We start from the raw sequence: 68,538 nt of genomic DNA, 5'->3' as shown, positions 1-68,538 counted from the left end.
TCTATCCTGGTTTCACAGTTGCTCTGCCTTTGAATGAATGCTTGCATTCCCAATAGCTTTTGATGAGCTGGCAGACTTGGAGAGCTTGTACCTAGAAGCAGATGCTGCTGTTGAAGCTGCTGAGGCAGAGCACACTGAGCTGGGCAGCGACTCAGCGCCAGCACGTACCTGGTTCCCAGAGACATTCATCTGGACCCTGGTTCCCATCAAGTGAGTAATCCATGGGCTGTGGCTCCACAGGCCTGCAGACTTTCTACCAGACACAGTAGAGGGAATGGGCAGGAGCAGACAGGCCATTATTGCTTTCAGTGCAAAAAGTAAAAGAGGGATGTATGAAGAAATGGATAAGGACAGAGAAGTTTTGGTTTCCTGTCTCTGCCTGAGATTTTCCAAATGCTTCTAGGAATTTAACATCACACACTCTTGATGTAAGAGGATGTAAGAGGCCTCCACAGATCCATAGCTCAACATTCTACATAAGGCAGGTCCCGGTAGATCAAGCTGTAGCAAAGTACTCTATATCCCCAAGGATGGAGATTCCTCAAGCTCTGTTTCTGTGTTTGACCACCCTCATGGTATTTTCTTATGTGAGGTCAGAATCTCCCATGTTCCAGCTGTGTGTTTCCTTTTACCTTGTCAGTATGCACCTTAGAAGAGTCATGTTCCATTGTCTCCACACCTTCCCAATAGGAAGTGTCACACTATATTCCATGGCACAGACTGGGTGTTTACACAGACCCCTGTGAGCCCTCTGTGCCCACACAAAAGAAGAATTTCAGGTGCAGCACTGCTCAGAAGCAATTTTTGGGTTGCATTTTCCTCTCAAGTCATTCCTTGCCCACCTATTTGCTATCCTTCCCATAGCCCTGTCCTACTTGCCATGAATGCCCACGCCTTCACATGCACTTCCATTTCACAGTCTGAATTTCTGCATTCGTCTTCCCAAGAGAAACCTTTCCAGGGTGAGGACAACCTCTTCCACTCTGTTTTCTCCTCAGTGACTCAGGGGCTGCTGAGCTGGCTGTCACAGTACCCGACAGTATCACAGACTGGAGAGCCATGACCTTCTGCACCTCGGACAGCCAGGGGCTGGGAATCTCAGAGGCCACCAGCCTGCGGAGCTTCAAGCCCTTCTTTGTGGAACCCACTTTGCCCTATTCTGTTTTCCGGGGAGAGTCATTTCCCCTGAGAGTCAAAGTCTTCAGCTATCTAAAGCAGTGCATGGCGGTGAGTGGCTCCCTCCAGGCTGGTTTGGAGCAGAGGAATGTGTGGAAACTGCTTTGCTAATAGAGACCCAGACAAAGGGTCTGCTGTTTAGGCACTGGGTGAAGGACACCAGAGAAGTTGTTCAATTTAGTTCCACACAGAGCCATCACTGACCAGCTTATCCCTCCCCAGAAGCCAAACCTTACATGACTGCATGTCCATGGGACACTGCTGGTGTCCCACAGATACTGCAACAGGCCATCATCATACTCACCCCTGGCTTCTGGGATTGATTGTTATTTGAATCAAAGACCTAAATGGAAAAACACAGCAGCAGCAGCTCTGTAAGCCGAACTCCCTTTTGTTTCATCTCTAGCTCCAGCTCAGCCTAATGGACTCCAGGGATTTTGAATTTCTGCATGAAAATGTCAAGTTCACTCTTTGCCTGTGCCCTGATTCAGCAAAAACATTTTCCTGGGATGTGAAGGCTACAAAATTAGGTGAGGGGTCAAGGGAGCGTTAGGGGTGGGAGGCACTGATAAAGCTGCTTGAGGAAGCCAGAGCGGGGCTGGAAGGGAGACTGGCCTACTGTGCAAAGTATGAGTGAGCAGCCCAAGGCTGAGAGAACTAAAACATAGGCATAGAGGTGCCAACTGGCCTCTTGATGTTTTGTTTTTTAGGGAAGGTGAATTTCACTGTCACTGCTGAGGTGATGGAGCAGGGAGATGTTTGCATGGAGCATACAGCTGTTGTGCCAGAGTCTGGAGGAAAGGACACAGTGGTTAAACACCTGCTGGTGAAGGTCAGGCTGCACTGCAGGGTTCTGGCAAGGTTGGAGCTGGGTTGGGCTCAAAACAGTCTGGTGGGTGGCTCTAGGAAGGAAGAGTTAGCTGGGGAGGTGGGCACATTTCTCAGGGGGACTGGTCAAGAAGCAATTCTAAGAGTAGATGGGATTGGAGATCCTCCACTGGAGGGGACAGAAATGTCAGAACTGCTTACTGACAGGGCAATGGGGTCAAAGGCCATGCAGCAGCTTAGAAACCTGCTTCCCAGTACAACTTCACTGTTGGCATGGATATCTCTGCTGTCTGTGTTCAGCCCTTTGCCAAGGCCCACAAGGATGGAAAAGGTGCTTTGCACAAAGGTGGGGTGCTGCACAGCTGCTCTCTGATTTTACTGCTCTCCCTTCTGAGCTGACCAGCCTTTTCCCTACCAGGCAGAGGGGCAGCTGGAGGAAAAGACCCACACCTCAATCCTGTGCCCTGAAGGTAGGTACAGAGACCCCCAAATACTGTCTTATTGAGACTGTGCTTGTGCAAGGAGATCAGATGGAAGCAGTTTGATGCTTGAACAGCTGTAGGACTCTCTGGAGGTGTGTAGGGAGCAGAAAGTCAGGGATTTTGGAACTTTTATGGGTAGGCAAAGCCATTCAGCCCTACCCAGTACTAAAAGCTCCTGGCAACATCAATCCACAGTCTAACCACATCACAGACCCTCATCAATGGGTGGCTGCATCTCTGTGTCATCCTCTCTTTTGAATGCTGATTTCACCAAGTGATGACGTGATCTCACACCTGTTTACACCATCTTCTGGTGGACACCTGTGACTCTGCCATCTTCCTCATGCCTGTTGTTCTGATTTTTTTGCCATTTACAGGAACTTCAGCTTCAGAGACAATCTCTTTCACTGTGCCGGAGAACATTGTCCTTGGGTCAGAGAGAGCCCACATCTCTTTCTTAGGTGAGTTTTTCGAAAAGTCTTGGGAAATAATATTTTTCCCTGCAGGACACATCTCTTCTGGTGCCACTGTGTCTTCTTTAGCAAACAAAGTAATGAAAGGGAATATGTACAGCAAGGTGTGGTGCTGTCTTCCAGAGCAGTATCCTATCTCTCCTATACAAGTGGCACTGGATGGTTGTACAGTTTCACCAAGCCAGGGGAAAGACAGCCAACTACCATATCACTGTCCCTAGTCTACAGGCATCACATTAGCAGAGGTGAACTGAGATCAGTCTTAGGAAGTTATCTGGAGAATCTGTGAGACCAGAATTATTTTACACACAAGAATGTGTATGGTTCCCAAAGCTGTGGTTCTGTCCTACAGGTGACATTATGGGAACAGCACTGGACAATATAGGTGAGCTTCTCCAGATGTCCAGTGGCTGTGGTGAGCAGAACATGGTTCATTTTGCCCCAAATGTCTTTATCACACGATACCTGGAAGAAACAGGACAGCTGACTCCAGAAATCAAACAGAAGGCAATTGGCTATCTGGAAAGCGGTGAGTGGATTTCTGCCTGTTAAGCTGGTGATGTCCACTACAGTACTTGTGTGGAAGGAGCCTCAGCAGAGGCCTGGTGCTGAGCAGGATTTGTGCAGCATCGCTTGCCTGACATCCTGGCAATTGCAGCAGCGTAAATCAGGCTGGTGCATGTCAGCAGAACAAGCGGCACACGGCACCCCTCTGCTAAATTCCTCAGAGATAACACTCTCTGTAATGATCAGCAGGATTGGTGGGGCAGGTTGGCATCTGGAGAACAGGACAGGCACACAGCATCTTCACTAGCCCCAGCCTCTTCCTGCAGGATATCAGCAGCAGCTCCTGTACAAGCACACAGACGGCTCATACAGTGCCTTTGGGGAAGGAAGTGAGCCAGGAAACACTTGGTAAGCAACGATATCCAAACATAACTGAGGAACAACAGTTTGACCTGGTCAGGCTTGAGCTGGCTTGGATTTTTGTCTGGGAAAAGTGAGGCAGTCGGAAGGTGTGGAGTTTTGAACAGAAAGTGCTCCTGAGACCTTTTGGAAGGTGTCGTGGCTTAAGCCCAGATGGAAATTAAGCACCACACAGCTGTTTGCTCAACACCATTATCATGCCAAATCCAAAACATGGTACTGTAACAGCTAGTGAGAAGAAATCAACTCTGCTCTAGCTGAAACCAGAGCAACATCCATCTCTTACTTCATAACATTTATGTCATGCCAGGTTTCACGTTTCCCAATATGCCATCATTTTCCCTATTTATCTGTTTTGATAAATATACAATATATTCCTTTTAGTCTATGGAACACCTCTGTCAAAAGTGACAATGAACTAACTTGAAGTACCACGTTGGATTGTTTGTTCTTGGGCACCCTAAACAAGGCTGATTCTGAAAACTTGGCAACAAAGGCATCGTCTTTACAGGTTTTCAGAATGCTTGGTGCCCGAACAGGACTGGGAATGGGTCTGAGTAAGCTCACTAAATGTCAGTCCTCCAGGTCAACAAAGCACCCTGTTAGAATTAGCAGAGCTCTGAAGGTCTGAAGAATTAAATTCTTTCTCTCTGGCTGCAGATGGCTCTGAACTCAAGCTTCTTGAGCTCATGTGCACTGCTTCCAGTTCTCCATCTGCACAGGGGCTGTGGCCTGCTGGTATTTCTACAGGGAGAATGTAGTAGAGGACACAGAGGCTTCTGTCTCCTCTTGGAGTTGTGCATCAGTGACAGTTCAGTTCTATTACCTTCTTCCTCCTTTGGCTCTAGGCTTACTGCTCTTGTCCTGAAGACCTTCAGCCAAGCCCAGGACTTCATCCACATAGATGAACAAAATATAAAGGATGCTGCCAGTGCCCTGATTAAAAGCCAAACTCCATCTGGCTGCTTCAAGAGTGTGGGGAAGCTCTTCAACAATGGTCTGATGGTATGGCATGTCCTGGTGGTTCATTAAGTACCTCTGAGCTCCTTCACTTTCTGGTCCAGTTTGGGTGCCAAGAACAAAGGAACCTTGTTTAGGAGGAAGGCTCTGAAGTGCCCAAGGTCACCCTTGGGTGATACTCAGTGTTGCCTAGTCACAGTAACACTTTTTCAAGTTATAAATGGTGAAGGTTTGCATTTGATGATGTGCACTTGGGAACTCACACATGCCCTGCCCTACCTCCATCTCAAAAGCTAACACACGCCACCCTTGCAGCAGAGTTGTGGGAACATCACTTTCCACTGGCATTGAAGTCTGCTACTGAAAATCTTACGTTTGGGTGGGGAAAGGGGAATGTGCTGAGCAGAGGGAGGGAATCTGCTACCCAGGAGAGATTGGGGAACCCTGGCAGAGAAGTGCTCTGGTAAGCAGGACCTTTAAAAGGGGATACCAGTCTTGCCACTTCCTTAGGAGAAGGAATAGGACCAGCACTGTTGCCTGTGCTGGCGTTTGCTAGGGGATCAGAAGGCACTGGAAAACTTCCCCTCTCCTTTTTCATAGCATCCCTCTTCTGTGTTTTGTGGTGTCTGCAGGGTGCAGTGGAGGAGGGCCTGGGGCTGAGCTCTGTGATCGTGGTAGCTCTCATACGCTCGGGGATGCCTCACTCCGTGAGTACCGGCAGCAGGAGCGGGCTCTGTGAGCAGCCACTCACAGGCAGTGCCTGGGCTCTGCCTTTGGCTTACACCCTCTTCTGCACATGTGAAATCTGCATTCCCTCCCCAAACGCCCTGCCTGTAACGAGAGTGCTCTCAACTGTATCCTAGGACCCAGTTGTGGAGAAAGCTCTGAAGTGTATAAGGGGCCTGGTCAATGCTGACACTGGCAGTCCCAACCTGTACAGCCTGGCACTGGCTGCAAATGCCTTTGCAGTGGCAGGTGACAAGGCCCTCAGGCAGAAAATCCTCAAAAGATTGGATAAGGCTGCCATAATATCAGGTACCAAAGACTGTGGTGCAGGAGGGAGGGCCACTTGCAGAACTGTGTGAAAATCTCTGGGTTGAACAACCATGGGACTAGAGGGCAGGGGCAGGGGTTGGGGGGGTGTGGGGTGTGGATGAATACTGCCAGAGCTTTGTGTCCAAGGCTTGGCTATCCAAGCCTCAGTGTGCCAAGCTGTCCCAGGTTGTATCCACACTGTGAGACAGATTGTCTCTGTGGATGCTCTCACAGTCCTGCCCTCCCAGTCACCCAAACCAGGGGAGCTTCACAGATATTGTGGAGCTCCTCCCCAGCCCGCAGGCCTAACGTTTTGCTGGGAAAAGCAGGGTGTGGGGAGCAAATAGAGAGCTATGCACGTATATCTTGTCCAACTCTATTATGTCCAATGTATATGTTTGTTTAGTAGCTATATACAGGGGCTAAGTAGAATTCCAGGGTCACTAGATACAGCCACACACTCCATGAATGTTCCCACTCCACCTCTAGGTGACCAAATATTCTGGACTCAACAATCCAAACAGGAAGAAGATTCCCTATCTTGGTATCGAGCTCCATCTGTTGATGTGGAATTAACATCTAGTATCCTTATGGCTCACCTTACAAAGTCAAGTTTGTCATCAGATGAAATCAAAAAGGCATCCCAGATTGTGTCTTGGCTTACCAAGCAGCAAAACCCATATGGAGGCTTTGCTTCAACCCAGGTAATGCCTTTGAGCCATCATCATCAGATTTGATGCTGGTTTTTTGGGAGCAATGAGTTCTAACAGCCCATAGTAAAAAAAGAGGAATGAATAAATTAAAAAAGGACGTATGGATTTACAGGTCCTGGGAGTTATGGATAATTCCATGCTGAAAGCCAAAGGGAAGAGCTCAACCCCTATTGTGCTATAGCTGCAGTATGAGGGAGGAAAAGGCTAAGGACCAGGCATGCATAGGAAGCAGGAATCCTACTTTTCCTGATGTTTTTCTCTTTCTTCAGGACACGGTGGCTGCTCTGGAAGCCTTAGCCCTGTATGCAACCAACATCTTCAGCAAGGATAGCCCTGATCTTCAGGTTTCTCTCACTTCCAAGGGGTTCAGCCAAAACTTCCAAGTAGACAAAAGCAATCGCCTCCTGCTACAGACGGTGGAGCTGCCAGCCATTCCCCAGGATTATACCCTGCGTGTGCAGGGCCACGGGTGTCTTTTCCTGCAGGTAAGCCCAGCCAGGAAGAAAAAGTCTGTCTGGTGAAAAGCCTTGAAGCCAGAGAACATCTTACCTTGCTGCTTAGCCAACAGTGAAAACAAACTGCTGTAGTAACTTGCAACAATCTGGGCTTCAAGGCTGGTGGGGGTAACTGTGGTCCAACAGGAAGGTAACATCTACTCCCCAAGTGAAATCTGGATTATCTCCATCAAGCCAGAGCAGCTCCTCTCCTCCAAGAAATCCACCAGGAGCAGTGCACTACTAGCAGAACCTCTGCTTCTGCCATATGGTTTTCTCTTACACCAATACAAGACAACAAACAATAGCTGAGTCTAGACAAGAATACTCTCCAGCAAAAAAAAAAACAACCCTGCTATTCTCTGCCATCCAGCTTCTTTCTGTCCTGGCAGGCCATCCTGCGGTATCACATCCCTCCACTGAGGAGCGAGGCCACCTTTGCCGTATCTGTGCAGACGGAGTGCGCCGTGCCCGATGCCACCCGCTTCCCTGTCACCATTCGTGCTCGGTAGGAGACACTTCATTGCCCCTTCCCTCCCCTGTGCTGAGGGGCTTCTGGCACCACACCAGCCTCTTGCTGGCAGGGCTCCCCTTCCTCTTTGGGTCCAAGTGCTGAGGTGACGCCAGTGTGCTCTTCCCAACTGGGTGAGAGGTGCACAGCCCCAGAGGGGTGGCTCAGGCTCTAGTCCTGCCTTGTCCCATGCCCCTCACCACAAATTCTCCCAAGGTCTGTGGGTCTCACCCCCTTCCCAGATTAGGTCTCAAAATGCTAATGCTGTGAAGGTCCTGCGGGACTGACACATACTCCTAAGTGTTCCCTCCTCTGCTCCTGGCTGACTGTCACACCACTCTCCTCTGCTGTACTCCTGCCTGGCTGGGGACAGAACTGCCAAGAGAACAGGCATAGGATGTGATATTCCCTGACATGCCTAAAGGAGGTAACACCAGAAGGCTTCCAAGGAACTTATTCTCCTTGGCACAATAAAAGCGAGATCAAGGGAAGCACAAAGATTTATTACAGTACAGAAACAGGTATGCTTACAGGAGAAACTGGAAAGAAAGGCACATTCCTCCACCTGAGTACCAAAGCTGGGCTGGAGTATCTGGAGATCATGGCTCAGAAAGTAACATTAGTGCTGTCCCCTGGGTTCCTGCTGCAGCTACACAGGGAACCGTGTGTCCACCAACATGGTCCTGATCCAAGTGGAGCTGCTGTCTGGATACAGCCCCGTGGCAGGTTCACTGGAAGAGGTGAGACTGAGAATTAGTGTCCAGCTGGGATGGGAGCAGTGTTGGATGTTTGTCATGCAGGACTGTATGCTGAAATGTGATCATTCCTGTGGGCAGAGAAACAGGGTTATTTTCTTCCTAAGAAATCCTTGTACTCAAAGTCTCTTCCAAGCTGCATCTTGCCTTTCCCTACATCAACAGCTTCCCTGACCCCATTAATATTTTGCCCATACTCTCACAACGACAAATACCCCTGCATATTTCTGCTTTTTATTAAAGCCTTTCTGATATTTTCTCCCTATTTGCAGCTAAAGAAAATGCCTTTAGTGAAGAAAGTTGAAAGCAAAGCTGACCAAATCGTCCTCTACCTGGAGGAAGTGAGTGTAATTCGGGTTAACATCATGATTAAAGGGGCTATGGACTGACAGTTTTTATTCTTGCTTACTGGTTTCATTACTGTTTTAACTATCCAGAGCTGTTGTTCCTGCATACCAGTCACATTTGCTGATCTGGAGAAGTGTCAGTCAGCAGTTGTTCATCTGTAGAGCCACTTAGAGGGCTACTTAACTTGAGTGAAACAAGGCAAACTCTCATGTTAAGGCTACATCTGTTGGCACTGTTCAGAGACTATTGAAAGTCCATACATATGGTGCCTGATCAGGACTGGGGAGTAGCAGTAAGACCCATCTAGTAAATCCAAGCAAGCCTGAAATCTTAGAAAGCTGTTAAACAACCTGAATGCAGCAGAGAACATGCAAAATTGCTCATGGATTTTGCCAAGATCGTTTGAAGCTAAACCAGATGGTTGTGTGAACAGAAGTGTTCACTCCACAGCCTCATGAATCAACAATTAACAACCACTCCAGCCTTTTTCTAGCTCCATGAATACCTAAACAGCACCAGAAATGAGACCTGGCATGTATTTAAAACTCCAGCATTTCTAAGGAGCCTTTCTGTGATTCTTCATCCTCAGATTCTGTCAGTAGGCTGAGCTAACCTGAGCCCCCACATAGGAAGTGGGTTAGTGTCACATGGATGCATTAGGCTTCCAGATCTGCTGCTTTTGTTACATCTACACAGGGCAGAAAGGCAATACAGAGAAGTATTTCAGCTCAAGCTGCCAGGTAACACAAGGTGCACCCCAATCACCAGCAGGTCATGTAACTACTACCCTACAGCAGATGTTCATCCCCAGCTTGTATTTGTCTGCTTAATGATGAGGGTTATGTGAGGCTGGAGGATAAGAGCTCATGTCACTCTGAATAAGAAAGCAGCCACTGAGGCAAGGTGCATGAAGGAGCTCAGAGCAGAGCTGGATGGGAAGGTGGGATTGATGGGGAACACTAGCACTCCATTTATGCAGTGCACACTGTAGGTTTTTGATGTTCCTCATGAGCTGAGTTAAATTTGGTGACCAAAAATGGGAGATAGTCACAGAATGGGAAGTAAAAGATATTTCTGGGATGGATTAGAATGCAGAACAGATCTGTTGAAGTGATGAGGTCTCCACAGAGTCTGAGTGCAAGCAGGTGAAAGGAGTTGTCTTACAGGAGTTCTGTCCTTTTTCTGGTTTTAATCCTTGCGTTTCTTGGTCTTAGCTGACTAGACAGCCTCAAACCTACACTTTCCTGGTGGAGCAGCACATGCAAGTGAAGGATCATAAACCAGCTAATATCAAGATCTATGATTACTATATGCCAGGTGAGTTCAGATGCTGTGCTGCAAGAACCACCCAAATGTACTTCTGGAAGGAAAATTTCTGAATTTTTGTTGGGTCTAAGACAATACCATCTCTGACATGGTTATCTGACTGTCCCTTAGAAGCTCTATAGGCATGAACTTAACCTGTTGGTTTCAAAATGGTAGGTCCTCCTCTCTCTGGCTCCAGAACTTGCAGGCCTGAAGCTGGTGTGTAGAACCACTGAGGGTCTGGCTCTCCCAACAGGAGTGGAGCAAGGAGCTGTGGTTTTGAACACTTTGTGGGAGATGGCAAAGGCAGAGGGACCATACTGAGGGGATGACTCAGAAGAGTAAGGGCCCCCTTAGAAGAATAACACCAAAACCAACTTGTCCTCTCTGTTCTGTGGGGTTCCTAGTGGGAAGAAAAGCTGGAAATGTGCCAGGGATTGCTATTCCTTCAGAAACTGAGGAATTCATAACTGTGATGGAGCTCTTTGGGAATTGCAGCCTCATGCCTTGGGTGAATGCTGACCAGCTGCAGAGTCATGGGCACACACCAGTAGTTTCATGTGTCAAGTAGAGGGGAGTTGTAGCCTGTAAACTGAGGGAACACCTCTCCTAGGAACAGCGGCACAATGCTGGATTGCTTTCATGGGTTTTTGTCAATGTGTCTCACCAGCACTTTCTCTGTTGTCTTCCAGAAGAAACTGCAGTGATGAGCTACAGTGTCCCGTGCCAGTGAGGTGAGGGCCCAACACCTCTTTTGTTATCAGAGGCAGGGTTCTGAAGAATGTGGGAAGGGAGGGAGGTGCAGGCAAGGGCCCTTGGTCAAGAAACTTGCCAGACTGCAGGTCCAGGTTAGAAAGCAATTTGCAATGCCAAGTAAGGGTGAGCTCCTGTATCCCAGTGGTTAAACTGAGGGAAAAAGAACTGAAGCAGAAGATTTGACATGACAAGATCATGACAAAGCTGGAGGTATCTTCCAGGAAAAAAGGACTGTGTGTACCAAGTACCATCACCAGTCCTGGCCCTTTGCATCAAAGACACTTTATTCAAGTCGCCACAGTTGCCTTTCCTGGCACTTTCCCTGCACTTTCGCATCCCTCCAGCCCTGTGCACACAAGGTGCCATGCTCACCTTTACTGCTGGGCCTGGCTCCATTTCAGAGCCTTTCTCCATCTCAGCCTGGCTTGTGATCCACACCTGCCCGTCCTCTTTCCCGGCTGAGCAAAGACAAAGCTTAAGCTTGACCAGTGCCTGCCCCTGCTGTAAACTTTCCTTGCACCTGTGTGCTTTCCTGCCCACAGCCCACAAGACTGGGAAAACCACCTGCTCCAAGAATCGCCTGTCGGGAGGCACACTGCCCTGTCATGTCCTGCCTCTTACTGGAGGTTCTGACATAGGCTTTGTATAGATAAAGTGAGAGAGAATCTTAAAATATTCTTAGTTGGAAGGGACCCACAAGGATCGTGGACTCCAGCTCCTGGCCCTGCACAGGACAGCCCCAAGAGTCACACCCTGTGTCTGAGAGCATTTTCCAAATGCTTCTTGAACTCTGTCAGTTTTGGTGCTGTGACCATGTCCCAGGGAAACCTGTTCCAGTGCCCAGCAACCCTCTGGGTGATAAGAGCTCTGTCCTTCTTGGCCTGACAGTACCATTTGGTCACAAGGTGCAAAAAAGGCCCCTGAGTTCCCAATGGTTAATTTTAATACTTCAGAAACTTTTTTTTTTGTCATTTATTGTCTTCACAGGAACAGGCATAGATCCCTCCTCTCCAGTCTCTGTCCATCCGTCCTTTGTCACCCCTGCCAACTGTCACCACATGGATATATGAAGAAAAGAGAAAATGCTTGGAATTTCCTGCTGAGCAGTTAGTTTCTGGAATGCTCAGACTGTATGTGGCATCTTATTAAAAGTAGAAGACTAGAACTGTCTGACTGAATGATTATTCAGGTTTATGGCTTTTCTCCCAAGCCAGAAAAATTGCATTTAAGACCAGCTGGGAAAAATAAGTTCTCTACCTCTGCTCATGTACAAAACTCTGCCCGTCCAGGTGCAGATGTGCACAGGAGATAGAGCATTAAAAAAAAATAATAATAAAAAAAATCCATAGATCTAGAAAGAGATATTTCCTGTTTCTAGCTGGCTACATGTTCCTCACTCACCATTCCCTTTCCTGTCTTTACTTATATTCCATATTTCCCACCCAAGACCCACCATTTCCTGATGCCACTGTTGGTGTCACACAGGAACTTGCTGCCTACCTCAACTACAGACAGCACTGTATTCAGCCAAGGCTTGCTCCTCTGCAAAAGGAAACGAGGAAGGTGATTACACACAGATGCACACAGAGAAGACTGCATGTCTTTCCCCAGCCAGAGAATCAGGGACCCAGCTCCTCACCCCAGAAGAGCAGGAAATCTGCAACCTACCTGGCTGGTAGTAGTCATAGATTTTGATGCTGGCTGGTTTCAGGTTCTTCACCTGAATTACTTGTTCCAGTTGCAGAATGAAAGTCTGAGATTCATCATTGAGCTAGTGGAGATGGAAGGTAATTAGCAAGGAAGGGGAGAAAGAAGTCACAGCATCTTCATCTTCCCTAATTTTAATGTTTTTCTGCACTACATTTCTGTAATCTATTGGAGATTCTGGAGTTTAAAATGGAGTATTGTGTGAGGAACATCACTGTTCTAATCCAATGATCATGAAAGCAGGCAAACTTCCTCTGCCCCCAATTCTACCAATGCTCTTTTCTTACCTAGATCAGCCTCAGCTTCTCACACAGCTCCTTGTCCTCTTCTGCTCTCCCTTTGCCACACCAAATGCTTTTGTTCTCACTTACCTTCTCCAGATAAATGTAGACCACATTAGCTTTCACTTCTATTTTCTTAACAATGGTTCTGTTCTCCAGCTAGGATAGGAAACAATAATAGAATGCAATTTGTGAGCATTTTCCTTGGGGATTCCTGACCTGAGGGACCCAGTGTTTTAGTGAAGGGAAGGTATAGAGCTGGACTCTGTGGAACTGTGCCTTTCTCATGCCTAAGGGCTTTAGAAGTTATATATTTGCTGGTCCCTCTTGGACATCCCTTGTGAGCATCTCCTGTATGAACCACACTGACCCTGCCCAGGACAGAGGAATCCCCCCTCTGGAGACCAAAGGCTGTGTGGGGAGTACATCTGACTGATATGTTGGTCAGCAAATGGGTGCAGGCACCAGTAGAGATTCTTATTTCAGTGTTCCATTGCTCTTAAAGACTTGCATCGGGGCTGTGATTTAATGTACGATTTAACTAGAAAACAAAGGAATCTTTTTAGCTAGAACTAGAGTATCTCTGAGAAATCCTGTCTTAAAATTTCTGACAAACAAATCCTGGAGTCAGCACACCCAGCAGTATGCTTTGTTCCTAGTCCAAATACTGTCAGTGGGAGAAGCTGGACCACCTTTGATCTCCCTCGTGGGGGCTGTAGGAAAACAAGAAGTTTTGAGGCAATTACAACAGCAAAGGTCCCCTGCAAATTTAGCTGCTGCCTGGCCTGAAATGAACAATTCTCAACACGGTAAGCAGGCAGGATCCATTTTCCACAGATGAGTTTTCTTATTCCAAAGTTCTTACCAACATTCTGGATCTGGAAGTCATGATGAATCCAGATAGCAGGGAGACCTCTATGATCACCATGTTGGATGTGACTCTGCTCCCGATGTAGCTGGAGAATAAAAAGAGACAGAGGTCTGACTCCGTGAGGACAGTGCCCTCCCAGCCCCTCTTCCCTCCACCACCACACCCTGAGCCAGATATCCCCTCTGGGATGGGGGCACAGTGGCCACTGCTCCCTCTCACAGGAGTTAGCCACCACCTTTCCCCTCCCAGCCTTCCACCTGCACGATTCACCCTCTCTGTCCTCTTCACCCCCAGGGCCAGGTTTATCCATGGGAGCCCTGAGACCTTCCTGGCTGCCGTCCCCAAGCCCACTGCATCTTGCTGGAGGAGGACACAGCCCTTGGGGTCACCTGGTGAGGATGCGGACACTGAGGCTGCGCGGATTGGCCTGGCTGCAGTTGGTCAGCTCTGTGCTGACTCGCAGTGTGAAGGTCACAGGAGTCCGTGGGGAAGGCTCGTGGTACCTCAGCACCGTCTGCAGGATAAGGGCCAGGGGCAGAAAAGACGGGCCAGGCATGACCTCATGCAGGAGAAGAGAGGCAGAGCCCTGCTCTTCAGGCTGATCCCACCTCCTCACCTGAGCGAAGATGCAGCTGCTGCCGTGGGCCTGCAGCAGTAACTGTCCCGGGATCTCCAGCAGCGCTGCCCGCTGCACCAGCAGCCGCTGCTGGCGGCCGACCTGGAACGCCTTCCCCAAGGCCCTCTGGGCCCTCACCCTCACCATGGCCTGGCCCGCCGTGCTGAACGTCCTCGCTGCGTATTTCGCTAAGGCCTGCAAGGCGACGACCGTGTCCTGGAGAGGGAGACACGGTCACTCCTCTGAAAGCACCAGCCCAAATGGAACTGGCTTGGAGCAGGAAGACCAAGAGGACTTGTGCTGCCAAGCTGGGGTACAACAGGATCCAGGGGAGCTGCTGATTACCTGGGTGGAGGCAAAACCCCCGTAGGCATTTTGCTGCCGCGTCAGCCACGCCACAATGCCGGCGGCAGTTGTCATGTCACCCGCGTGCACCCGTGGCTTGGAGAGGAACGCCAGGAGCACGTAGGCTGTCAGCTCGATGTCCACTGACTGAGTACCAGGCCAGAAGTCTGTGAAAGCTGGAGAGCTTGGCTTGGGGCTCCAGTGGATTTGTCCTCCTGCAGAAGGAAAAGAATTATGAAGGCTATTTAGTGAAGACATAACTTGGGTTTCAGAGGAAACAAACCCCATGGTGCTTTCAGGGCTCCTTCAGTACATTCCCTGTACTCAGGCCAGGATTGCTTTCTTGAATTTATTCTCCAAGGCTTCATCTTGTTTTAGCTCACAGACTCCTACCTCCTCCCTCAAAGGGATCTTGAAATCCTCCAGTCTGAGAAAACTATTTCTAAAGCCACCCTCACAGCTTGTGAAATACCTTACTGTATTTTCACTCACACAGTGCAGTTACTGCACAAATACAAGGAATATCTATAAATACATGTATCCTTTTTGACTGCTGTAGCTGGGCATACACTTGTCCAGAATCCCAGTAGGCGGCACCTGATTTGATGGCCTGTTCCTCCAGTTTGTACAGCAGCTCCTGCGTTGTCTCATAGTCCCCAGCCAGGGCAAAGGCATAGGCCAGCAAGGCTTCTGTGTAGATGTTGGTGATGTTGTGAACCACCTTCTGCAGGCAGCGGAGAGTAGTCTGCATCAGCTTGCCCTGTGTTGGGAGGAGAAACGTGCCAAACTCTGACAGGGGTGAAATAGGGGGCTGGGAAACTCACTCCAGGGAGCCACACTATGTCTTCCTGAGAAACCCATTCAGTTACAGACTGTCCTCAGAAAACAGGCAGTGCAGTCCTGGTGTGCACTGGGAGCCACTGCCACCAAGCACTGCTGCATCAGGAGAATTTCACAACACCGGCTCTTTTGAGGAATGACTTCGTCATTTGACCAAACACTGACTCATTCCCAGAAGTTCCCTCCCAGTTCATGGCCTGGAGAACACCAGAGCTGGCGTATCCCCGTGGCAGTGCCCAGGAGAGCAGGAGGGAGCAGGAGTGAGCAGGAGCAAGCAGAGCATGCTGACCTGCAGTGGCAGACCCATCTCCAGCAGTGCCGCAGCGACATAGGCCCCCAGAGAGATTTCATCATCTGTGCTGCCCTGTGAAGGGAACACATCGTTCACTCTTACAGGGTGTTAGGAGGGCCCACTTCTCAGAAGGAAAAGCATTCCTCTCATGTTTTCCCTCTCTTTAGGGCTTGCACAGGTTGCAGAATGACTTTCTAGGATCCTTTGGGATCCCACAACCTTCTGCTGTCACAAATGTCTCCAGTCATTCCCCAGCAGTGCTACCTGCTCTGGCCCACCATTACCTTCAGGGAGGAGTGAAAAAAGTTCCCTTTGGTGGCAAAGCAGCCACTGGGGAGCTGGTTTTGCTCTAGCCAGCGCAGGGCATCCTGGATGTTCTTGTCATCTACATAGATGTATTTTCTGGCTTGGCCAAAATTCTTGAGTACAAAAGCTGTCAGCCTAGGGAGAGGATGAGTTGTGAGAAAAAGAGGCAAACAACAAAAAAAAAAAAGGAAAGAGAAAGTCAGAGGTCTCCTGGTGCTTGTCCTTGAACTGGTGACATAGTGGAGGTGCAAAAAAAAAAAAAGAGTAATTTTCATAAAGAAAGTCAACCTAAAAGTGGAAATGTTCCACAGGACCCACCCAGTGGCTCCTCTCCCTGCCCCTGTCTCTGCAGATATACTACTTATGTACTGCTTAGTGCTTTACCCAGTCATTTCACAGGTGAAAACCTTCCTACTCCTTCCACTTTTGCCTGTTCCAGTTCATCTTCCCCAAACTACTAGAGACAATCTGGAATTCCCCAAACCACTAGAGACAATCTAGAATTCCCCATTTTCTTCCTCCCTTCCTTTCTCCATTCATCTTAGCCAAGCACCAGGGGTGTAAGCTGTGCCAAGGCAGCTCCACTCACTGAGGAGAGGATTTTTTATTGCTCCCACCTGATTTTTTTTCCAGACATGTGTACCCCTCTTGGCTGCCAGGTCACCAGTAACATGACCTGGTGTTGTCTGTGGGCCAACAGACAGGGGCATAGAGACAAAAAAAAGACCTTTCATTCCCTGGGACATCATCTTTGCTCTACACTTTCCCAGAAACTCTGCTGCCCTGCCTGACTGCTTTTTCAAGAGGCTCAAGTGCCTCAGACTCTCCCCATTAGAGAGTTCCTTCAGTCTCCATCCCAAAGATCAACATCTTGTCAGCTTTCTCAGATACATTAGGTGCTCTGACTCAGACAGGAAAAATCAGAAGTGAGGGATGTTTACAGTGCTTACCAAGTGTTTCCTTCTCCATCCTTTTGCCCAAAGAAACTATAGGAGCCATCTCTGTGCCTGTAAAGAAGTTGTGTCTGATACCCTGGGGAGATGGGAACAGTGTTTAATATGGCACAGTAACACAGAAGGGACAGTGCTGACAGAGTGGCTGCAAGGGCAAGAGTTACCGGGACTGTTGGACACAGGGGAAGGCAGAGGGGCAAGGTGGGCCTGCTGTACTCACCATTGCGCAGGAATCCTGCTGCCCTGTCCTTGATCTCAGGGCTCAGCTGCCTCGTCTTCTCCAGGTACTGCAGCACATAGACCGTGGGGGCAAACAGCACCATGTTCTGCTCCCCACAGCCGTGGGGCAGCTGCACCAGGTGGTCCAGGTTCTGCAGTGCCACCCCCATGAGGTCACCTATGCAAGGGTGTAAGAAACAAAGAAAGCCTAAGTATGATTTGAGGTGCCTTTTCAGTCAGGCAGGGGATAATAGTGCTTTGTCTCAGCAGGAGGAAAGCACTGGAGAAAGGAGGAAAGAGGAGTAAACAACTGAGTGCAAGATGGAGAGCAGTGACTGTTTTGCCTCTTTCCGGCTTGGCATCATGACTACAATATGGAGCCTCTGGAGAACTTCCCCTTATCAGTTTTGCATTCTGAAGAGCTCCAGCTATAACAAATACTGCCTGTAAAAGGCTATGAGCAGAGCTGCACCTGCTCAATCTGTGTCATATAGACAGGCAAATATAGCAGCACTCAGGGAAAGGTTGAAATGCTTCTGGTCTTTAGCCAGGCCTGTTCTACCTGGCCATATGTCAAGCATCAAAATGTTAGGAAGCCAGCAGGGGTGCTAGTCAGATGGTGTGAAGGTGTCCATATACACTCCAGCCAGTCAGAGAAGCCTTGTGTTGTCTCCTCTGTTGGGGTTCTGTGGCACAATATTCATGGCTATTTATGCCAGGCCTGGCTTCATACCAGTTCTGGCATGCAACAGAAATAGATGTATTTAATGGTAGGTATGGCCAGTGCCAGTACTCTCTCCAAAGTGTTCTTTTGCAACTTGATAATGCTGAGAAAGGTTTCTTTTCTCCAGGAGTTTCTGCTGTAGCATGATTTTGAGCTTTACTGTTTGTATCTACACAGAAATAGCAACAGTCCTAGAGTCTCTGCTCCAAGGTCCTAGCTAGAAAAAGAAGGATTATTCTCCTGTGCAGATTACTTTTCCTGAAAACCAAAAATCTGAAAGCCTGGTGTTTGCAGGGAATAGAAACACAGCATCCTCTCTTTTGGCAGTTTCTTGTCAAGTGGATCCTCTGTCACCAAGCTTTGCTATTTGGTACCAGCAGTCTGTGAGGCCACAGCAGAAGTCACTTACCTGTGATAGAAATGGAGGCCCTGGCAGATCCCTTCACCACATTGTCAGGGAGGCGAAGGGACACGGGTTCTTCAGCTGTGTTTCCTGGTAACAGTAGGATAAAATGTAGCATGAAAAACCAAGCCAAAAGCCTCCAACTGGAGAGGCAGGTCTGGCCCAGGTGAGTGGGACACTGCCTACATCCTGTTCACACTGACTGTCCTGGTCATTGCACCAAGGTGCATTGCCTGCACACTTTTCAGATTGGGCCATACATGAGAGCTGCTGGTGGGGCTGAGGGCCCACCAAGCTTCACTTCAGCTCAATTCCCTACACTTCAGAAGGCTTACAAGAATCACAGCTGGGCATCACTCAACTGGAGGACATCCTGGCAAGACTTGCAATGCTGCAGGGACAGAGCGGGAGGGTTGGAGGATCCCTCACTGGTGACTATCAAGCCCCAGGAACACCCAAGGGTTGCACTGTGGGAAGGAGGCTACAGAGAAGGATTTTACCACTTATCCTCAGGAGCAAATTCATAGGACAGCACGTGTGGGAGTAATATTTCTTATTCATTCATGTCTGATAGCAAATGAAATCTCCTACGTGAAAAATCATTTCAAAACATGCTCTCATGAGACCTCCCACAGTTTAGTTCTGCTTTCAGGTGTGGCTATTTCAGGCTGCAGGACCCATTCAGGCTGTGCACATACCTCATCTCAGGCACATACCTCATCTCAGGCACATACCTCCTCTGGGGCACAGAAGGGAGCTGTAGGCCTTCTCCACTAACACACCCTCTGGCTGCCAGGGCAGAAACATGCACGTGGGAGAGGAGAAACAAAAATACACATAAAATTCTCAAATGCCAGCAATATTTCAAGTCTGAATTCAGAGGTCAGGGACTCCACCCTCCTCATTTTTGGCAGGTCTGCCTGCTTCACTGCTCAAAGGATCAAGAGTAAGCTCGAGGGACAGGGCTCTCTGGCCAGTGAGCACATACAAAAGCTCAGGTACAGCATGAAAAGCAGGGAAAGGTACAGGGAGAAACACAGACATGGGAGTGCAGCTCAAGAAGGAGTACTGCAAGAATAGGCTTGGCTAGGTCCTGGGAGAAATAAAGTGAACTAACCCACAGCTTTGGTATACTATTGCTGGACAAAATTTGAGGTGATAAAACTACTTAGCCCACTTCAGTCTGCCCTCCCCCTTGGGCAGGGATACCATAGACACAAGAGAGGCTGTTCTCATACTGACCTGGACCAGCAAGTGTTTGGTCAGTGTCTGCCTCCCCTGCACGGCAGCTGGCAAGGGCTTCCTGCCCCCACACCATGACGTGGTGTCCAGTACCTCTGTCCTCACTGAGATATTCAGAGTGCCTAGCAAATAAATTCAACGGAGTCCTTTTCTTGTACCTGTGGCCACATGGAATAAACTTTCTAGAAGCAAGAGTGGCCTGAGATGCTTTGAGTTGTTGGTCTTCATGGCCTCAGTGGCTGGGCCAGTAAAGGGGAGCCAGCCAGTGCTGACAGCCTGTTCAGACACCCTGAGCAAGAGGAAACTCGGTAACATCTCACCAGCAGTGACTTCACTGCACTGCAGTATGACTTGAACAAGAGGGTCCAGCAGCCCTTGGACCCCAGCACACACTTCCCATTGCATATGAAGCACAGGACCAGCAATACAAAATTCCCCCAACCACATCCATGCAGCCTCTTCCCCCCCTGCTGGTCCCATAGCCCTCTCTTCAGGAGTCCTGCTCTCTCTGGTGGGTCTGTTTAAGAAGAGATAAAGAAAGCAAACATAATGGATAGCATGTTTGCACCATTAAGGACAAACTTCAGGATTCAGAGAAGACCTGGCTCTGACAACTTCTCTGGACTTCCCACACTCTTTCATTTCAGTTTTAGGGTTCCCCATCACCAGTCCATTTTTGCTGCCATACCCAGTTGGACTGCTGTCACATTCCACATGAAGGTCTTGGACTCCTCTGCACACAGACATTCCATGTCCCTGCAAGTCTGACATGGCTCCACCTGGAAGTCTGAGGATTCAGCCAGGGCCACCTGCATCTGAGGGAATGACAGATGCGGGTAAGTGACTGGGCACCTCATGTGAGATGGCTTGGCACAGTGAGCTCCAAACCTGGAGGGCAGAGGAGGCCTGTCCCACCTGTGGCACAGGCACACACCTGTACGCACTGCTGCAGGTAGCTGAAGACCGTGGCTTTCATCAGGAAGGTCTCTCCATGGATGACGGAATCCGGCAGCGTCACGTCCACAAAGAAGGGCTGGACTGTTCTGAGGCTCGTGCTCGGGGCAAGGCCAAACCCCCTCCCGGCCAAGCAGAACATCTTGACTTTCCACTCTGCAGCAGCTGCAGGCGCTGTGACTGAGACATTCCTGCTGCCACTGGGGCTGAGGAGAAGAGAGAACTTGCATGAAGACATTCATCCACTAGTGGAGAGGGAAGGAGATGCAATGAGGAGTGCTCACGGCCCTGCTGAGGGGGGTGGCACAGCTCCTCATGCTTGGATCAGCCTCTGCTATACTGCTAATGACTTTTGCTCCAGTGGCTCACAGCAAGGCATTTCTCAGCAATTTTTTTTACCTAGAGCCATGAACCCTCATTAAATACCATCAATAATGGCATTTCGTCCTTCTCCTGAGCAAGACCCTGCCCAAGCATTCCAGCTCTGTTCACTCATGGTGGTTTGGTTGGGAAGTGAACTCCTGTTCCTTAAATCTATGTACACTTCAGTTCTGCACCTCAAAGTCTACTAGTTTGACACACTACAAATGCAGGGAAGAGCCGCATAATTTGCATGCAGAGGTCTCTTTACACCTCTTTTACACAAGCTCAAGTCAGTCAAGTCTCTGTAGCAAAGGGTCATCCTTCTGTCCATTTGTAAATTCAGGAATCATTTACCCAACGGAGTATGCATTCCAGATCCAAGTTTCAGGGGAATAGTGGTGAAATCTTCCATGACTTGTAAATTTGGGTTGTTCCTCAGTGGTTCTTTGGTCTTCTACAGAAGGCATCCCTGAAAGAAAGAGGAAGGAGTCCCACCAGAGTGGGAGAGGTGAACCTTGCCAACCATAGACAGCCAAGCCCTAGTGGGGCTGGAGGCAAAGCAAGCAGTAAGAGAGACATGAGGAGAGTGTGGCAGAGGAAAGCACAAGGGGCTGGACTGGATTTCATGGGAGAGATTAGAAATTAAGGGAAAAGAGAGTAATAGCAGGAGAAGCAGCTTGCAGTGAACTGATTGCAAGGTTTCCAAGACTTGGTTACACAAGCCCCTTTCCTGACCTGACCCAGAGTTGTTGCTTAAGAGACTAAGAACCTCCAGAGAGCTGTTCTAACCAACACTTCTATAATTCTGTGAGTAATAGTGCTGTTTGCTTGCTGCACAAAACTCACATTCCACAACATGCAAAGCTTTAAATACAGGCAGGCATGTGAGCTACAGTTATCAAGTGCAAACAGACACAGAGGAAGAACATGACTGTCACTGTGGCCACAAGTGGGGACAGAAGCTGGGTCTCAGTACAGCCTGGGGAATGGGAATACCAGGAAATCGATCCTGGGCCCCACTTGGGTTTGTCTGTGAGGAAAGGGAGTGCCATCCTTTAGTGTCAGGGAACATCCAGGGAGTGCCATTTTTCAGAGCCCTTTTTCATAGGCACTGGGTCACTCCTACTGAGTCTGGTGGACTGGGCAGCTAGACTGTGGCAGCAGCACCAGATACTCCTAAGTGACACAATATCCACCAGCAGCAAACCCCAAAGATCAGAGGGCTCTGCTACCTGATGTGATCTCATGTCCCAGGTAGGCTCAAAGTGCAGCTCACCTGTGATTGTCTTCTTATCCGCCCAACGAGGGCATTGAGAGGGCTTCTTAATTACAAGGTTTGAGAAGACTTTCAGCCCCATGTTCTATTAGGAAAAAAAGGAGGGCAGGGGAGGCAGAAAAGCATCTGTAAGTGGGGAAGATTGACTGCTGCTCTTCAAAATTACTCTGGAAACCATGGGGGTCAGGACAACTCAGTGCCCAGGCAGCCCAGAGCAGCACTGGCCCAAGCAGACACAGTGCTGAGGAAGGCATGGAGGAGATCTGCCCTAAAGACACCAAGAGGTCTGCCCGGGAAATGCCAGTGGCAAAGAGCAGGCTAACAGCTAAGCCATGACAACAATCCGTGGTCTAATGCTTGGGATCACTCCCTGTCTGTCTTTCCTCTAATACTGTAGATTAACAGTAGACAGCCCAGGACCTCATTCCCATTCAAGTCCAAAAAAGTGGAGTTTGATGGCTCCGGATTTCATCACCTTGCTTTGTGCATGTGTAGAGGGAAATAGAGGTGTTCCTACTCAATAGGGTTGGACATCTTTTGAGACAACACAGCTGTCAGGGCAGGCAGCAGGGTCTGTCTGGAGGAGGAAAGGCCTACTTAGACTGCCTGGGGAGAAAATACCTCGTAATTGCAACAGCTCTGGGAAACAGCTCTTAATCATGAGGTGATTACCCGAAAGAGGTTGAAGATGTCAGGCTGAAAGGAATTCTGTGGCCTTCCTCGTAGCAGAGATGACGAGGACTGGGGCTGCACACAGCGATCTGAATGCTCTTCTACTTGGGCAGGGTATCCACGTTGGTAGGCAGCAGGGAACAAACCATAGACCTAGGGAAACTCACAGGCAAGAAAGGATTGGGCAAGGAGCAGATACCTCCAGACGCTTCACTCCATCCTCCCCTAGCCTGCACATCAGTCCCTGTCCTTCTTCCTAGGCAGACCCTGCTTTCTTCTTCACACACAGACCTCCTCAGTCACTGGCCTCTGGCTCACCCATCAGTCCCAAGGTTTTGCCTGGTTGCACAGACACTCACCATTTGTCTGGTCAGCTCACGGTCTGGTCTGGTGAAGAACATATTTTCATCCACAGCCTGGACTGCACACAGGGAGCCCGGCACTGCCTGCAGCTGGAGCTGCACTGCTGACCCTGCGTGGGCTTCCTTATCTGGGAATCCTACCTTGACCTAGAGCAACACACCAGGAAAGGAATATGAAAGAGGTGTGAGGAGGATGACAGACAGATGGCACAGACAGAAAGAGAAAGACTAGCTGGAATCTCCCCTGCTCAGCCACTGCTATCAGAAGTCACTGCTGAAGCTTTCCTGGTCACTGGGAACTGTGCTGCAGATACCCCTTCCCTCTCTTCTGCCCAGTTCTCTCTTGGAAGGATCTGAGGGTCTCCTTCCCTCAGGCCTCCTGACTCCTGCTCACCATCTCTCCTCCAGCCACAGAGGTGAGTCTCACCTGGTTTGGGAAGCACAAGGCAACATCCAAATGGATGCTGTCAGCTGTGACCCCTCCGTTGGGGAAGATGGCGTACACCACTAGGGAAGGCGATGGGGACAAGTTGGCAGTGAAGGTCAAAGGGATGGAGAACGAGCCCTTCAGCACTGCGGAAGGAAAGGCAGAATATTTCCATCATAGGCCCACCGAGACCTCCTTCTACCCTTCTTTTTGTGCTATATTATCTCAAAATGTCAAACCAATTCCTGCTGCTGCACTGTCTGCCCTCTCTCTCCATTCTCTGACCCTATGAACTCCACCTTCCCCTACATCCTCCCAGTCTCTCTTCCCATCATTGTTTCATTCTGTCTTTTTGTCCTCTTTCAGCTGGCAGAGTTGCTTCCTCAGCTTCCCTTTGTCCTGTTTGCTGACTGCTCCAGACCTATAGACTGAGGGAATTTGGGAGAAACTCTGGCAACTCTCATGTCCAATCTAGAAACCAACTGGGTGCAACTGTTTCCACTTCTCTGCCATGACTTACTGTTCAGTTTCCCCATGTGGATATTCCTCTGGCCCCTGACAACAATTCCAGACTTGCCAGTGACCTGCAGGAGGAGGGACATGGGATGAGCAGACTGCTGTTTGCCACCAGAATGCATCCACACTTACCTATGTGAATCTTGCTCTCAAAAACAAAATAAACCCCCCCAAATTAACTATGGGCTCAACCCCAGACTTGAGGAAATTTGCAGACATCACAGTTGGGAAGAGAAGCTTTAACACGGGAGTCTCTGGTCTAGAATGTTCAGTGAGGACAATGGATGGGTACTGGGTTCACTGCAGATTGGTGAGTGATAACTAAAGTGTTTCTCCTTTAGTAGGCTGCCTTCCAGACCAGACCAAAAATCCACTGAGCAGCTGTTTGATAACCAGAGTGAAAAAGGGATACCCCATCCAGTTTTAAAGGGAGAAGACACTTCCAGCTGCAGCCTTGGCAAAGGCTAGGGGGGCGATGGGCTACAAAGACAGAAACCTCCTCCAATCCATGGAGGTGAGTGGAGCCCCAGCACCAGGATCATGGTGTGGCCAGGCTGAGCCCCACCACGTGTAGCTTTCAGCCAGTCCCCTGAGAACAAGGTTTAGCAGTCATCCCTCCAGGGATGACCTAAATTATATCCTCAACTTTTCATTGGGTTCTGGTCCTGTCAGTACAGCCTTTCCCCCCAGGTTATCTACTACCCTTACTCACATAATATGCGAAACTTATACGGCTGGTGTCTTCTCCTAGGTCATCCCTGCTGAGCGTGAAGGTCACCTGGACGTTCTGCTTCAGGCCACAAGGCAGTGTTTCCATGGGTGGGTGTATGTCCAGGAAGCTCTTGGTTGTGACATGGAAGGGCTGCAGGTGATGGTAAGCACTCGTGTAACTGAAGTCAGTCCTTCGAGGAGTGCGTAGGAGCTCCTCCAGAGTGAACTTCGCCTGCAAGGGCACCAGAGACACACAGAAATGAAGAGTTTCATGTTTCAGTGCTTGGTTAGGCTGTCATCAGCTTGGTTTGGGAAAGGCTGTTGGCTTGGTGTCTTCCAGCTGGCTCTGCAGAGCTGTGTGGTGAGCCTAGGCCTGAGCTGGCACAGGGGCTGCAGGAGACATGAGCACAGGTAGAGCTCAAGGATTCTCGCTCTCCCACATGTAGAGGTGATGTTTACCTCCAAAGAGACTGATGAGCTGTTCCAGGCAGTTGTGTCGAGGTTGAACGATGCTATTCCACTGTCATCTGTGATGTACGTTTTAATAAACCGACGCCTCATGAACCTTATCACAAGATAAACTTTCCTGTTTTTCATACCAGTTCCATAGTGATCCTGAACCTTAATCTGCGGACAACAAGGTGAGGCAGGAAAGCCAAAGTCAGATATTTCTTCCAGTGTCATACCCAAAACCTTCCCCTTTCTGACAAATATAGACCTTCCTGTGTAAGCCACCTACAAACTTCAGTCTGGCCCCAAGAAGACAGGAGAATTGTACAACTCCCTCATCTCTAATGTGAAGCTGAGCGTGGTTAAAATCTGCCTGCTCCAAATGGTGTCTGTGGTTAGGATATGAGGGGTTTCTCTCCTAGCCAACAGCTGAGACATCCTTGCATCCCAACATCCTTGCTGAGACACCACTCATTGCTCTCAGCAGATGCTGGAGGTGTAAACACAACAGGGAACCTGAAATGCAGCAGCTGTAGCCACACTGTCAAGCAGTGTGACACAGTGCAAGGTAACGTACTCTGCCTGAGGAGCAGGAAATGCTTTGGGTCAGCTAGGTTTACCAGATGCTGTATTCCTTCGCAAATGACAAGGAGCAAAAAAGCAAGGGAAGAAAATCACCTTCCCCCTGTATGGTACTCCAGGGATGTAATATTCATTGGGTGTCTCAAATACTGCCCTTGCAGCTGTCCTGGAGATGAGGATTTGGCTGGAGGTGTTGATCTGCACCCCTGTTGGAATGCAGAGCGCAAGGGAAGCAGGATCAGTACCAGAGGTGACTACTACACAGTACTTTATTCTCACTTCGTTATTCCCAAACCCTCTTAGCAGAGTGTCTGAAACTTCCTTCCCAACACTTCTTCAAGGTTTGGAGGCTGCTCTCCTTCTTTAGTTAAGCTGTCTGCAAGCCTCTCTGTAGCCTCATGGACCCACACCACTCATCCAGCTCCCAGCCACTCCTCACCCTACTGCTGCTGGCAGAGTAGCTCTCCATGTCCTGTGATGATCCCAGCAGCAGGGGGGAGAAGGGGAGGTGTGCCCTCTCTAACCCTCAAACCCCCAGAATTATTCCTCCTGCCCCTGCACCTTCCCTGCTGAGCCCCAGGGTACCTGTGCCCATCTCCAGGACAGAGGCTTCTGCATGAAGTTTGTTGTCTTCCTCGCTGGGAGTCAGATTGAAGACTGATGTGCTGACAGAAGGGGTGAAACACCCATTGCTTGCTGTCTGCAATAGGGAGTGATAGGTATTATCTGGGGCTGAGGAGAAGGGAAAGGGTCAGAAGTATAAGGGATTAGTCATTCTGTCATAGCTATGGACTACAACAAATAATGAGGCAGAACTCGTAAAACATTGGAACACGTTCCCCGGGGAGGTGGTAGATCCTTCATCCCCAGAAAAATTCAAGGTCAGACTGGACGGGGCTCTGAGCAGTTCATTCTGTTCACTCGGCCCTTGACACTTTGTCCTGTGTGGTGCTTCTTTACTGCCCATATTCCTTCTAGGGTTTTACTCACGGGGCCGCTGTACTCCCTGCAGATGTCCCTGCTGGCATTCTGGGGCCACCTCCTCGCTTTCTGGCACAGTCTCACGTGCACGGTCCCTCGCACTGCTTTCCCATAACTGTACCTGCAGGGACAGCACCAGAGGAGCTCCTGGGCAGAGGCACTGTGTGCTCTGTCCAGCACATTTCTCCACACAGGTGCCTTTTGTGACACAGGTCTTACTGCAGCTGGCAAGCAGGCAGGCACAAATTAAAATAACAGCACTTTGAGTACTCTGGGAGTGCAATAGCGTGGTCTGGCATCCAACAGATGCAGACACCAAGGAACAGATGCAGAAACGGACAGGAACAGACCCACACCCTCTGGAGCTCTCCCACTTCTGCTGATTTAGACATTTAGGTATTTCCTCTGCCTGCTTTGCTGCCTTTCCTTGCTTTGACTCCTCTCTGACTTGCCCTTTGGAGCAATGCTCCTGATACATCCAGTAAAAAGATGACATCTGTGACCCATCCTGGTGATGTAGAGTGGTGTGTGCTATTTACTACAACAGCCTCATATGACCTAATTGTAACTGTCCCAATTAATGAGAAATTGTGTCAGACCAATCAGTGGCAAAAGACACACCAAAAGTCTCTAGATAATGCAGCTCCAAATACAAATGAGCTCACTAGATTTTGAGTGCCTTTGAGCTCATTGTCCTCCTTTCTTTGTGTTTATACTGTCAGACGTCCTGCCCTCCTTCCCACCCTCATCTGCTCATTTTTTGCTGATAACCACATAACTAGAGAAATTCATCTACTGCTCCTAAGAAGGCAATAATTTCAGTAGCATGTGACTTGGAAGGAAAGGCATGAACTCCTAAAGAAATGCAAGCTCCTGCACTTTTACCTCAACATGTCTGTCCCATATCTGGTGTTTTCCCCACATAAGACCTTTCAATGCTGGACTGACAGATCTTCCAGAGGAGGGTATCTGTTGCCTTGGGCAAATCTCCCTATAACTGGATGTTCTCTCTCATGTATGGCTCAGGCAGCTCTTCCCCAGGGAAGAACCCATTAGCTTGACTCTTCAACTGTTTGGGATTATTCTAAAGGAATTTTTGACCTGTTTGACCCCACTTGAGCCACCTCTCTTTGATGAATTGAAAAGATAGGAGACACATGGAAGGAGAGACACCATTTTGATGGAATCTCTCCTTTCCCTGAACATTCTCCTTACCTGCCACACACTTGCAGGGGGAAACTTTTATCTGAGGCATAAATCTGAGCTGGGCCCTCGAAGAAAACATCAAACTTTTGCAGCACTGGAACAAAAACCTCAGAGTTACTCCATCAGGGGCAAAAGACTACCTGGGCACAGGACCACAAAAGGGAAGATGAGGTAAAAGTAAGCATTAATTAAAAACAGGGAAACCAAAGAAAGAATTCCCCCCCCCCCATTTTTTTTTCCCAACTATCTTGCAGAAGTCTTTAGTGTATTCTCAATCTGCCAGAAGATGCCTTTTCCAGGAATTTCCAGCACAATGTCCCTTGAGTTCATTTCTGATATTGCCCATAGATTTGTGTTCAGTCATAGCTCTCAGGCAGTAAATCCTATTTTACAATATTTGGCTCTACATTGTTATACAGACAGGCAAGCAACAAACAAGAAACTTTTTCCATCCCTTTCTTCATTCTCCTTACCACGTTCCTCCACATTAAAGGTGCTGGACTGGACTGAGCTGGACTTGAAGGACTGGGCACTGATGGTATAAGTGCCCAGGGAGAGTTCAGGAGCTAACTGGAAAGAGAGCTCTGCCATGCCCTGTTTGGGTCTCACATCCAGCCACTGGCCAATGCGGTTTTGGTTCGGGTCCTGCAGTGCAAGGGAAGGAAAGAAGAGGCAGTCATCCACAGTGCTTGCTGTTCTCTACCCAGAGCCCTCTGGATTCAAAGGCATGTCAGACATCTCAGAGGCTTGCACAGGTTCCTGCTGCTTTTAGCCCAGATGGTGATGCTGGAGCACCAACAGAGGTAAATCCAACCCACCCAGGTTTACCCTGCTCTCCACAGCCACAGAAAAAGGAGATATGGAAGGTCCTGACATTTGGACTCTCCAGTCTCCAGTAAAGATGAACAGTAAAAATTAGCTAAAGTGTGGCTGGCATTCCTGAATGTAGAAATGGATCAAGTCAAACCATTTGTATCATCAAGTCCTGTTAACAAGAAGCATTTGGACAGAGAATGTGCATGCACAGAACCTAAGAAAAGTAATTTGGACCAGTAAGACAGCATCCTAGGTAGTATCCATACTGAAATACCTTTCCTCATAACATCTGAGGAGTCTGGAACACCCACCTGGATTTCCACCACGGAGTACTGCAAAGCAAACAGACAGCAGTGTCAAAAACTGGCATAACATAGCAACCTGCATATAAACTTCTCTTACCCACCCAGCCTGTGTACTGTGACAAACATCATGATACAAGAATCCTACTGAAAGCAGGACAATTGCTTTGAAACTGTAAGGAATAGTAAAAATCTATGCTGTTCTTCAGATTTACTTTTTGATCCCTGAATATTTAAGATGCATTTTAATAGGTATTCTACAACCATGAAAGCTAGAATTTGCTGTGTTAAAAAGGGGAAGAGTAGGAAGACTCTCAAATATCATCATCCCAAGTTCACAAATATTAAATGGCCTCAGTTTTGTAACATATATCCCAATAACTACCAAAACTGCATCACGTACAGGAAGAATAATCCACACAGCTTCCTTTAAAATCCCTGGTGTAGGAGGTAAGACTGGGAGTTATGAATTAATGCTGACTGCAACTGACAGTAACAGGGAGGGACAAAAGAGGGCCCTTCCAAGCCCATTAATTCTGTGTTTGTTCTTATATTACTGCATTTATCATCCAGGAAGCAGTACTGGTGAGGAGCCCCTGATTTGGGAGCACAAAGCAGAAGGAGGCAGGAGCAGGCTTGGGAGAGTAACCAGGCTGTAAACATGCAACTGACATGTAATTCACATTATTCATCATTCTAAGCTTTCATACAAGTTGTCAGGGGCAACTCCGTTTTCATTGAAATAAAAAAAAAGTGCAGGTTAATCTGGTGGTGAACGGCATCCATATTAACTTCAACTCATCTAATTTACAAACCAGGTATTACAACTTTAATGCTGCCGTGGACTAAAGCCTTATAATGGCTTGGGCTAAACATGATCTCCGAATTTTCATCACAGTATAATTAACAGTTATAATGTCAATTTTTTTATACTCACAAATAGACATCAAGCATTTACAGTCAAATATGTACACAAATCAACTGTAGGCATGGAACTAAATGTATTATTTATACTTTATTATTTAATTAATATAAGATATATGCCTTCTCTTTGGGGAGAATAAAGGAGTATTTATTTAATGCTAGGAGCTCACAAATATCCCAAAAAAGAGGAAATTAAATCAGCAACAAATAACCTGGAAGGATCTCTCTCTTTATTTTAGTCTAGAAGGATTTGATCCAAGTCCCCCAGTGTGTGCCCTTCAGCATTTAATTGTCATGGCATGAATTCCTGTTGGCCCTCCTTAAACTGCTTGAGGACCGAGGAGTGAAATAGCTGTAGCTGCTGGCTGCAGATATAATTGCTTGCAGGAGAATGGCACTAGCCTTGCAGTTTCCTGGCCACCACATATGTAAGTCTCTGGCAAACTGTCACTCCCTTGACATGGGAACAATGAGCTGCTGCTAGCATCAAGACAGTATAATTTGGCTATACTGTTTTCTCTTTTTTTATGATCACTTCCTGTGTATCCGCCCCCATATTAATTAATTTTTCTTAAAATTTTGCAGCTCACTTCAGGCTCTCCCAGCACTGCACAAATCACTGAGCTTTCCAGAGGGGAGGGGATCTTTGAGTCTGACAAAGTCTGTAGACAATTTTGTCTGATAATTATGCCCACGGTCAGCAACCCATAGACTGGTCCCCAGAAGCCCTGCCTGCTTTTTTGGCAAGGGCAAGTGCACTCAGCTAACTCAGTTAGTTGGGAATGGTGGCACACTCCCCAAATACCATTCCAACCCTCCCATCAACCAGCACCTATCTTAGGACAGCAACAGCAGAACCATCAGCCAACAGGAATTGTTCAAATTTGGTTTACTGGAGGGTTGGCATTGTCCACCCTGGGTGCTGGGACTGTCCCAGCCTCCCTGGCTGGGGCTGGTAGAGGAAGCAGAGCCATGTGAAGCCCAGAGACTTCCTTGCCTCCACTTAGACAGGCTTTACCTTGCTGTTAACAGGAACAAAATCTTCAGTCAGGGTCACAATCCTGAATTTCACTGGAGGGAGAAAATGGAGTAAAGCACATTACAGACAGAGTGCATGTGGGAATGGACTTGACCCATACTTGTCTCACCCCAGAATCCTAGCTCCACGCCCAGCCCCATGCCTGCCCTGCAGCCCCTCTTACCCTTTGCTCAGCCCTGCTCACCTCTGCTTGCCCCAAACACGTGGCAGCAGCACCGTTGCTTCACAATTTATGGCTTTTCCCATAGGCTGCATCCAAGGGTATCCTTACATTTCCTTGTCTGCAGTGTAGGCAGACCAGTCCTACCTGGCCCTGGCCAAGAAGACCCTGTTCAGTCAGCTCCCTTTTCCAAGGCAGCTCTGCTCCTAGAGCATGTGAGGCCTCCCCTCCCAGGCCTCTCCTGCTGCCAAAACATGGGTCATGGATACCTCACTGCGGAAGGCAGAGGTCCCCCTCTGTCCCCATGGCACACAGCACGAAGCACTCAGCCCTCCTCTCACAGGAAATTGGGAACAAAGCCTGGGAGGGTCAAGGCAGGGCCACTGGCAGGGTGCTCTGTGCACTGCTCACCTGTCTGTCCTGGATTATAGATGGGCTTATCCGTCTGAATGAAGGAGCCTGCTCCAGCCCTGCGGATCAGGACCTTCTTCTCCTCACTGGCACTGAAGTAGTGGCCATTGGAGATGCGCAGGTGCACGGTGGCCACCTCCTGGCTGCCTGCAGGTCGGGGCACCTGGGACACAAGAGAGGAGAGCCACTAGGTTAGCAGGCACCAGAGCAGTGCTCTCCTGGCTTCAAGCACACTGCAAGGCCAGGCTCTTTGCCATCTTACTCTGGAGGCCAGCGTGGGGTGTCCCCTCTGTGGCTGAAGGCTATGTCTGTGGAAGCACAGGGAACAATGCTTGGCAGCTGGGATAGATCTTGGACAAGAGAAAAGGGAGTCTGTTCTGATGTTACTGATGTTCTGCTGTTACTCCTTCATGGGACCATTGTTAGAATCCGCATGGAGCAAGATGGTGAAGACTTAACTCAGGGGAAGAAAAGGTCTGTCATGATGAGAATTCTGCTGCCTACAGTGTGAGGGAGACTGAAATCCCCTCTTATTATCAGTGCAAACTAAGGAAATAAGGATCATGAGTTTGGCAAATAAGATCTGTGCTGAGCTTGTGTGTACACCCTCCCATGTCCTTCCTAGTCCTCCAGGACATTTTCAAGCCCAGAAAGAAAAGCGTGGAAGGAAGCAGACATGAGAGAAGCTGTCTGAGATGAGAGGTCTGACTCTTCCTGCATCACAGATCCACAAACAACATACTGTGGCAGTGCATCCTCCTCAGGGGAGAGAATGAGCTGCATGGCTGCCATTTGGGTGCTTCTAAGCTATCCATCCTCCTCAGACCTTTGTTGCCTGGCCTCAGTGTGCCACCAGGATATCCCACAGGAAGAGCACCATGCAGACAAAGACAAGGAGCAAAGACACCAGGCTGCCACTAAACACTCTCCCTGATTTTGCATTCACTCTGCTCCATGCCCTCTTGTCCTCTGTCTTCCTCATTCTCTCCTTGGTGACAGGCAAATGAGCATGCTGGGAGCTGCCAGCCAGGGCTCCCTGCCAAGAATGGCTCTGACCTGGAATCTGGTGCACTCGAAGATCCAGTCGTTCCGGACCACCTTGCGGTAGAGGCTGAGGTTGCCAGATGGGTGCACAAGAGTTAAGGCCACACGAACAGGCTTTTCAACCCCACGAAGGTCCAAGCAGGCCCTCTGGGTTGAGGGGTAGGGCAGGGCAGCTGGAATGATGATCAGGTACCTCCTGCAGTGGGGAAACAAGAGATCATCCCATCCTGAGAGCCCTCTCACCCGCCCTTGGCACTAAAAGGTTGGCCTGAGGAAACACGAGAGTTTGCCATCTCTCTGAGACTAGGAGGTTCTGCTCTACTGGAGAGACTGGGACAGATTGCCAGAGTGAGAACCTTGCACAGGGGGGAAGGAAGGTATAGAGTTCATTTCAGGTAAATACAAGACAAATACTTTCAGGTGACAGAACAGAATTTGCCCTTCTTGCTTTGACAAAGCTCTTCAACTACCCTGACAGCAATTTGGTTCCTGCTTATCCATCCCCTGCCTTGCAGCCCTTTTCATTTGCCTTTCACTTTATCCTACACCCTTCCCTTTATCCCACCTCATACTGCAGTCCCCTCACTCTTGTTCCCACCAGCAGTGCTCACCTGGTTCTTGTACTGCAGCCATATCCATGAGAGAGGTTCCCACCTTCAGGAGGGCCCTGCATTCACAACAAGGCTCTGCACCCCACCCCATGTCTGGCCCTTCCAGGAGGTGACACACAGGGTCCCACACGCTCTCCCTGCAATCTTGGCCCCTCCCTCAGCATTCACAACTATCAATCCTTAGGTTTTTAAATGGCACTTACGGCTGTGCCTCTATCCTCAGGGTGTAAAGCAGGCAGCTCAGGAGGAAGGGACTCCACATTTTCACAGAAGAACCCCAAAGGGGTGGATTCCTCTGGAGGGCAGGTCAGGAGAGATAGTAGGGTGCTGCTCCTCTCCTTCCAAAGTCTCCAGGACACCTGCTGTTGTTGCTGTTTCTCCCAGGAAGCAGACACAAAGCCCCAAGGTTTTCTTCCCTCCACCTCATTCCTGCATTTATAGTGCCACAGGCGCAGGGTTGTACCCTCCAGGGTGTTCCCCAGCCAATCCAAGTCCTTTTGGACTCCAGCCTCACTGCTCTCCTACTCCCCTGTGGATGGACCAGCATCATGCAGACAAATGTGCCTTTTATTTTGCTAAGCAGCAGCCTGTTTCTGTTCACTGCACTGTCCCTGCTCCCTGGGCCAGCTGCAGCCCAAGTCCCATTGTTTTGCCTCTGGCTGGATTGTGCCATGACCCCTTGGCATGTGCACCCAGCTGGAGCTCACTGTGAGCTCTTGTGGTCATACTGTCCCCAGGCTTCCTGAGCCTGTAGCACCCAAGGCAGGTCTCAGTCCTGAAATGGAGACTAGGCTTTGGACAAATTCAGTCTGTTTGTATCATTCTCTGCTCCTTCACAGGGCAGGAAAGCACAGGGAGCAAGCAGAGCTGGAATCCTCACCTTGCCTCCACCCTACAGGTATTTCAGTTTGAAGAGAAAATTAAACAGCTGCAACTCACCCCAGCTGTATCACATTTCTCTGTGCTCCACTTCAAGGCCAACCTGCTCACACCCTCACCAGTGGAGGAAATGAGGGCTAAACATTGGTCAGGCAGGTCAAAATCTGCATGGTTGAAGTCATACAGGGTCTTGTCAAGCTACCAAAAGGCTGTGCTTGAGCCCTGGGTGACAGGACCACACAATACCTTGTTTGGGGCCCTCTTTCCGCATGCTAATTTTATTTATGTTAGTCCACTCATTGTACTGAACTGTTTTCTGAGTATCTTACCATAATTGAAAAAAGAATCTGATTCTTGAAACTACTTATTCTCAAAATAAGAAGCTCTTCAGTTTTAGCATCAAGGTCATTTCATATTAAAATGTACCACTGACTTATTCTTCAGTACCAAACTGAGCTCTTAAACATGTAGGGCCTAGTAACACTTTCCTTTGCTTTAGTACAGACTGACTAGTATGAGGAAATTTAGTTTTGGGGCTTTCTGTTACCGACTCATGCACACACGTAATGGGCAGATACAACTCCTCTCTCTCCTTTCCCTCTCCGTGGGCTTTGTTCAGGTCAGAGCTGCTGGTGCCAGCAATTGGGAAAAATGTGTAAATGCACCTGGACAAACAAGCAAACAGGAACCGGAGCAAGAACGTGAATCATTCTCTGACACTAAGCCACCCTTCTTTCCATGGGTCTCAAAAAGCACAGGCAGTGCCTGTTGAACAATCCCAGCTGGCATTTGTTTGCTCTCAGTAGATCCACAGCATTTCCAGGGGACAGCCAGATCCCTCACAACAGTACAGGGGCTCCTAATGGCAAAGGTATTCAGCATCCTGACTCCTACTGACTCCAGCAGCTGTTTTGTGAGAGCAAAAAAACACCTCTGAAGTTCTGGACTTGGCACTGATTGGAAAGCTACACCCTGAGCACCCAATCCAGTCTAACTCCCAATGAAACAGAATTAAATAAATGTAGGAGCAACAAAAACAAAGTGGTGGGCTTGGTGTGTGTGATTCACCTGCCTCAGTCCCCTCCCCATCTCCTACTACCAGCACAGGGACCAGCTGCTGGTGGGCAGGAGGCACTGGGGAAGGGAGCACCTCTTAGCAGGGCTCTGCACGCCTAGGACTTGGTGTCAGGGCACGCAGTACCTGGCTGCTGTCCTGTGCTAAGATCTTTCCCTAGCACACAGACCCATTCATCACCTGGCCCAGAGACAGGCAAGAGGCACATCCAGAGTGGATTTGTGTCCCTGGAGGCCAGCAGCTCTCAGTGCCCAGGCAGTGAGCTGATCACAAACTAAATGGAAGGATGCACACCACCAAGCTCCAGCCTGAATCAACACAACCCCTTGATTTTGTGAAGAATAAAAAAAATCACTGGGTTGTTTGACATCTGCTGCTCTAAGCAGAGAAGGGGACTTTTAAGCCAGAGAGAAATCAGTGTGTTTTGTACAAAAATGGTTTTTTCCCTGTCTAAATTCTCTTGGAAGACAGCCACCTTCTTTCAAATGCTCTCTAGTAGGCAGACACCACAGGTATTGCTGTTTAAAATCTCATAAAGAACATTTTAAAGGACACAGAAGAGTTGTTAAGAAAGTGGAACAGAAATTACAATGGCAATTGAGTCAAAAGTGACACCATGTGTAATTTTTACACAGAGTGTGTGTAGACATACACATGGGAGTAGTGAGGGGTTGTGTGTGACCTCCTTCTGCAATAATGGGCTCCTGCATAAGCTGCCCCTCATGGTGTCAGCAAGGGCTGGGTTGGATTCCTGTGTGTGTATAACCACCACAGAAGTTGTTCTCCCAATAAACCTCTGTGCTGGGGATTATTCTCAGACCTGTGCTTTGCTAAGCTCTGCAAAACAGATTTATAAGAACATGGTGGCTTTGGCAGTGATAGGTGGAGTTCCTCCCTCTCTGCAAGACTCCAGGCTCTAGGCAGTGCACTCTCCAAGTACCAGTGCCAGCTGCAGGCCTGGCTGGCTCCAGTTCTGCTTTTTGATATCAGCAAAGACAGCCTTTGCCAGTGGTAAAGGCAAGGGAGAGAGAAGACATTTGCAAGGAAAGCAGAAATATTTGCAAAGTGTTTTTAAAAAGTTTCAACTAAAGTAATTCAAAATTCTGTTCTGCAGAGTTGAGACCTGCATTGCACATGGACTACTGCAGAAACTGGATAAAGAGAGGAGGATAAGCATCTGTTTAAACAAAGGTGCCAGAGGAGAAAGTAACACCTGCAACATCAGCTCAGCCACTTCTGGCACTGCACAAGGTATTGCTTCCATCCAGCTGCTGTGCTGAGCTCATGCTTTCATTCTAGCCCTGCTAAACTGCACAAGAAGCACAGAGCAGGCTGCCAGCAGCCTGCCTTGCTGGCACATCTCAGTGGGTTCTCTCTTAAACAAAAAAACCTGAAATGCTCATATCTGTCTCACAGACAGGACTTGCTGAGTCTTCAGGATTACTATGGAGCATCATAGTTAAAATTTAAACACGCTTTCCAAATCCCTCCCATTAAACAACCACAAATCCCAGCCTTGCTGCAGGGTATGGGGAGCTTTCAGGGCTGTAACCAAATCCTGACCCTCAACCCTAAGCCTGCCTTTGCACTTTGCCATCACACTCTTACAGCAAGCTCTAGGGAGGGTCTGTGGAGACCTGCTTGTTCATACAGAGACATGTCACTGTCAACCTAAAAGATCCGTGATCACCAGAACTTAAATCGTGAGGTTTGATTTTAAAAAGCAGTGATAGATGCTGACTTTTCACATACTCTTTGGCTGTTGAACTGCCAGCTCCTTGTAATGTGGCAAAGACCCTGCTCACTTTCCTTGCTCATTGTCAGGGGGTTCAAACAGGAGGTTCAAACCAGGGCACCACCCCTTCCTGACAACTCATGTTCGACTTCTCCTGCACAAGATCCAGCTCCACAGGAGGTGCAGAAACTAAAATCACTCCCTTCCAGCTTTCTATGCCAGAAGGACAGAGTCAGTCTGTGAGATACACAGCAGGGTAGATTCATATCCACATGAAGTGCACCAGCAGCCTAGACCTTGTGGCTCAACTACATCTGTGTGCAGTAGATGATGCTCAGTGGGATCAGTCTCCATGCAGGACTAGGAGTCCTCACTCCATCCTGATGGCTGCACAACACTGCTGGAGGAGAACCCAGCACTGGAGGAAAAGAATGCCAGTGACACAGCTCAGATGCAGAGCTTGCTTCTGCTCACTCTTCCCAGGTAAACGCTGTCACAGAGTCCAAACACACACCACAGTACCTGAATTTGTGATCTGTGTTTTATTTTCATTCTTTTTACAAGCAAGAAAATCTCTGGATTAAAACAATCAGAATTAATCAGACATCCCAAAAAATTCACCAGGTAGTGGCTGTCAGGATGAGCAGCATAGGTTAGGCTGGAGTTAGTCGTGAAATTCAACCAGAGATGTGTCACAACACCAAAGTCCCAAGCCTGAGATGTGACTTTCCAGGTGATACAGGTCTCATTACACCAGGAGCAATAATGCAGGAGCCCCACTGTCATCCCTGTGAGCTACAGCAATGGACAGTAAGGAAGCAGTCCAAGTCCCTGGAGAAATGAGAGCAGAAGAGAGAGTAACCCAGAGAGAAAATAAAAAGACCCAAATTATTAACTTTGGGATGCTAACAGCTAGGGAGCACAGGCTCTCACTAGGGACTCTAAAGAAAAGGGGTTTTTTTGTTTGATCCAGTATCTTTGGTTTTATTTCAGCCCCTCCCCAGAAAGAGAAACTCTCCAAAACCTAATATAATAAGCTGAAACCAGCGTCATGCATTCTGCTTAGAGAGTTTCAGATACAGTCCTAGATGAAGGGAACATGCTGGATCAGAGTTACACAGGGCTCCAGTGGGACACAGAGAAGTGGATGGGGTGCAGAGGAAGCATAACAAGGCTGCTAGGTCTGTACAGGGGGCTGAGGAGGGGATCTGCACCTACCTCAGATACAGAGGACATTATAGTCAGCCAAGGCCTGCTCCTCTGCAACAGAACAGCAGAGATCTCAGTTTTCCTTGCACAGAGCCAAGTGCAAACACCCAGGCAGCCCTGGCAGCCCATGGTTCCACACTGACCTGGGTTGTAGTAGTCATAGACCCGGACATGGCCTGGCTTCAGGTTGATCACCTCAATCTCCTGCTCCAGATGCAGGACATACGTGTCAGAGATATGGGTCAGCTGGGGGAGAAAATAAGTGACAGTTCACTTACGAGCTGTTCTTTTTATTCCTCACCTGAATTTGATCCTACTAACTGACAATAACAACTCTGTAGACTCAAACTCTGGACTTCAAGACGAATCTTGAGTATTCTGATGTGTTAGCCCCAGTCCTGGATTCTCCCAACAGCTCTGGCAGTGCCCTCCACTCCTGCAGCTTCTCTAGCAGCACAGACATTACCTTGTCCAAGTAGATGGCAACACCTTCCTGTGTTTTCTCAGTTCTTCTCACAGAGTGTCCGTGCTGCAGCTAGGACAGGAGAGAGGAGGAGGCAATTTGGTTTTGTCTTTTGACAGGAAAGTGTGAGGTATCCCAGCAAGGTTTACCTAAGTTTGACTGGGAAAATTCTCATTCACTTTCTTCCAAATGTATCTTGGATTCTTATCTCTTCAGGCTGATCTCCCTGCAGGACCACTCAGCTCCTGCAATCCCCAAGGACAAGAGCCTAGGCTACTTAGCTGACAGGGATATGCTAAACTGATTGGGCCAGAAGTATCACCATCCTCAAGACTCAAAGGAAGAGCCAGCAGTATGTGTTCAAGTTTGTTCTGTGGCAGAGGGGAAGGGATGGTGAGAATGCTCAAGGAAGACACGGGCAACACCTTCCTACACAACATTCCCATGCAGCCTTCCCCTCTCCTTGGGCATTGATGGTCCCACTGACACCACATCCCCACCCTGATTCCACACTTCTTACAGACACCCCAGATCCTGGAGCCAGGGCAAATCCAGTCAGTAAGGACACCTCCAGGATCACCATGTTGGAAGTGGATTTCTTCCCGTTGTACCTGGGGGAGAAGATTAAAAGGAGAGTCTCTGGGGGAGAACATTAAAAAGAGAGTTTCTCCCAGCCTTCCCTTCCCTTTACCAGCAGCCCCTGTGTGCAGTGCCCTGAGCCAGGCAGCCCAGCCAGGGCTGGGGCCGAGGCAGTCACTGCTCCCTCTCACAGGGCTCTGGGGATGGCTGCACTGCTCCGAGCATCCCCAGAATGAGCTGGCTACTGCACACCTCTCTCCAGCAAGAGCCAAGGCCTCCATCTGGCCCTGCTGCTGGAAGTGCCTGCTGCCTGCACTGCAGCCAAGAAGCACCCCTCAGCCCTCCAGCCGTGCCCAGCTTTCCTCCTCAAGTGGGAAGGGATCTTTAGAGTCACCTGACATCCACACGGACAGTAACAGAGCGTGGGTGGTCCTCGGTGCAATTCACCGGGTCAGTTTTCACTTGCAAGGCAAAGGATGTTGAGTCTTGTGGGGAGGGTGTGTTGTACCTCAGCACCATCTGCAGGGAGAAACAAAAAGACAGACTAAGACATTGATAATTAGCTTGATATCATCTCTGACCTTTTTTTTTTTCCACTTGCTACTCGACTCCTCAAGATTGGACCCCAGACAGTGAATGGATAAATGATATGCAATAAGCACACTCATCCCAGTACCCAAAATAAAGGTCACTCAGACTGGAAACTTTCCACAGGCTCCTTCTCAAACTTTCAACTGAGACTGTGCAAGTCAGGCACACAGGAGTGGGACCAGTCTGAGACATTTTCATCTTCCAGTACCCTTGAGAGCCGTAGAAGCATCATGAACCTTATACTTGGGCAAGTTCTGTCTGTTTCTCCCACACACAGGTTTATTGCATTGGCCCAGGCAGGGATTAAAGCACAGTCAATGCACATTTCCTTCCACAAAGTGCAAGAGAGTTTTGGTTTTCACAAGATGAGGAGATGAGGGAGGTCACAGCAGGGTCTGTGGGCACCTACCCGAGTAAAGACACAGCAGGTGCCATGGGCCTGCACCAAGAACTTGCCCGGGACCTCTGGCAGCGCCGCCTCCTGCACCAGCAGCCGGTTCTGGTAGGAGACCTGGAACTTCTTCCCAAAGCCTCCATGGGACCTCACCCTCACCTCTGCATCCCCCTGCGTGCTGTGTGTCAGTGCTGCGTACTTAGCCAATGCCTGCAAGGCCACTACTGTGTCCTGAAAAGGAAAACACAATTCCATTTGCATCTCTGGCATCCAGAGACACTTGAAATCAGCATCCCAAGAACCTCCATACCCAAGGGCTCCTTTGCCCAAAGCATTTACACTTGCATACATTGTGTGCATATCTTGCAGAGGTTCTTTCTCAAGAAACATCCCCTTCCCTGGCCATGAGTTACCTGTGTTGAGGCAAAGCCTCCATAGGCATTCTGCTGCCTGGTGAGCCAGGCCACGATGCCAGAGGCCGTGGTGAGGTCAGACTCTGTGACGTTTGGCTTGGAGAGCAGGGCCAGGAGGATGTAGGCTGTCATCTCCACATCCACAGACACTGGCTGTGACCAAGGGCTGGTACTGCTTCTGGGATTGGATGAGGTCTGACTCCAGTGGATCTGCCCATCTGGGAAAGGAAGGTAGTAGAGGGAATCTTAAGGGATGTCAGGGAAGAACTCCTGTGGCTTAGCCTCCTAGACACAGTGGCTTGTGCCTGCAGAGACCACTGGCTAAACACCTTTTGGCTGGATCATCACATCACCAGGGCAGCTGAAGACCAAGGTATTTTACAATACCTAACACTCCATATTCCACATCAAAGTGACACACCAAAATTAATATGCCAAAATTCTGCGTATGCATTATCTCCCAGTGGTCCAAATTCTGTACTGCCTTGTTTGCCAGGTCCACTAACTAGCTGATACTAGCCAGCTGTCCACTGGCCAGCCCTGGGGACCGGGGACTAACAAGGCATGGGGCAGCTTGCTTTCCTCTCTGGCGTTTTGCAGTCCTGCACAACAACTCCCAAGCCTCCCAAACCCCAACCTCCCCTTCAGGTACCAGAAAAGGGCGAGAGATCTGAAGGAAATCAGCACCCACACCACAGTGTTGGCAACACACGCCATGAGCTCATTCAGAGGATGTCCAAAAACTCTCCTTAGTGAAGGGCCCAGAGGTAAGGCTGTGTTCCTCCCAGGCTGCGTGTTACCAAGGGCTCAGAAGGGTCACCCGTCCCTCCCCTGATGCTGCTGTGGCACTGAGGCCCCGTACCTGCTCTGATCGCCTTTTGGTGGAGCACATCGAGGAGCTCCTGGGTGCGCTGGGAGTCCTTGGCCAGGGCGAAGGTGTAGGCCAGCAGGGCCTGGGTGTAAGTGCTGGCAGCCCTGGGGAGGGCAGGAGCGATGCAGCCCAGCGCCCTGCGCACCACGGTGCTCTGCGGGAGAGAGGGGCACGCCGCCGGTCACACACAAACCCCTGGAGCCAGGCAGGGCCTGGACACGAGCAGAGGCGTGCACTGGCACATGCCAGCACAGAAAGCACCCCTTTCGTTCACCCAGGTGAATGAATGTCACACAACGCCTCTGCCACACAACACTCTGTGCCCGGACCTGCACTCTCTGTGGCAGTGCAGCACCACTAGCAGTTTTCAGCCCTTGGTGGAAGGTGCTTGACAGACCTCCCCCCTGAGCTGGCTGTGGGCTTCAGCAGTGATCTCTCAGTGAAATGAACACCTTTCCTGTGGGAATAACACCACCGCGTCCTACTTTCCCAGTCCAAACACAACAACAGCAAAACCACATGGCTGCAAATGCGTATACATAGCCTGTTGAGCAGGGCAACAGTGTTTAATTCACCTTCCTAGTGAATAATTGTACTTATGGTGAAAAAATGGTGACTTGAAGGACATCTATTGACAGATAGAAGGTTAATTTCCATCTGTCTTCCTTTTTTTTTTTTTGCCTAAGCCCACTGCTTTCTGTTCACTGAAAAGCATTGCTGTTTCACTTACTTTTCTGATTTCGATAGAACTCCACATCTCAATGTCTACAATTGTGTTTCTCCATCAAGTTAATTGGTTTTTTATTTGCCTGTACCACAGTCTAGTAACTAGCTACAATCCTTATCACTTGTAAGAGCTCCCTCTCATTGTTATTACTTAAGCATGCAGCTCCAGCTGCCCTACAACACTCCTTTACCAGACTTCTGCCTTTTTTTTTTGTGAAGCTAAACCCTATTAGGAGTTACATTACCTCTGTTTACCTGACTGCAGGAGCAGCTCCACCCACCTCACCATCAGCCTTCAGCTGGTAGGACCAGCTATGGGAATGAACAGCTGATTCCTGGGAAATGGCCAGCACAGTATCTAGCCATGAAATCCACAGTCCCCAGTCATTTAACCTCACCTTCTGCCTGCCAGGAATGCTCTCCTCAAAGGAAAAGTTTTTCCTGAGAGGATGTAAAATCTTCCTCACCCACTCTATTACTTTGCCCACAAGTCCCTCCAAGTTCTCCAGGCTCTGTTGCCTACCCCAGTGTCACCACTAAGCCCTTCAAGATTCAGATCTTAAGGCAAGAGCACAGCAAAGAATCCCAGTATTTACCTCCGGTGTTGCTCCTGCCTCCAAGTATGCAGCAGTGATGTAGGCAGCCAAGGGGACTTCCCCATCTACACCTCCCTAAAAAAAAGCATATACATCCAAAAAAGCTGGGAAAATTAATGCGCAAATACTGAAGCTTTTCAGGAGAGGTCTTACCTATCCCTGGCTTGCTCCCTCTCAAGAAAGCACAACAACACAGGCAAGTGAATTTAAACAACTACCAGCACACTTGGCAAGAACTGCCTAGTGTTGTCCTTCAAGGTGCACTGGCTCCTACCTTCATGAATGTGTGGAAAAGTTGTCCCACATTTTTGAAGCAACCACTGGGAAGCTGGTGGAATTCCAGCCAGGTGAGAGCAGCTTGGATAATCCGGTTGTCCAGGTAAATGTATGGCTTGGCTTGGACAAAGCACTTAACCACAAATGCAGTCAGCCTGATTGAGGAGAACAGAAAAAAAGGCATGAAAGAAGGAAGAGAGAATCAGATGGAGGTGGAGTGCCTGAAAGAGCAGGAAGAATGAGTGGAAAGAAAGAATCTAAGCAGAAGTTGAGGGAAAAAAAGTGGGAGTTTAAAATTGGTGGATCTCTCTTTACCTATTGTACTATTTCTAATGTGCCGGGTCAAGGTCAGTTCATCCCCAGGATGGGGGATGCCACCCACGGGGTGCCCTAGTCCACAAAGCTTCCAGAACACTTTGAATCCAATAGGACAGCAAGGGTTTCATGCTGGAAGCAGAAAGCTGCCCACCCCCTGGCTGTCAGAGAGCAGGTAGACAGCAGGGAGAGAGCCCAGGGCTTACCAAGTATTACCATACTGATCCTTGGTACCAAATTCACTGTAGGAGCCGTCAGGGTGCTGATACTGCAGCTGTATCTGGTACCCTGGGAAGCAGGACAGGACATGAGTGCTCTCAGGGGTATTTGCAATGAAATGGCTGTGAAGGAACGGCGTGATTGAGTGCTCCAGGCAGAAGGGGAGTAGGAACCTGGGACTGCTGGACACAGGGGAAGGCAGAGGGGCAAGGTGGGCCTGCTGTACTCACCATTGCGCAGGAATCCTGCTGCCCTGTCCTTGATCTCAGGGCTCAGCTGCCTCGTCTTTTCCAGGTACTGCAGCACATAGACCGTGGGGGCAAACAGCACCATGTTCTGCTCCCCACAGCCGTGGGGCATGTGCACCAGGTGGTCCAGGTTCTGCAGTGCCACCCCCATGAGGTCACCTGAGAGAAAACATAAGCACCCTGACCACCTCCGGGGCAGTAGGATCCACCTCCTCCTACCTGTGGCCACTCCCAGCAGTGCACCAAGCAAGGCAGGCCCAGCAGTGTGGGGACACCTCTGTCCAGCCACCTCCTCCATCCTGCTGTGCCCCTCATATGAACTGTACACATTCCCATCCTGCAGGGAAGCTCACGAACACAACACTCTCTCCCTTGCTGAGTGTTTTAGGTTGTCAGTAATCAGCAAACACAGCCACACACATGGGAAGAACAGGGCAGTGGAGCTTTGGAAACCTCAAAAGGGGTGTGGGGGAGTTTGGGTTTGGGCTTTCCTAGGGATAAACTCAGAGATTTGGGATTTGCAAGGGTACTACCATAGCTTAATTCCTTACCAGTGACCGAGACGGTGGCTCTGACTGAACCTTCAACCACATTTAGAGGCAACACCAGGGACACAGACTCCTCTGCTGGATTCTCTGACACCAGTCAGGTAAGGTGTGGGGAGAAAAAAAATAAAGAGATTCTGATGAAAAAAGCTTTCAAAGTCCCCAGAAACTGTTCAAGGCTGTTCTGTGATAGTTTCCCATTTTCCTGTCACAAAGGTTGTAAATTACCTCAAAAATCCATGTCCCATTCCACCTCAACTTCCTCCATCCACCTCATGGTAACTGTGCTGTCCTAACGCCCTCTTTATAAAGAGGTTGAGAGGATTTTCTCCTGGAAACCCTCAGGGGTCAAAGCCACCTGTTTTTCTCTACAGAAGCTACTCCATCTCATTTAAGATTTCAATGCTCCTCATGCTCTTAAAATCAGCTGATGAAAAATCAGCCCCATCATAGACCAGAAAATTCAAGACAGGAACAGCAATCCTAAGCCGTGTTCTCCAGCCTCACCATGTTCAGTAGTGTGCTTTTGTTTCCACGGGTGAAAAAGGCCTCAAGCTGTCACATTAGTGCCAGGGACATTGATGGTAAAAGACCAGACCTCCCCACATCCCTGCCTGGGAGAAAGCCCTAGCAGGCACCACAGTTAGAGTACACCTCATCATGCAGACAGAGAAAATAGTTCAACACGTGGAAATACCCAGAAGGTAGTTAGGCAGGAAGAAGGGATGAACAGGGTGAAAGAAGAAAACAATCCATCTACCTTTTTCGGGACACAGGACGGAGCTGTGAGCCTTTTCTACCAACACTCCCTCTGGCTGTTGGAGCACATAAAAGTAGCATTTTAATGAGCACTCAGGAGAGAAACAGGATTACAAGTGGATTAGAAGAAGGTATATTCAGAATCCTGGTTCATGGTGGACAGTCAGCTGGAACATCATCATTATCATACAAAAATGCAAACTACTTTCAATCATTTTCACTTCAGATCAGAAACCAGCATGCATTTTCAGAATATTCTAAATTCTGAATATCTGTGAAAATGGTGCTGCAAGATTCAGCAGAGAACTCAGGGGACAAGGACATAAAAGAGTGTTTAAAGTTTCCCATGGCATGAAGTGGAGGATGTCCCTTTACCTTCTACATCCATCAACCCTCATGCCCTGAGAAGATAATTACACATTTTGAACAGCAAGGGGTAACTCCCAAAATTAACAGGCACAAAATCTGGGAATTGCACACAGCCTGTTTTGAGGCTTAGGTAACAGAACAGCTCGACTGACCCGGACTTGAATGAGTTTGGTGATCACGTCTTTCTGTCCTTGTTTTGGGACGAATGGTATCTCCTCACCACAGAGCTCTTTGGTGGCCACAGCCTCTGTGCTGAGGGTGATGTTCAGGAGCCCTGAAAATAATACACATTTAGGTGCCTAAGCCACCTTCTGAGGAAACACTTCCTGTTCATACAATAGACATCACCTGCTGACAACAAAAAAATTTATCAGAGCCCTGTATGTCTCTGTATCTCCTAGCACAGGCTGTTGAATAATCATGACCACAGGATAAGTCCAAATAAGTACTCTCTGGGTAACAGAGCAAACAGCTCCTCACTCTCTGTCAGCTCTTACAAAACATCCCCTCCTTGGTCCCATCCCTTGCCAATCCCACCACCCCACTTCCCTGTGCTCCTCACCCAGTTGCTCGGCTGTGACACTCCACTGAAAGCTCTTGGCTTCCCCGGCACACAGGCAGCTGCTGTAGACACAGCCTGTGCATGGCTTCAGCTGGAAGTGTGCAAACTCCTCCAGGGTCACTTGGATCTGAAGGGACAGCAGGGATGGCAGGTGGCAATAAATAAATAAACAATACTGTAATAAATAAATAAATAAATAAAGCAGGGGCACAGCCTGAGAGGAACACACACAGATATTGTTTGAATAGCCAGGGATCAGACTGGAAAAGCTTAAGTCCTGGCAACCTAGCCAGGGTTATCAAGGGCAACAAGTGTGTCTTGGGATTGTCCCAACCCAGGTGAGGGACCTCGCACTTGGCTTTGCTGAACTTCAGGAGTTTGCATAGGCCCAACTCTCAAGCCTGTCAAGGGTGCTTCCTCATTTCTCTTTTTAAAATTGGGGGTAATGTTTTCCCTTTTCCAGTCAGAGGGAATGTCACTGAATTGCCATGACTTCTCCAAGGGGATGTGGAACTGGATGCTCTTTGAAGTCCCTCCCTCTATGTTCCTGTGATCTCAGGCCACAGGTGTGAGCCATGTCCTGCTTTCCTTGCAGAGGCTGCCAGGGCTCACCTACCCTCATGCATTGCTGCAGGTTGTTGAAGACTGTGGCCTTCAAGTTGAAGGTCTCACCCTGGACCACAGAAGACGGCAGTGGCAGCTCCACAAAGAAGGGCTTGGAAACAGTCAGCCGGGAGGCTGGAGCAAACCCAAAGCCATTCCGTCCTGTGCAGAACATTCCCGCTTTCCATTCTGTGATGGCGTCAGGCACAGTGACAGTCATGCTTCTGTTCCCACTGGGGCTGGGGAGAAGCAGACAGCATTTAACAAATGATGCCTATGCCACGCCAGGTGACCTGCTCTGTGTCCTTCTCTGCTGAGCACCCCATGCCCTCGCCTCACTGAACCTGCAGCCCTTGCAGGGTTACAGGTGAGTCCTTGCAGAAGCGGGGACCCTATCTCAGGTGCTTATATGGGCAGAACACTTGGGTCAATAGGTTATATGGCTGCAAGATGCCATCAATCACAGACAGCACTTGCCCTTTGCACATCTAAAAATGGCTTACAGGTGTCAGCAGTCTTATTTCTCTTGGCCTAGAAATGGAGAACCAGAAACCAGCAGAGCAACAAGCCCAGCAGCAGCAGGGCTTAGCAGACGAGGTCGATCCAGCCGTTCTCTGTCCTTTGGGACAGCTTAAAGCCCAATATGAGGGCAGGGCAGAGACTTGTCCTGTGCACACATCACAACTTTTGAGAGGAGCAGACTGTTCTGCAGCTGCCACCCCAGCCGACACAAAAAGCAGACATAGCTAAAAATACTGGTATTATTTGGCTTATTTCCCCATGCGTGTACGGGAAGGCAACACACACAACATAGAAACCTTTTGGTGGCTCAGATGAGGTTGATGAACAAGTCACAGAGGAAATATCTGCTGCTAGGGGTGAAGAGGTGGATGTATCTGCAAGGACAGTGGAGGTGGGAGAGGGCAGATGTTGATGGGAAATATGCTCAGGATCTGGCCTGAGCATATTTCAGTCTTCAGAGAACATACAAGAAAATCTTGAAGTCTCAGATGAAAAATCTCCAAAAGCTCTCCCAGCAGACCCTGTGTACACACTGAGCCTTTCTCACAGGATGCAAAATTCAGTCCTGTGAAGGGCTTCTATGGATATCAGCTCCCTCTGGATACCAGGATACATCTGTGGACACATTTTGGGAAATGCAAGCCTACAGGACTACCAAAAGCAGAGCGTAAGCAGGAAACTAAGCTGTTCTGCTGCACCTCGTGCGTTTCTATCTTCCTATGCTAGGCACCTCTCATGGATGACCAGCACTTCTAGCAGAGGAGAATGGATTTAATGCATACATCAGCTCCAGCAATGAACAGCCCACAGGTATGAGCCCCATTAAGTGTCTTGCACAGCTGCCTATGATCTAGACTCAGCTGCATCTGCTGCCACTCCCAGCCACACAAAACGACCCAGACTAAACCCCCACCGCTCAGTTTACTCACCCCACAGAATACAAATCCCACAGCCAGGTTTGGTGAAAGTGCCTGTGTACTTTCTCTTCAGCTGAAGAAAAAGGTGGAAACATTGTGGGCTGATAGGTTGGTGTCAGATGCTCTGTTGGAAACAACAAAGACCTGCGGTCACCAGGGGGTCCTTAGGTCATGGTTAAGAGCAGAGGAGCTCCAGCTCAACTCAAGTTGCAGACAATTCAGTCAGCTCTTGGGAAGCATGGCAACAGAACAAAATGTGCTGTCCCAAATTTTAAAATCCCTTGCCTCACTTAAAATGTCAGAGGTGCTTTGGGCTTTACTTGCATGTGAAGGCACCATGGGAGAGGCAACATTTCCCTCACTCCAGAGATAAAACCTGGGATCCAGACATCCCACTTACAGCCCTCACATGAGCACAACAGGTTTAGGGACTGGAAACCCTCTTTCTCCTCCATTTGCACTTACAGCAACTGCTGCCTCTTGGCTCAAACCTAGGACTGCTTTCACAGGAAAGTCTAAGCCTCCCATGTAAGAAGAAACAGCTGGAAAATGCTTACTGTTATACAATTTGTGGGGCTGGGCAAACGTCAACCTGGGCCTGGAAATAAACATTCCTGTTCCCCGCAGCGTAGAGGTCAATGGAGTGGTTGGACATACTCTGGGTTTCTTGATATTGGTGTTGGACATAATTTTCAACCCCATTTCCTGCAGGAAAAAAATTAATCACCAGAAGATTGTCCTCTCCCCTCTGCCCTTGTGCCTTTCTGTCTCCTCATGCAGTGGGGACTTGGCTGTCCTCTGTATTCTCTTGTTTTATTTTAACAAGGAATAATTCAGATCCCCAGCAATGGGCAAACAAGGTCTTCTAAGGTGATTCATCTGGTCTGAGTCAGCCAAATTTATTCCTTTTCAAACACATGGTCATTTGGGTACCATGCCTTCTCTGCCTGCAGGGTGCAATTGCTCATGCCATGAAGATTAAACAAATTGTGTGAAATCCAATTAAAGTAATGATTAATCGTTGGCATCCTGAGCCACACAACCCAAGTGTGGCAACCACACAAGGATTTTTCCTTATACATTTCAAGTCACCTATTCAAGTAACAGGTGAGTTACAAGGGTCTAAACTGCACCTGTTCACTGTCCTGTCTGCAGTGGCATCGCTTGGATAGTGATAAAGTCAGAGGCCACATTTTCCTCAGTTCATGAATTACCCCAACCCACCAAATCAACCATTTTTACCCTGAATGCCGTAAACACATCAGGCTCATCAGAGCTTGGGAACCTGCATGAACGATCATCTTCAGACACTTGGTGAGGATACCTGGAGTTATAAAGAGATGGGAACAGCCCATAGATCTGAGAAAGCAAGAAAAAAAAATCAGTGCCAAATAAACCTGGCATTCCCTTCCTCTCATGCATCCAAGGCCTGTTTGAGTTGCTTCTGGCTACTGTGTGAGAACTCGTGCCAGAAAGCGCAGGATGGCTGTCACTTCCTGGGCTCTCCTCTGATAGTGCCAGCACAGAACCTGTTTTACCATTAAGTGATGCTCAACCTCTTCCTTGTCCCTAATCCCCACCCACGCACACTGGGAGCACTGCTGACCCCTCCAGAGCGTGCTTTCAGTGTCCTGGAGTTAGCTCTGCACGGGTGCAGGGGCCTCCCTCCCGCCTCGTGTCAGCAGGGAAGGGAAGAAGTCAGGGCGGGCCCGCTCACCGAGTGGCTGCTCAGTTCTTTTCCTGGCTTTGTCCAAAAGGCGTGTGGGTCCACAGCCCAGACAGCACAGGTGGAGCCAGGAGCTGCCTGCAGGCGGAGGCCAACCTGTGAGCCAGGAAGAGTCTCTGGCGCTGAGAAGCTCAGCTCCACCTGGACGGGAAGAATGCAGGCAATGCCTGAGTGACATTTCTAAGGGTGGCCACCCTACCACTTCCCAGGCAGGGAAGGGACCTACAGGAAGAGAGTTTCCAAAGACCTGCCTTGGAGAGAAACCCAAGGAACCTCCCAAGGACCCCCCGAAGGTATTAAAAAGATGCCACATTGAGGTTCTATCAGGAAAGATGGGAAAGGGGGAACCATCAGTGTGCACATGGAGACATTCCCATGTCAGAGCACAGTTCTCTCTTCTTTACCCAGCAAACCAGGCAGTCACAGTCACACATCTCACAGCTGTCTTATGAAGCCCCTTCTTCCAGGGCCCCAGATCAAAAATAAGCCTAGTCCTTATCTTCAGGCTCTTTGTGGGATTGGCCTCAGTTTCCTGAAACTCTTCCTGTTCTTGCTTGAATCTGACTATCTGTGGCAGACAAACATCTGTGGAGCTGTGGAGCAGGGGTAATGCCCTCTCAGAAATTCACCTTTGGAGTGCAAGACACAGCTAAGAAAGCAAATTCCTAAGGATGTCACAATGACCAGATGCACTCAGGCCTTTCTGGATGGCCAGTAAAATCCACTTCTTCCATCATCCACTTTCAGATGCCATCCCAATACCATGTACTAGCAATTCTAATTGTCTGCTGCAGCAGCAGAGCAGCCCTGAGCTCTCCTGAGAGCCACACAAATGACCTGTTCTGGGCTGGATTATCTATGATCCTACCAGGCTGCAGTTGCCTATGGAGACAGACAGCAGCTGTCTGCCTTTCCCAAAGGTTGCAGCAGCCCCCACAATGCTGAGCACAGGCTTGCTCCAAACATCACAGCACACCTCAGCAATCACAAACTGCAGTTCACATGACAGCACCACACACAGCATCAGCCACACACAGCAACACAGCCCTCCTTTCATTGCAGCAGGCACATCCACGCTCACACATTCAGTCATAGCCTCAGACACAAACCCTACCTTGTTTCTGAAACACGTGGAGACACTGAAGATGGCAGAATCGGCAATGATTTTTCCATTAGGGAAGATGACGTAAACAACAAGTCTTGGAGCTGGGGCATAGGTCAAGCTGAACGTAAGAGGGATGGAGAAGGAGCCTTCCAGCACTAGATGGAGAAGAGAGGGAATAAGAGGAAGTAGATTTGGTAATGAAAATAGAGTCTGATCAGCTTTGGCGTTCTGCATGTGCCTGTTTAAATCTTTTCCTCCTTTACTGAAGTCTTTCAAGACCAAAGAGATTTCTGGAGACTACTGAAACAATCAGCACATCTCTGGATCTGGTATTCAAGACTGGCAAAAGACTTTTCTGTTTATTGCCTTGGGGACACAAAACAGTACTTTGGAGTTCAAGCTTGGCTCCACAAAGAGTGAGAGTCTCAGATACCTTTCAAAGCCTTCTCTCACCCCACATCTCCCATCCCATTACCAGTGAAGAGGTGACCTTGCCCCAAATACTTATAATTCAAGTTTTAAAAAACAAGAGCTGGAGAAATAGGCAACAGTGGGTCAACAGACATCAAAATTATAAGCTGTGGCATCCTAGTTACCCAGATTATTTGTAGACAGAGTTGCTACAGAGGGTAAGGCTACAGTTTCATGCTGTTTGCAGGAGCAGCAGCAAAAGGAGACTTGAAGACAACAGAGGATGAGCCTATGGGCTGGGAAATGCTGAGTGTTCATGGTACAAACCAGGAGGGCAAAAGGACCATGAAATCAGGGAAGGCACAGTGCTCTGATGCAGCACACGAGTGGGGAGCCACCCCTACACTGCAGGGAGGTTTATGCCACTTATCCAGCTAAGAGGGGATGCCACAGACCACTGAGTGCTTGCTAGACACGACACTGGGGAGTGCACTTACTTCTTGGCAGCCCAACCCAGACAGTCTGCTGACCTGCATGGACTATCCCTGTTTTCCCTGTGACCTAGAGAAGAGCACAGAAAGGGATGGTCACACAGTCACATAGCCTTTGGGATCACTGAGAAGATCAAAGTAACCCTGAAATTAAATTGGGAGATTAAAGGGGGGTTGGGGGAGGAAGATTAGCTTTATTTGCTCTCAGCTAGTAAGGAGAGCTCAGGGATGAAGTGACATGGGGGAGGACAGGTAAGGCCAATACCTGCCCTGCCCCTGTGCAGAGCCTAAAGGAAAGGTTCTGCCTTTGTTGCTATTCCTGCAGCACCAGAATCAAAACCAGGATCCGGTTCCATGATGACGGGAGGAACTCCCTGTCCTGGCCTGAGCCAAAACTATCAAATATCAGGCTTGAACCTCCAAGAGATGCTGATCTTGGGCCTTCAGCTGTCACCCACTAGCACTTTCCCAGAAACTCACAAAGTAGGAGAAAATGACGCGCTTGGGCCCGTGTTCCAGGTCTTCCTCATAAATTCTGAAGTCCACCTGGACAGAGTGTGTTTTACCACAGGGCATTGTCTCTGGCACACGGACGATAGAGAGGAAGCTCCTGCTGGTGCTGTAGAACGGATGTATGAAATAAGAGGCTCGCTGGTAACTCGAGTCAACTGTCCCAGGTTCTCTGTCTGAATCTTGATGCAGGACACTTGCCTGGTGAGACAGAAAAAAACAAACCAGTTAGTTTCTCTAGTTAAGCAAGTCAGCTGGAAATCACCTTGGTGAGATGATCTGAGCAACGCCAAAGGACAGGCCTCTCTGTGGAGGGCTCATGAGGAAAGCAACCAGCACCTGGAGAATAAGCTCTCAGAGGGAGAGGCAAGATCTCAGCCAAGATCTAGAACATGCAGAGGTGTTTCAGGTTTGAGTTACTCTCCCTCAAGAAGGAACAAGGATGATGTCCGTGGGGCAGTAAATAGCTCTGACATGCACACATACCCCTGCTATAAGACACACCCTTCCTCACTTACCTCCAGGGAGACCAAGGTGCTGTTCCAGGCAGAGGTATCCAGGCTAAATGAAGTTGTTCCAGAGTCCCCAGTGATGTACTTCTGCCTAAATTGCTGCTCAGCACAGTTTGCTACCAGTAGGACTTCTCTGTTCTTCAGTGCCTTGCCTTGGTAATCAATTACTTTAATCTGGGAACACCACAGGGAGCAAGAGAAGTGCAGAAGAATCTCATTAGCAGACAGAATCTCTGGCTTCCCCAAGTCAGGAGCAGTGTTTCCAAAGACTGCAAGATCACTCTTTCAGTCACTAATAATTTTGTCACCAATGCCACTGCTCCTGTGATATTACCACTTGCACTACCATGTTCATTCACAGAATCACAGAATGGGTAAGGTTGGAAGGGATCACAGTGGGTCATCTGGTCCAGCCTCCAATGCTCTCCACTCCTTCACAGCAGAACATTTCCTGGCTGCTGAAATTCTAAAAGTTTGGGTTTGCACCCCACATATTAAAGCCCATAGCTGCTCCCCCTCATGGGTTATTTGGTAGATATATATTTGGGTGTTATTCTGACACTGGATAATTCAAGAGTTTTGTCTCTGGGAGTCATGTGTGTCCTCCCAAGCCCCTGGCTAGAGATGGGACAGAAAAGATAGTAAGGAAAGGCTACTGTGAAATATTGCTCACACTCTCCCCTTCAAAGAACTGAAACTGAAATTACCTTTCCTCTGTACATCTGTCCAGGGTGGTAGTAAGAATTCACGTCATCAAACAAAGCCATCCCGCCAATCCTGGAGATAAGTAATTTGCGGGAAGCATTGACCCGTGTCTCTGAATGAAAGCAGCAAGACAGAAACATGAGAGAGGGAGCAAGAAAGCCAAGCACTCCTCAGCAACTGCTCTGCAGAGTGACCCACTGGTAATACAGATGGACACATTCAGCTGCACACATATTTCACGCCCCAATGGTGACCTGCCCAAGATTCTGGGTATGTGGTTTTCCTCCCACTTAACTTATAGCTTTTAGAGAGCCTCACCACCTGACAGCACACTCAGAGTGAACGTGTCACGCCATCAAGAGCTGCTGTCTCTGTCTCTATCTGTGAGGTTGGATAGTAGCCCCCAGTGGGTTCAGAAGGCTCAGATCCCTTGCTAGCCTGAAAGACTGCAGTGCTTTTGGTCCAATTAGCACATCTCCACCTGCCTCTTCCCAGGCACCAGAAATTCCAGAGTTACCTGTGGCATCCTCCACCAGTGAGGCCTCTGCATCTATGCTGTCCTGGTAGTACCGAAAGTCTCGGCTGAAGGAGGCCAGGCTCACATTTGTGAAGAAGCAACCTGTCTCATCTGTCTGAAAGCACAGAGAGAAGACACAGTCTGAGCAAGGCACTTGGATTAGAAGTTACAGAATTGGCAGAGAACAGCGGCACAAACCCCTGCTCCCGGGGTGCTCTGCCTTTTGACATTGCAGTCCAGGATGTGGAGCAGGCACATGATGAGGCACAGCTGCTGAGAAGCAGCACTAGTAGCAGTGGCCAAGCAGCCAAAACAATGGTTAACACTGCTATTACTTCAGGACCCAGCAGCCTTGTCTCACAGCTCAGCTCTTCCTAAGCATCTCACCTTGTTGCTGAATTTGTGACAGAGATCAGGTTTGGAAGCACTGGGCAGGAACGGGGCTATCTTCTGGCAAAGGCTCACATGAACCATCCCCTGGACGCTTTTCCCACGAGCATGTCTGGGGGAACAAGGAAAGGAGGAGACAGTCAGACACAGTGGAGAACACGTGGCTTGCTTTGCATAGCCCCCGAGACCACTCACTGCTGGATACTCACAATATAGCACCAGAGTGGCAGCCACACAGCAGGCCCAGGAGTCCTGACCCAGCAAATGGGGTCAGGCCAGGCCTGGGCAGTGATGGGAGATCAAGGGCTTTATGATATAATTAGCACCAAACTAAATTATTTGGGGTAACTAGAGTGTTGTAGGTGCTGACTGCACTACATATCAGCATCACCTGCAATAACCCCAGGCTGTGCTGGAGGCATTCATCATCTTATGAGCAGAAACATGGGTGATTAAGAAAGTGCCTTCTATTAAAAATCACCTTTACATGGGGCTAACTGTAGCTTTGTCCTTGGGTCATACCTAGGGCAATTCTTTTTTGCCTCCTTCTAGTTTCCACTTGACCATAATCTGGAAAAGCTTCCCATCATTTCCCATGAGTTTGCTCTTCAGGGAGATGAACACCACATGTCTGCTATGACCTGTCCCACAGACATTGCTTGTCAAAGGGTAGGCTGTTCCTCCAGGTTTTGTGTGTGGAAATTAGTGGAATGTTTTTTAAAAAGGGGCATTAGAGTATCAGAATGATAGTTACAGGAATGTTTTGTGTTGCCTTAGGGTGCAAACAGCAGCCATGGAAGATTCTGGCTTCCTGTGACTGAGGTGTAGTAAACGTGCCCTTAGCTCTTCACAGTTACACATCCATCTTGTGCACATCAGGCCAGAAATGAACACAGGGTCAACCCCCCGTGAGAATCCTCACCTGCCACACACTCTGAGCAGGAAGGTTGTGTCTAGTGCATAAATCTGCTTTGGCACCTCAAAGATCACTTCAAATTTTGGCAGCACTGGAAGGGAAAAACAGAGAACTGTAGGAAACACAGGCCAGGGCCAGCCTTCGCAAAGAATTAACATAAAGGCAGACTATGGTGGAATAAGGGACAGGAAATTGAGAAGGAGGGTGGTGAGAAGGGGAAAGGAAAGATTTTCTATGTATCTTTAAGAGATTTGTAGGCCCAGGATTATTACTCCTTCCCAAACTAAAACCAAACATGCCCATGTCCCTCCACTTCTGACAGCAGTTTTCACTGAGAGAAGGCTGGCCTCCCAATACAGTTGAACAGGGAATGAATGTGAAGTGAGAGTGCTTTTCAGAGACTTTATATTCTCTGGAAAAGTCCATCCTAAATTGCCTTGTTTTATCTGACTCCTAGATCCATAGGAATCACCTGTGTCAAAGGTGCCTTGCACAACTCTCCTTCCACACGCTAAACCAAGGTCCCAAAGTGGTCTCCTCTCCTGAGCCGCAGCTCAGACTCTTTTCTATGCTACTACTTCTCCCATTTGCCCCTGGGATGGTTGCCAAGGAATAAACACCCTTCATCCTGGGCCAGGAGTGCAAGGTCATCTCAGCACTCAGACAGCCCCCCGCGTGCTCCTACCATGCTCCTTAACGGAGAAGCTGCCGTAGGCGCTGGCGCTGGTGACGTTGATGAGGTACGTCCCCAGCAGGGGCTCCTCACTCAGCTGGAAAGACAGGTCTGCTATGCCATCCTGAGGGACCACGTCCTGCCACTGCTCGATCTGGTTGTTCTTAGGGTCCTACACCCACAAGAAAGAAAGAGTTGCTCTGGCATCTTGTTGATCCACATCCCACAGAAACTGAGCTTCAGGATTTCAGTGTTGTAGACTATGAGGTTCCATAGCTAAGGAAATTTGGTTTAGTATAGACTGATCAGGAAATTTTGAAGACATGATAATGTTCAGATTCTGCTCCCAGCATCTGAGCCTCCTTCTACACTTATTTAAATTCTGATATTAAGCAAAGATTCTTCATGGTTCTAACTTTCTTTCATAAGCATCTAAGTTTTCTAGTTATTCTCTTGCAAGTCTAGAACAACAGATTTCTACTAAGTGCCTGGGAGCACAACCTCAAAGAAGTGCATAAAAAAGAAAGTGAAAGGAGTATGTTAGTTTAAGAATTTAACATCATAAAAGAAGGCCTACTATTCCACTCAGAGGTCTGTAAAATCTACCAGAAACTGAATATGAACAGCACAGTGAAATGACTGCCATCACCATTTCTCTAACATGGGATTTCAGCATCACTCACCAGGAGAAACAGGGAAATCTGGGGAGAAAAAAATGCAAAAACATTAGAAAAGAGAAACACATGCCAGCACCACATACAAGGTACTTCAGACTCAGAGCCCTCTCTGAAGGATGAGCAACTGGTGATGTGGAAACTTAAGAGCACTGACAACAATACAAAGTAAAACAAATGCCACCAAAAAGGAGAAATATCAGGTAGGTTCATTACAGTAAGGTCTGGAGAAAGGGAAAGAAAAAACCAAACTGGATATCACACAGCACTTGTTAATGACTTCCTGACAGAAAAACTCAGAAGTCACTACACAGTCAAACCTAGCTCTGGTTCAGGTGCAGTCTTTAGAGGGTTGCAGAGGTATAGGATCACATAATTTGGAAAGAACTTCTGGAGGCCATCTAATCCAACATCCTGCTGAAACGTCTTCCTGAGCAGATTGCTCATAGCCCTCTCCAGCTGGGTTCTGAATATCTCCAACTAGGAAAATGCCTTTTCTGGACACATTTCCACATTGTTGCAATCAAAATGTTTGTCCTAATGTCTAAGCAGCTTTTCCCTCATTCCAGCTTGTAGGGTGCAGATTAAAAGCACCCTTCCCCAAGAGAAGGAAAACCTGATTTACAATCTATTTACTCCCCCCGTGGCACCATCACATCAGGAATCAATATGTCCCATACTTGCAGCTGCATGACTGTTCTACCAAGATGAGCAAGAGACACACACGCCTCTGCCATCTTCCTGGCAGTCACCATTCCCCTCTGCATACTCATAAAACCTGCCAGGGATGAATGTGGAAAAGCTGGAGCTTTGGCAGATGAGCAGGGTGGAAAGGAGGTAGGATCCATGCATGGTGCAAGGCAGCCTCTTCCACAGCCCCCAGGACTTGCTTACCGAATTGTTGAGGGCAAGGAATTCCTCATCCAGAGTCACAATGCGGAATTTCACTGAAGGCAAGGAGATCAGGGAATATATTATCAGATCTCAGTCTTTTCCTGCAGACCCCTCCTCCATGTGGTTCCCCAGCTCCTGCCTCCATTCTAGACACACTTGTGGTAACATCTGGCACTAACATTCCCACGGACATGGCTATCATTATCCACTGCCTCCTGCAACACCACAGTCATCACAAGCCAGACATGACAAGCACTGGAAACACCACTCAGCAAGAGACATGGTCTCAAAGCCTTCTGCTAGGGCTGTTCATGCATTTCAGAGTGTCACAATCTTTCCATATGGTGCAACTAGCAAAAAGCCTGGGACCCTCAGCTGATCCCATTTGCATCTCACCTGTCTCCCCTGGTTCATAGATGGGCTTGTCTGTTTGGATGATGGTGCCATTCCTGGCCTTGTGGATCAGGACTTTTTTCTGCTCCTCAACGTTGACCCCGTCTCCTGTGATGGTCAGTTTAACAGTGGCAACCTCCTCTGTGCCATCAGCTGGAGGGGCAACCTGTACAGACAGAGAGAGAAGAGCACACAGGCCCCAGGTAATCATCTGAGAGTAAAGTGGAACACCTAACTGGTTCCCTGCCACTGTGCCAGGAGGGAACAATCACCAACAGCCTCTGAAACCAGATCTCACACAGTGCTACATGAACAGCAGGAGGCCCTGCATGTCATGGAATCTGTCCTTTTTCCCACTAGTGACAAGCAAGCACCTGACACTTTTGAGCCTTCAGACTTGTTCAGGAAGATGGGCAGATGACAGAAAGGTGGGAGACGGCAGCAGAGAATCAAAAGAGAGTGACTGAGCAGTTGCACAGCCTCAGATGTTAGGCTTTCAGAACTCCCCAGCACTTACAAGCAAGAAATCCAAATCAGAAAACACAACCAGAAAGACTCTGGAAGACAAAGACCCCAGCAGCCTCAGCACAGAATATACAGTATAACAGAAGGGATGTTACTTAGACATGTCTGCCTTATCCCAGATCTTCGCTAAGTTCTCACCAACAATAAATAACCTCTAAGATGCTGTTTAGAAGCAACAAGCATATCCATTTTCATCCAACTAATCTTAAGTAGCTCACAAGAGCTGAATTGCTGCCTGACTTCAGGTACTACAGAAACTGCAGTATGTCCTGCAAGACCCCATTTCCCCAAGCTTTAGCTGTGAATCTGCACATGTCCTTCAGAAAGAGCTGAAGCTGCTTCATCTGGTCTGTAAAGGAGGAGAAGGTGGTATCCAGAACTCTGGCAGATTTTAACAAATGTAAATTCCATTTAAAAATTATATTCAGAGAGGAAATTCAGTGCTAACCAACAGCCAGTGTTGGGCTGTGCATCCCTAGACACCACCCATTCCCCTTCCTGAAAGGCTCACACCAAGGCAAAGTAGACCCTACCTCCATCACCCCTGGTTAGGGAGTAACACAAGCATTTTCCCGAAAGGAAAATCCTGAAAGGAAAATCAGTGATGGCATTTGCCTAGGGTGGCTCACCCAGAATTTAGTGCACAGGAAAGTCTTCTTCTTCTGGATGGTTTCTTGCATTAAGAGCTCCTGTCCTGCAGAGCGCTCCAAGGCCAGATTCACCTGAATTTTTGCATCGTGACAGGTGATATGGAGGCAGGCAACCTGGGTGGATGGGTACCGGAGAGCTGCAGGGATCACCACCAGGTAATGTCTGCGGGAGGGGGTGGGGGGAAGACAGCCGAGGTGGTATCAGTCTGAGGTCTCCCGAGGTGTAAGAAATCTTCCCCACTGTGGCCCACTACTGCAGAATCCCTATAATCTTTTTCAAACCCCTTATTCCAGTAAATCTCCTGAGCTCTCCAAAAACATCCCATGCAGTCTTCAGAAGAAGTGGTTTCATAACCTTGCAGTCTAGACATCAATGATTTGATCTGGCATTGCAACTGCAGAGCAAATCATCTCTGGGCCTAAGGTCTGACCTGGAAGACCCCTAAAAATCTGGCTTGTATTGACCTGCAGGAGTCAAATTAAGGCATGGGAGGCAAGGTATATGACTCAGCTACTCCCTGGGATGATCTTATAGAGCAGGAAGCATGAGAGTTGACAGCATGGGATGTGGTCCATCTAGCTAGACTGATGCCTTTATGAAAGAGATGGAAACAGGAGTTCAGCATCACTCACAGTTGGTGAGAAGCAGCTGCAGCATGGAACAGAAGGCTCAGGAGGATGGTTATCCTCATCCTGGGGGTTCTTGCTGCCCAGTCTCAAAGGGCTCTCTTCCTCTGAAATCTCTGGGGCTGTTTATAGAGGGGACAATTTCTTTCTAGCACAGCCTAAATGAAGATGTGGGATGTGGGGAGGAGCCAGCCTCTCCCCACCTCTCCCTCTCTCCTGAGATTCCACACAGGCAGCTGTAAGGACAAGTGGACTGTGCCAAGTGTCCCTTAGCCAATAGCAGCCACTCTGGCTGCCATCCACCAGTTCAGAACATCCCCTCCTGCCAGGCTGCCATGGAGACACCTGACCAAATGGACTTCTTACGGCAAGAAACAGTGAGAACTTTGCTGATCAGTGACCCAGGCCAGGTCCTGATCACTTGTCACTTGCATCCCTTTGTTTCAGCTGGAGATGGATTGCCACTGTGCAGCCTGCAGCAAGAGCTGCCCCCTGCTCACAGCAGTGTCCTCCTTCAGGACAGAGCTCAGGAGCTCTGGATCAGAGTAGGGGGACGTGGATCTCCTTAAGCTGTCTGGTTTGAGAATGGAGCAAATCCTTCCATGTGTGTCAGGAAGCGCTGCAGCAACACTGCCACCAGCCAGCAACCACTAATGAGCTTTGCCTTTTCCTTCCCTGCATACCATGAGCAAAATGGAAACAAACACTGGCCCACAGAGGTCTCCAGCAGAACCCTGCAACACCCATTAGTCATGGCAACATCTGCAAGGAGGAGGCCTCGGGAACAGCTTCCAGTTCTTCATTATTCCTGCCTGGATCTAAAAGGTCTGGCATCCAGGGATACAGCCTTTTGGTTCTGCTTTTGGACCTGAGGGTCGGGTTAAAACTTGCAAATTAAATACGTGGGATATTTTGTAAGCCTGTAGAGTGGGTAGACAATTGTCGTGGTTAACCAGTTTGGCCTCCAGAAAGCAGTCACCACATAAACTGCCTGCTGTGAGCAGTCCACAAACTGCATCTGAGTCTTGTGTGAGACAGCATTAGTTAGCCTGGGCTGAAACGGGCAAGGGACTGTCCTTATAATACAGACAGCTACAGTTCTGTGCCTGGAAATACTTCCCAGAGCTATTTAATAGTGACAATGCAGTCTAAGCTTTCCATACCTGGGTCCCAACATGGTGTTACTCAACAGGCAGTTGGGATCTCTTCACCTGGCAAAAACAGCAGGAGGCACAGAAATGTTCAGCTATCTCAGGAGCCCTGTTCCCAAGACTCTCCACAGTCTGTTCCCAGATGGAGTTGGGAAGACTGACATGCATCATGAGGGCTGCACATTATGTACAGGATGTTACTGCTAGCTAGCATTGCCTTGTCTCAAGTGAACATCTCACTGCTCAGTTGATTGAGACAACTGGCCAGAGGCTGATAGAAGTCAACTCTGAGTTGGTCTAAATCACTGTTAGGCTCCTTGGCAAGGGAGACGAGACACTTTTTATTTTGATTAACACATTCTCCCCATCCTTGTCTCTTTGTGTCCTTCTCAAAGAAAGAGGTCAAGTTACTGAGAATGACAGGCACAGAATGACAGAATGGGTGAGATTGGAAGGGACCACAATGGGACATCTGGTCCAACCTCCCTGCTGAAGCTGATTCCTCCCACAGCACATTGCACCAGATTTCATCCAGTCAGTTTAGAAATATCTCCAGTGAGGGAGAATCCACAACACCTCTGAGCAATCTGTTCCAGCGCTCAGTCGCTCAGTCACCCCCACAGTAAGAAGTTCTTCCTCGTATTCATGTGGAATTTCCTGTGCATCAATTTTTGCCTCTTTTCCTATTGCTTAGCACTACTGAAAAGAGTCTGCCAGGCAAACTTACTTTTTTTTTTTTTCTTTTTTTTTTTTCTTTTTTCTTTTTCTTTTTCTTTTTTTTCTTTTTCTTTTTTTCTTTTTTTTTTTTTTTCCTTTTTCTTTTTTTCTTTTTATTTTTCTTTTTTTTTCTTTTTCTTTTTTCTTTTTCTTTTTTTTTTTCCTTTTTCTTTTTTCTTTTTCTTTTTTTTTCTTTTTCTTTTTTTTTTCTTTTTTTTTCTTGTCTAAAACCAGATTTTCCTACAAAAAGCATGAACCAGGTCTATCACAAATCATAGCAGAGAGGTCCAGATGCTGGCAGATTTATGGCAGGAGCTGCACCCCCTGGGGCCAGCACTGGGGAGATTTCTCTGACCCTGCCCCACCATGCCCTCCTACCGTGTTTGCCCAGGTGTGCTCTCAAGTCCTTGTTTAGCTTTGGCAAACCTGGCTTTTGGTCACATGAGCATACATTTGAAGGATCTGCTTGGAAGGCAGTGAGTGACAGCTGCACAGGTGTCACAAACTCAGACAAAGTCTCTGCAACAGAGAAGGCCAAGCAAGGTTGTGCAGCATTTCTCGTTCTTCATTTTCTTGCTCTAAATGAACTCCAAGAAGGCCTTTGTGATAGAAGTGTTGAGCCAAGATTCCCATGGGGAGTAAGGGGATCTACTTATTCCCATTGGGAGTAAGGGGATCTACTCCTGAAAACACACTTCAGCTGGAGCAAAGGACACAGTCCATACTGGCAATGCAAAACCATTATAGGCACCTCTCTTCCACAAGGCTAAAATCTGAATAAAAAACTGAAAAGGAAAAAGAGAACTCTTAGTAAAGGTCATAAATATGATAAAAGGATAACATGGTCCATGGCTCAGAATGAGGAAAAGGACCTTGGAAATCACTCCTGTGTTTTAATGTCTTTGAAGAAAATAAAAAGGCAGCCGTCTCAATGAACTCATGAGAAGAGTACCAGAGAAGTACCGATGTCTGCAGAGCACTTTGATAGGAGACTGTGCAGAGAAGAGGAAGTACTCACTTTCTTTGAAGGATCACATCTGTTGGAGAGCCTGTAGTGCAGAGTAATTCATCAAAGCAACTGAATCACTCTTCATCCTCCTCCAGACACTTATCACCAATATCCTACAGGCCTTGGGCCTCCTCTGTTGTTGCCTTCTTCCCTTTCTAATCACAAACTTCATGCTCCTTATCACTGACGTTTCCAACTCACCTCTTACACACATACACACATACACAAACACACACTCACTCCATAACTGCTGTGTAGCATTTGCAAAGACAATTTTATCCTTGTGTTCTGATAGTGAAGTAAACTTTTGTATTAAGGATATTTCACAGTTCATGTAAGGTTCATAAAAATCTATCAGGCCTCAGTGTTTCTGCAACCTGACTAGCATCCATAACATAATGGAATCCCTTTAAAGGATCTCTCCACAATGGCAGAGTAGACTGCTGCACCCTCTTTCTACTGCCTTGACAGCAGATTTGTCCATTGCACCAAAACCAAGCAAGGAATTGAGAACACACCTGGACAAACACAGCAGAAGGAGCAGGAACTGACTGGGTCAAAAAGCTTGAAGGTAACATAGTGTAAACTGTTCTATGCCTCTCTGAATGCTTGGCCCCTACACCAAGACCATTCAAAGAGCTGCAAGTCTTAATTTTTTTTTCGCCCTGCTTTTAGACTGTAGGCTTTGATTTCTTTAGCTAGAATTCAGTTTGGGCAAATTTCAAAATGATGCCCAAGGATTTTGGAAACTGTCATAAGAAGGTGCTCAAACCACGGGCAAGGCATTGGATCTCTCTTCAAAGGACACATGTGAACCCTGAGACCTTCTCACAAAAGGCATCAGTAACTAGTGCACCAGGTAACACTCAGAAAATCCACACATGCCATTGAAAGAGTGTATTCCCTTTGGAAAGCTCTTGGCCCAATACCAAAACCCTGGCTCTTGCTTCATCTCTCTTACCCCACCAAACAGAGGAAATCTCAGCAGTGCTCCAGGCAGAGTGACTTCTCTCAACCACAACATCCTGACTTGTTAATTCAAATCTGGTCATCAAGTAGATAGGCACTCATAGGAGTTGAACACTGTTTACAAATTAATAAACTGGCTCAGCCAAGCCCACAACAATTTCCAGATCTTAACACAGTGGCTTAGGAATCATCTCTAAACAAAGACTCAAAACCCAAACCAGAACCTAGTGGTAAAGTTTGGGGTCCTACATAAAGCAAGTTCCACCTTGAAAAACTGTGGTGAAGACTTAACTTCCTGTCATATATTTGTGGGAACATTTGTCAGGTCTTAGCCTAGATTCTTAATTTTGGCCAAGCCACATACTTGCTCAGTTAACTGGCAATTTTGATTACAGCCAAGGAACTCCTCAGTGGAAAAACCTAACAAAACTCATCTTCTATGGGAATAGTTCTAGCAAACTGACCTGAGACACTGCAGAGAAGAAACCAGATCCCAGGATAAAGGTCTGCAGGACTAAAGGAAAAAAAAAAAAACAAAAAAGCAGTTTTACAGGCTCAGATTCAGACCTCAGACAGTTACCCATGTTCACTTGCATTATTCACTACCCCACCTGGAGTGCTCCATGCAGTTCTAGGGACACTGGTACAAGAGTGACATTCACCTCCTGGTGCAAGTCAAGAGGAGGCCACAGAGATGCTCAGGGGGCTGGAGCTCCTCTCCTATGGAGACAGGCTGAGAGAGCTGGGGTTGTTCAGCCTGGAGAAGAGAAGGCTCCAGTAAGACCTTAGAGCAGCCTCCCAGTACCTAACTGGAGTTTATAAGAAAGGTGGAGACAGACTTTTTAGCAGGGCCCGGAGTGACAGCACAAGGGGCAAAATTTTAAACTGAAAGAGGGTAGATTTAGTTTGGATATAAGGAATAAATTATTTACCATGAGGGTGGTGAGACACTGTTTTGTTTTAGAATACACTCAAGTAATTACAATAAAAAAAGTTAATAAAGCCCTACACATTTACTACAATGTCTTAAAGGCAGACTATTGAGTAGTAAAAGTCAGTGAATGTCCAGAAAACATTTTACAAAAGTGTTCAGCCAGTTTTTAACAAGAGAGGTCTGTTCATGCCTCCACAGAGTATTTCCTTTTTTTTCCTGTTTTTTCACCTGATTCAAAGTACTGACTAGCTTATTCAAACTGAAAAAGCCTTTGGGAACTACAAAAGTGTGGAAATTGCTTTTGCCCTCCATATCTGTAAATAGGAACTAGCTGTGAGGAGCTAAGCTCTATAATTTCTGAAACGCTGAGGAACACATTGACCAGAAAAAGAGGGAGGAAAAAATCAATCAGTTAATTATTTTTTGAGTGATAAATCTTGCCTTGTTTAAATTGAATCCATGTAAATGTCAAATATGTTTAGACAAGCTTACTTTCAGCGAATCCAAAACATCTAAGGTAGCTTTACTTAATTATAAATTTTAGGTGCTGAGGGATTTGTGCAGTAATTGAAGTCTAGATTCCATTAAGCTGTACAGGAATGAATTGTGAACTGGAAAAAGATTATATTTATCTCATTATATTCTTGTCATGAAAAACTACAAAAAGTGAATACTCTAATGCATTATCCTAGCAGGGTTGATCAAACATGCACAGCCAAATCACACACTTTTGAATAGCAAAAATAGGTTGAAAAGGCAGCATTGACAATATTTGTTCAGTGTGTACTAGTTACCAGCTCAAAAGAAGATGAAATTGATTAAATAAAGGCTTCTCATTTGTTCATGGAAATCTATTTAATCAAATAATTTATAGCACTCCAATTGGCATCAGTTGACCTCAGAAACATTGCATTTGTCGCTGCAGCTCTTTTCCCAGCACTGAGACTTGCTGTCTATTGGTGAGGGGCTGGGAGCAGAGTAAGAAGAGGAAAGAGGAATGGAGAGGGAGAACTTCAGAGCTAGGACAAAGACAGGAGGAAGTCAGAGTTGAATCAGCCAGATCTAACACTATTCCCTCCTAGAGTCCTTCCCCAACCCACCAGGACATGCCTTCCTCAGTTATGCCGTCTAATTCAAAGGTGTTCCTGCATTCAAAAGCATGCAATGCCCTTAACTTCAGAAGCAACTTTCCATACTTCCAACATCCTTCTCGAGGTCAAGGAGTTTCTGCAGATCCACAATAAGCCTGTCATTCCCACTACCTGGAAAAAGAAGAGCAGTGCATGTCCAGTTGAAAACTCCCCACTCTGAAAATCTTTCCCATTCCCTCATCCTCTATTAATGCCATGAAAAATACAATCAGATCAGACAGCAAGAAATGAAGCAGCAGAGAAATGCACCTGGGGATATGTAAAAAAATTAGTGCAAAGGTCACAGCTTGTTATTATGCCTGGAAGAAAAGGAGAAGCAACAGCATGAAGGGGTGGGGAGATGCTGTGGAATAGGAGGACAGCTGGCTGTATCCAACAACCACCCCCAGGGCTGTCTGAGCTAAGCACAGAGCACAAAAGCTGCAGTCAAGACCATTTTTGCCATTGCCCACAGCATCTTGGCTTTGGCCACCACTGCTTCGTGCACAAGTCCCCCTCTCACTTCTCACAAAGAAGTGATCCACAGGGTCGGTATCACAATCCATCCAGACCCCTGTTCCAGCAAGGCCAGCACCCAAAGCACAGCCCTGGCTTTGAGGTATCTCCTGGGGTGCTGCACTATGGCTGCAGATGTGAACAGCCCCTCTGATAGTATGTCCCCAGCTCATACACATGATTCCTGTGTGCAAACTCCTATTGAAAAGAAAGGAGAGGAAAAAAAAATAAAGACAGACACCTAGCTATGCAGAGAGAGCATGACTTACTGCGCATGAGATTCATCTTGGCCATCTTTAAGCATGTACATCTGAACTAATTCTTTAGGCCTTCTGTGACACTATGGCAGTGACTAGCTACTCCTTGCAGGGAAAAACCCGTGGCAAGTGGAATTAGAGGAAGAGGCTTTCATTATCCCTCTCCTCTATTTCTACCTTACAAAGAACAGGGAAGAGAGGGTGAGACTGGAGAGGGAAAATTGTATCTACTCGAGTAGTTCTATCAAAATGTTCTCAGCACAAAGCTAGTGGCTTTTCAAAGCCCCTGCTACAGTTCCTCCCCAGAAAGTTCTACTAAATCACATAACAGTCCAGATTCTCCCACCTTTAGTCCTTTTGGCTGTACTGCCCATGGGGGAAAAAAATTACCTAAGTGTTCTTTGTGGTTCTCATTTCACATTATATCCAACTATGCACGCCCACTGGGCACCTACCGTATCCTCAGCCCCCTAAGTGAAGAATAATGCATGAACACTCAAACCAAGATGCCTGCCTCCATTCCTTCCTCTTCCCATGGTATTCCCTATGCCTTTGCCATGAGACCTTTCATCCAACATCCATCCAAAGCTGTAAAGTACTTGAGATAGGAAAAATTCCAGAATATTACCAGGCAGGTGCTCTCAGCAGACCAAGCTCTGTCTAAAATTCACCAGCACAGCAGAACAGCTTCTGTGCTGTGGCTGCTATTCCCAGTGAGCCTGAAGTGGCAGAAGATCACAGATATGGGGTTTGATAGCTCATTTTTGTGGGATTTAACAGAGAGCTCATAGGTACTGACTGCCTCATCCAGGAAACATCGTTACACAGCTCAGTGTCCTGGGATCCCTCCCAGATACTTTGATTTGAGGGAAATCAGATTGTCACCAGGAATCAATTGGATCTGGCTGTACAGATCCAACTTTGCAAGTATGTCAGTTTGATCCTGGAGAAGCCGGGGCACAGTTTGAGTTTTTGTTACTGTTAGCCCCACGTGGGGCAGGTGAGACAGACTGAAACATTTTCAGATGCTAATCGACCCCACAAAGACGGCAAGATAACAGAGGAAGAAAAGAGTAAACAAGTTAAGCAGCTGGATGAACAGCTCGTTTAGCCAGAGGAAAGCAGTTACTGGAATGAGGCTGTTCAAAGGCTAGGCTGAAAAAAGTTGAGAGAGAACAACGGAAAAAATTCTCCACTGCTCAGAATGAGCCTTTTCTGAAGGTTATCTACAGACTTAAATTTTGGAGGGTCTACGGCTTGCTGAGATTCAATTTGTAAAGTAAAATTCTGTTTTATTGATGCATGCAGGATATTTTCTATTCATCTGCCTTCTAGTGGGTGTTACAGCAGCCTGGAAGCTCCAGGGTTCCAACAAAAGTTGCATATATCCCTCTTTGTGCATGAATATACACACATGCCTAGACCTATGATTTCCTTTGGGGCTTTTAATTCTTCTTGCATATTTGCACAGCACTGTAACCTTGAACTACCATTACTGCAATTTTCCAGTCACAAATATTTGGAAATCAAGATGTTGGAATCAGTAACAGGGAAGCTCCTCTTTCAACACACTTTGGCCACAGCTGATGAACCAAGGAACACAAGTTGCAGAAACAAGTTCTATCTCTATGTATTGACAAGCCCATTCCAGCATATTCTGCTTTTTCCTGTCCTTGCATATAGGTAGAGTGATTTCCAGGAAGTATCCCAAGAACCACAGGAAGAGTTCAAGAAAGCCCTTAACCCCATTGCAAGGCTGACAGATACAGTACCCACCAGCTGTTGGATGCTGGGTTGTTTGGTTTTTGTTTTTTTTTTAAATAAAGCTTGTAAATAGCTACATGAGACTTTCTCTTCTCTTTTTAAATACTTCTGCCTGCTTGTCTCAACTAAACAAAACT

At 48.1% G+C, this 68,538-nt stretch overlaps 3 protein-coding genes and 1 long non-coding RNA gene across 8 annotated transcripts in view; 1 reads left to right on the top strand and 3 right to left on the bottom strand.

Moving 5' to 3' along the window:
* Window positions 1-12,105, top strand: part of LOC134549006 (alpha-2-macroglobulin-like protein 1) — a 24,941-nt gene extending 12,836 nt beyond the window's left edge. Inside the window, exons 18-36 of one of the 2 annotated variants that reach the window (XM_063394330.1) lie at window positions 57-210; window positions 999-1,227; window positions 1,583-1,706; window positions 1,887-2,008; window positions 2,423-2,474; window positions 2,864-2,947; window positions 3,312-3,488; window positions 3,793-3,874; window positions 4,735-4,891; window positions 5,479-5,553; window positions 5,710-5,881; window positions 6,371-6,585; window positions 6,864-7,079; window positions 7,481-7,596; window positions 8,249-8,339; window positions 8,627-8,695; window positions 9,917-10,019; window positions 10,700-10,741; window positions 11,751-12,105. In XM_063394330.1, coding sequence (XP_063250400.1) covers window positions 57-210; window positions 999-1,227; window positions 1,583-1,706; window positions 1,887-2,008; window positions 2,423-2,474; window positions 2,864-2,947; window positions 3,312-3,488; window positions 3,793-3,874; window positions 4,735-4,891; window positions 5,479-5,553; window positions 5,710-5,881; window positions 6,371-6,585; window positions 6,864-7,079; window positions 7,481-7,596; window positions 8,249-8,339; window positions 8,627-8,695; window positions 9,917-10,019; window positions 10,700-10,740 — 2,279 coding nt within the window. In that variant the 3' untranslated portion in view covers window position 10,741; window positions 11,751-12,105. Of the gene's footprint in view, window positions 1-56; window positions 211-998; window positions 1,228-1,582; window positions 1,707-1,886; window positions 2,009-2,422; window positions 2,475-2,863; window positions 2,948-3,311; window positions 3,489-3,792; window positions 3,875-4,734; window positions 4,892-5,478; window positions 5,554-5,709; window positions 5,882-6,370; window positions 6,586-6,863; window positions 7,080-7,480; window positions 7,597-7,984; window positions 8,381-8,626; window positions 8,696-9,916; window positions 10,020-10,699; window positions 10,742-11,750 lie in introns of those variants that run through there. The other variant, XM_063394329.1, reaches the window with a different exon arrangement.
* On the bottom strand, window positions 8,082-33,896 carry LOC134549005 (alpha-2-macroglobulin-like protein 1). 3 transcript variants are annotated; one of them, XM_063394325.1, is made up of 36 exons: window positions 33,573-33,895; window positions 32,771-32,954; window positions 31,715-31,877; window positions 31,123-31,175; window positions 29,190-29,210; window positions 28,536-28,707; window positions 28,072-28,156; window positions 26,866-26,977; window positions 26,461-26,575; window positions 25,972-26,081; window positions 25,303-25,470; window positions 24,845-25,075; window positions 24,137-24,200; window positions 23,617-23,762; window positions 23,187-23,336; window positions 22,828-22,980; window positions 22,156-22,240; window positions 21,234-21,348; window positions 20,497-20,722; window positions 20,251-20,377; window positions 19,563-19,684; window positions 19,055-19,109; window positions 18,327-18,410; window positions 17,195-17,371; window positions 16,972-17,053; window positions 16,000-16,156; window positions 15,713-15,787; window positions 15,181-15,343; window positions 14,584-14,798; window positions 14,239-14,454; window positions 14,012-14,136; window positions 13,617-13,707; window positions 12,842-12,910; window positions 12,432-12,534; window positions 12,264-12,305; window positions 8,082-8,425 (listed from the first exon to the last, which is right to left on the bottom strand). In XM_063394325.1, the coding sequence occupies exons 1-35, from the start codon at window positions 33,629-33,631 to the stop codon at window positions 12,265-12,267; spliced, it is 4,314 nt and encodes a 1,437-aa protein (XP_063250395.1). In that variant the 5' UTR covers window positions 33,632-33,895; the 3' UTR covers window positions 8,082-8,425; window position 12,264. The 3 variants fall into 3 exon arrangements, with proteins under 3 accessions (XP_063250395.1, XP_063250396.1, XP_063250397.1); XM_063394326.1 differs by having other exon boundaries at window positions 8,082-8,330; XM_063394327.1 differs by lacking the exon at window positions 8,082-8,425 and adding an exon at window positions 11,706-11,811 and having other exon boundaries at window positions 33,573-33,896.
* Window positions 33,897-37,581: 3,685 nt separating this feature from the next.
* On the bottom strand, window positions 37,582-60,120 carry LOC134549003 (alpha-2-macroglobulin-like protein 1). 2 transcript variants are annotated; one of them, XM_063394323.1, is made up of 36 exons: window positions 59,961-60,120; window positions 59,307-59,490; window positions 58,156-58,318; window positions 57,760-57,812; window positions 56,875-56,892; window positions 56,204-56,363; window positions 55,525-55,609; window positions 54,600-54,714; window positions 54,213-54,327; window positions 53,698-53,807; window positions 52,997-53,164; window positions 52,449-52,679; window positions 51,975-52,038; window positions 51,076-51,221; window positions 49,953-50,102; window positions 49,478-49,594; window positions 48,793-48,940; window positions 48,248-48,359; window positions 46,810-47,035; window positions 46,194-46,320; window positions 45,784-45,905; window positions 45,264-45,318; window positions 44,510-44,593; window positions 43,941-44,117; window positions 43,698-43,779; window positions 43,175-43,331; window positions 42,901-42,975; window positions 41,570-41,732; window positions 40,708-40,925; window positions 40,310-40,525; window positions 39,704-39,828; window positions 39,251-39,341; window positions 38,734-38,802; window positions 38,411-38,513; window positions 38,277-38,318; window positions 37,582-37,889 (listed from the first exon to the last, which is right to left on the bottom strand). In XM_063394323.1, exons 1-35 carry the CDS (start codon window positions 60,017-60,019, stop codon window positions 38,278-38,280), a joined length of 4,329 nt encoding a protein of 1,442 aa, XP_063250393.1. In that variant the 5' UTR covers window positions 60,020-60,120; the 3' UTR covers window positions 37,582-37,889; window position 38,277. The 2 variants fall into 2 exon arrangements, with proteins under 2 accessions (XP_063250393.1, XP_063250394.1); XM_063394324.1 differs by having other exon boundaries at window positions 37,582-37,853.
* Window positions 47,540-48,239, bottom strand: LOC134549011 (uncharacterized). Its single transcript, XR_010079967.1, has 2 exons — window positions 47,786-48,239; window positions 47,540-47,692 (listed from the first exon to the last, which is right to left on the bottom strand). It is a non-coding gene; the product is annotated as an uncharacterized LOC134549011 (long non-coding RNA).
* Window positions 60,121-68,538: the final 8,418 nt, after the last annotated feature.

This window comes from Prinia subflava, chromosome 3 (assembly GCF_021018805.1).
Source record: "Prinia subflava isolate CZ2003 ecotype Zambia chromosome 3, Cam_Psub_1.2, whole genome shotgun sequence".
NCBI classification, from domain to species: Eukaryota; Metazoa; Chordata; class Aves; order Passeriformes; family Cisticolidae; genus Prinia; species Prinia subflava.
The sequence above is the reverse complement of the archived record's forward strand: the minus strand, read 5'-3'. Positions and strand labels throughout refer to the sequence as shown.

Excerpts from the sequence above, each read along its gene's own strand:
- LOC134549003 (XM_063394323.1), bottom strand. The coding sequence starts at position 60,019 with ATGAGGATAACCATCCTCCTGAGCCTTCTGTTCCATGCTGCAGCTGCT. Across the intron at positions 52,680-52,996 it reads GCACCTTGGTCTCCCTGGAG|GCAAGTGTCCTGCATCAAGA; the intron begins GTAAGTGAGGAA and ends CTGTCTCACCAG. Across the intron at positions 38,514-38,733 it reads TTGCCATCTACTTGGACAAG|CTGACCCATATCTCTGACAC; the intron begins GTAATGTCTGTG and ends TTTCTCCCCCAG.
- LOC134549005 (XM_063394327.1), bottom strand. The coding sequence starts at position 33,631 with ATGTGGAGTCCCTTCCTCCTGAGCTGCCTGCTTTACACCCTGAGGATA. Across the intron at positions 22,241-22,827 it reads ACATCTTCAACCTCTTTCGG|AACATGGGGCTGAAAGTCTT; the intron begins GTAATCACCTCA and ends TTTTCCTAATAG. Across the intron at positions 17,054-17,194 it reads AGCAGGATTCCTGCGCAATG|GGTATCAGACACAACTTCTT; the intron begins GTGAGTACAGCA and ends CCATCTCCCCAG.